Source organism: Rhopalosiphum maidis, chromosome 4 (assembly GCF_003676215.2).
Source record: "Rhopalosiphum maidis isolate BTI-1 chromosome 4, ASM367621v3, whole genome shotgun sequence".
Lineage (NCBI taxonomy): Eukaryota > Metazoa > Arthropoda > Insecta > Hemiptera > Aphididae > Rhopalosiphum > Rhopalosiphum maidis.
The window spans coordinates 3,374,179-3,446,267 of record NC_040880.1 but is presented as its reverse complement, the minus strand read 5'-3'; the positions used below and the strand labels follow the sequence as shown (position 1 = coordinate 3,446,267).

The window sequence follows — 72,089 nt, the reverse complement described above, 5'->3', positions numbered from 1 at the left end:
GAATATTATGATATACTCTGTTGAAAAAAACTTAAAAAACATAATCATTTATTTTATATCTATTATATAAGATTTCAAGTGAATTACAATATTTTATATAATGATATTATCTAACTGTCTACCGAATTAGCATGGAATTTACTTTTAATGTGCTTATATTTGGTAGGTGTGTGCCAAAAGTAGGCACCGTATCACCCTAATTATCTCCATGACAAATCAATATGTCTAAATGTTGTTTTTTTTTAACATTAATTTATAAGAAATTTACGTCATACAATGGAAATTGGCTTATAGATGTTAACTCTTTAAAATTAATATATTGATATAACAGTGTCTTACAGAGATAATAGGAGTGATACAAAACTTATGCGATGTGCTATATATACAAATAATGTTTATTTAAAGTGAATCTATATGTGGAATAGTATAGACATTTTAAAAATAATTATTTGTTTTAAATAAACATAATTATATTGTTCTAGAAGCCATTTACAATAATGTAAATATTACCATTAATCTCAAGTATTATTATTGTAGAAGACATTTTTTATATCTTTTTTTATTTGACATATAAATTACGGTACACTTCTAAATTTCACTATTGATTCGAAGGTTGTTGTATCAGAGGTCATTTTCGTGTCTACATAATATAAAATAAATATTAACACGATGAGAAGTAGAAATTTAACAGTCCAAGATACATAATTTTTGTTTATAACTGCTAATCCGAAGTGGTTCTTATATAGCATATAGATGTGTATGACCTATTTGTTGTGCGTTGTACGTATGGTAATAAATTCATATATATATATATAAATCGAAGTAGCTAAGTGTCTATATAATATATCATTGCCGGTTTGCACTTACGAAATAAGATTTACTCAGGTATATAATTGTGTACATAGTACACACTATAATATGTACACTAGCTTTACTGCTTTAGGTATAATATTATATGTCCATATAATTTTTTTTTAATGAAGTAAGTTTATGAAGATGATGAAATGGTTTCTATTACTATAAGATTATGCGTTTATTTCTCATCACGTAATACTGCAAAGCTTTATATTTTATAATTTTTGTTTTATTAAAAAAAAAATATCATATATTTCATGTATATTGTATATAATGGTTAAAAGTTTTAAAAAAGTATATTAGACGTGTGTTAAAAATTATAATATTTATATAAACGTGGTTTTCGAAAATCATGATTAGCGAAGAAGAAAATTTATACACTCATTTCATTTTTAATTATTAGAAAATCGTAATTGAGCGTATCTCCCGCAAAACGATGAAATATTATTAAATTACCTATAAACATATGTAGGTACCTCTTATACGTAGTTATATTCGTGTAATTTCAACACATGTGTATTATAATAATATGACGTATAGAATCCCTTAAATTTATATATTGAACAATAATTATTATAAATAAACACAATGGCGGAACTAGAATTTTTTATTCGGTCCCGAGGGGGAGGGCTCTACACTTTTTTGAATGATTATATAACGTCTAATGTTCAATAATAAAATAATATGATTTTTTAAATTGTTTACTGTTTACGCTGATATAACACTTATAAAGATTTAGTTAATACTATTAAGTCATAAAATACTAAATGTCTAAATATTATGTATACATAGGTCATAGATACTCTAACTAGTTAACCCTCTCACTCTTGACAACATAACTGAATATAGTATTTATAATATACGAGTATTATAATTAGATAAATTATATTAGGTACACATTGTTAAGGAAATTGATCTTTTCATGAATCTATTTTTCTTTTTTTCTATCCAATCCTATACGTATGTATTATACTATTACATTAAATATTTTAATACCACCATAATTTTTCATTTATAAAATAATAATAATACTAACAATAAATGTAAGAAAAAATAAATGAATGCATAATTATTAATAAATTATAGACTTTAATTTTTTTTTTTCATAAGGTCTGAATAATATGATGTAATGAATATATCATTGAGTAACAATATGGGTAGGTATGTGTAAGTACTTAAATAAACAAATTATAATTTAGTGGTTATACCTTAATGTTTAATACTTATTATCTCTACAAATGACTTCCTTAAATAGCAATATAAAAAAATACTGATTACCTCTCCACCGAGAATTTATTTTTATATTACCATTGACGTAATCGTAATGGTTTATGTACAGTTTATTATAATTAATTGGAAAGTCTACAGTAGCCTTAAATTAAAAATGTGGTATGAATATTTTAGTGTATTTTAATATAATACATAACTAATGGACACACTTTTACAATAATTTATAAACAAATATGTATGAGCTATCCATAATTGCTAAATCTATTAAAAAGTACAAAAAAATGTAACATTTTACAATTTGCTTTATTTTTGAAAATTATGAACTGTTCTCATTCAGTCATAAAATTATAACATAAGTTCATAACTAATTCAAATATTCTTTTTTTCAATAATATCAACTATATAAGTATAAGTTTAATTATAAGTAACTCTATAATTAACTTATTTTCGAATTTTTAAAAATTGTTTTACATAGTATAGTTATTTTTTAAATATTTTTTAAGAATTGAATATATTATCTATGAACAAGTATTTGAGTATACTTACTGTATGAATTACTTTGTCATGGTTCTGCACTATTACTTTGTGGAAATACGTAAGCAATGTCAAGTTAGTAATTAAATGAAATAGTAACGTTTCAATTTACACATTTTTTAATTAAAGCCACGATTCCTGCAAAATTTACTTTGACTGGGAATAGTATCTATTACCCTATCTTTTGAGCGAAATTGTATTTTGATGCGTCACCTAAAAATACTAGACAAAGTAAACATTGACCGGAAAATGCATCAGGTTGCCTGTAACATTGTATACAAAATAAACGCAAGAAGATTGAATTCTCTGTGCTCCTTGCGCTGCAGTTGCAGCCTAGAGTGCAGACCCGACAACCAGCTTCATTGAATTCTAAAGTCTTTCATAGTATTATTGTACTGTTACACGTAGAGGATTTTCAACAGAACTCAGCTGTTGTATTATATTCTTTTCGGGTTAACCGTATACCTATATATGAGTGTATCCACGTATACATTGTTTATTTTGATTCTGAATATCTTTTGGTGTTTGGTAAAGAGGGCCGTGATAGCGCCCGAGCGCGAGACTTTCACACGGCACGATTCTTCGCTAAGATAATTATTATTATAGACACGCGGTTCGAGTCAGAGGTCGCCGATACGATGAAAATCGTCTATCCTCGTCTGAAAACGACGGCCACACAAGGCATACCGTACGTTATATTATACTTGAATACCGTATACGTATTTGTCATTTGATTATGACTATATAATATTAAAGAAATTTTTGTAATATGTTCGTAAACACTTGTGTGTTTCCTACACCGTCAATCAATCAAAATTCAAAATATAATCACAGTATAAATACACATGTTTTCCAACAGAAATAATGTTACGCGTTATCGTATAAATCAATATATACACAATACATAATAATATATAAACATATATTATGGGACATACCGATAAGGCATGTCCTACCTATACCGTATAAGTACTAATCTTCGTGCGTTATTAATTTTTGTTTCATTTTAATATAAATTGTAGACTTACGTTTCTCCACTTATTATAGCGATAAATTAATCATTACAAAAATATCGATTGTAAAAAGAAACACAAGTATGCGTTACTGCATGCCAAGTTGAATAACGGTTTGTGGCCCGGAGCATTTGAGTAAAATTCATCTGGTGCACTTTCTCCATACGCATTATTAGTATTCTCTGGTATACAACTATTTACTATTTAGAGTATATAATTACCTAATTAATAAGACATGTTTATAAAATTATACAGGTTACGTATCAGTATGACAATGCCACAGCGAATAAAAATAGATATTTAATAATCAATAATTATTTTTTTTTATGTTTACGAAAATGTATATGAATTTTAAATCAATATTAACCGGTATATGACGTAAAATATAAAATCTATGTATAAAAATAAGCTCTTCACCTGAAAAGTTAAATAGGTATGACAGTTATACAGTTGTATATACATAAAACCCATATAATATTCTATTTAGGTGAGCTAGAAGGAAAGTCATGCCTTCTGTCAATTAATTATTTATGTTTTGCTTTTAGTTTGTAAATATAATAATATTAATCCTCTAAAAATATTATTACATTTTTATTCCACTTTTCTCACTAGTTTAAATACATAAATAGTTTTGTTTATAAATTAGAGAGAAAAATTTAATTAATTTCTAGTTTCATACATTTTTTAATGTCTCTTTTCGATACATACGTATTTTCGGATACATCATCTTTCGTTTAAACGTATTTCACCAATTCGGCGTTACTTGGGTAATTTTTATTGGAAGCAAACTCTATTTAATGTATAATATTATATGCATTTTTAAATTTTAATGTGAAATGTCCTTATCAATTTTCACAAATCACAAATTGGAAAACTGATTATTATCAAATTATTGTAACCATATATATTACAATTTCGAATGCAGTTTGAAAATTACAATGATAAATGTTATACAACGCAAGGCATGAATCTAATCGATTATTTTTCTTATATAATTAATCATTTTAACGTTAAATATGTTTCACCGAATAAAATTTAATACTAAAAATTCTTTTTTTATAATATTATTAAATTATAAAAAGAGAGCATTGCCCTCTTCAATTTTTATAGGTATAAATAACAGTCGCCCCATCGCCATTTACGTAGACCAGTTTACGACGGCATGTGTTTATATTTATAGTTGTTGCAATTTACAACTGTACCAACTTATATAGCTAGTAGCTATGGGTTATTAAGTCATCATCTTTGTATGGAGAAATAATTTTATAGTCCAATATCCACATAAAAATATATAGATACCCGTACAAAATATAGGTATACATTAACATTTTATTGATGACGATAGTTCAATACAATTCCGTGGCTTTTGGTATACGATTTTATTTCGTGGCGAACCGCCAATTCATACGTAATATTATTATGACCTCTTTCTCATGCCCTCTTACAGTGGCTGAATAAAAAACCGTGTGAATTGTGCCGGATAGACGATTAAAATAAAACTACAATTGTTTTGCCACAAATATTGTAAATGTACAGTGTAAACATAAACAGTGAGTACTGAGTACAACTATTTTTTTCTATCGACACGTTTAATTTAAGTTTTATATTATGTTGTATCTATACGTTTAGTTGTAACTAATTCGATGCGTTCAATCAATTATATCCGTATAGTTTAACTTACAGTCGTATTATATATACATATTTTTGTAATGGTAATAATAAATAATAACATAATATTTATGCAGGTTCATAATATACTTTACTTCGATCGATGTTTTGGGCGACGCTATCAAGAGAAAGGTATTCCTTGAGGTCAAAATATGGAATTTTAGATTTCTAGGCAAACTGTATTAAACCGGTTAATCGAAACAACATCAATATAATATTTTATTTTAGTGCAGAATAACAGCGAATTTAAAGTTTTTATTAGGTACTTTAAAATTGTTGGTTTAAAATTGATCAAAACACACAAGTTGTTTATATAATACGTATTACACATTTTATTTGTTAGGTAGGTATATAGCTTGTTTATAATAACTGAAAACGTGTTTAAGTCGTCCTTAAAACTATTTTTATCAGCTATATTATAATATGTAATAGACATTAATTATAATTTAAAATTTAAATTGATATTTTATTAAATGAATATTTTTTCTTATAATTTTAGTCATGTCAAAAATAATTACAACACTATTATACAATTAGTAGTTTTACTTGACGTTTATTATAGATTATACTGTTAAAGGCATAAATAAATTACTAAATTATACCTATTTACAAATAATTATAAGTCTTTTAATAAATCATGTTATTTTTGTCAAATTAACCTACATAAATAAATATTCGCATTTTTGGTAGGTAACTGAAATGGTTACCAAATCCAGTTTAATTTAATTAAGTTTAATAATAATTTGTTATTTCATTTGTTGTTTCGTTAACTATATAGTAATTTTCTACGTTTTAACTTAAATGCGACGATGACAGCTAAAATATTAGTTATTGTTTTTTAACTAAAAGTAATTTTTTATTTAAACACCTATACCTATACAACACACATTTTTAATATAGCTACTTAAATATATTTTTTAGATGACGATTGGAATGCGAGTCCGTTAGAAGAACCATTGTTTGCAAAACCTACCAATGACCACCCGCTTCCCAGAATCAGGAGACAAGACAGTGGTGTGGACAGTAGCAGTAGTCCAGTTACGTCACCGGAAAAAGACTATTACAATGGGAGACAAGAGCTACAGCACCATAACAACGTTACAAATTTTAAACGCCAAAACTTTGGTAATAATAACAACAATATTTCGCCAAATCTAAGAGAAAAATATTCAGATCGTAATGTCGCGCTGGTCCAACCAAGACCGAGAAACTGTGATGCGGCCAAGAACTCTGCGCAGACGCCCTTAACCGTACCAGAACACAGGAAAAAGCCTGTAGAAATCAGACAGAGGACACCATCACCAAATCGTCCTACAGTCAGAGAATCTCCGCGGGAGAGATTCAAGGATGCTAAAGAAAAGTTCCTTATGTTGGAAAAAGAACGAATTGACGAGCAACAATCTGAATTAAAGAAACGTCTTGAACGACAACGCAAAGAAAACGCAATGCCCATGATCAGAGCAGCGGTCAGAGAATCTTGTAATTGGTCACGAAATCACCATTCAGACGACGATGAAATGGACAGGAATCGGTATGATGACGATGGTGATTATAACGACGACCATTTTGGCCATCAGATGGTAAAAAATTACAGAAGAACCAATCAACCGAGAGAACGTCTAGATACTGATTACAATAGTGGTTATTCGAAGCCAATTTCCAATAGACAGTCTAGGAAGTATCAGGTAAATTTAAATTTTAAAATGAAATATTAAACAGAATTCAATGCACTGTTAGTATTGATATTTCTATTATCTTTTTTAGTAAAAAGTAATTATAATATTATGTTTACATAAGTATTTAATAATAATAAATAGTGGAACTTTTTAATTTCGATTCGGATACTTGCGAATAGTTATATATAAATTATCTTATATATTTGTAAATACACAGTTTCCATTTTCATATTAAATCATAATGCATGATTCTGAAATAATGCTGAAAAATAAATTATAATTACTAATTTTGTTCTGATCGCTTTCGTGAAAAAATTCATAATTTTAATATTTTTGTAAACATTTATATTGCTTGTCTCAAATTTACTAATTCACAAGTCATGATTGAAAGTTTATTTTTCTTTATATAAATAAGATAAAAATGATTAAAAATAAACTATCGATAGTCTTTTAAAATTTAAATCAAATTTGACGTCCACAGATACTATAATATCAATATTATATTGCACATCAGTTTTGTTATTGTAATATATTCAAATGAAATGAGAAAGCAGTCGCAACTTGCAATATTATTTTATTAAATTATAACCGTGGTTTAAGACTTTCAGTGTTATTGCGGTTACTTTTACTGTGAACGTAACTGATGGAAATTACTATACATATTGCATATTTAAAATAAAACTATAGAATTTATATTGTATTATTCCAAAATAATTCTCACCAAACACTTGATTTTATTCGTCCAGAACGAAGATCCCACTATATTTATAGGTGGCCCCATTATTAATTCAGTCAGAAACATAAAGAAGACGTTGTAACCACCTGCATTGTCTCCGTCTTACTAACGCATAATATACCAAAATGTACCAATTTTGTCTGGTTAGCTTTAATAATGGATTGAATGAATTGACCTATTAACAAACATAAAGGTAAAAACATTATATGAGTTATTCATTGGTTTTTTACGGTATTTTAATTTTTAATTCAACTATAGAGTGCTTTTACATATTAATACTTTACATACTTACAACTCTCTTAAAAATTAAACTATTATAAAAATCTGACGAAAAAATCAGATAATATTATTACCATTATTTCAGGTTAGGTCAATTTACTTTAAAATTTAAGCTAACAATACAAAATTGAAACTGCTAAAACCATCCAACAGTTTCTGAGATTAGCCGTTAGTAAAAAACTCATTTCACATTTTTATATATTTATTATATTGATTATGAATTAACGTTATAGAAATAAAGTACTTATAAAATTATCCGTCCAGTTCGTCTTGGAGCAGGAAAACCGTTACGACTTAAAAAAAAAAAAAAAAAACAGTGTGCCGGAAGCTAAATTATATTTAGTTAAATAAATATTATAACCCCACGATCTAAGCTATAGAGTGGGATTATGATGTTTTTTTTTAATATCATATAGTATGTAGACCACACCGTTTTTTTTTTTTAAATCATAACGGTGGCCGAGTACAAAAATAAACCGAACGAGTTATACAGATTATATTATAATATTATATGTATATTGATCTCGGATTTGTGGTGGAAGTGTAGGAATCTTAAAATATGCCGAACTTCAAAACCACTTATATCTGTCTGAGTGGAAGTTCACTTGCACCACAACACGTTTTAGGACGACTCGCGAAATTATAATATGATCGATCGTATGCATAATAATATACAAATGTATATTACAATGTATATAATCATAATTTAAATTGTTGTTTCGAATTTCCACAGCACGATCACGACGAATCCAGATTGGTGCCGAGGAGTTATTCAGCCGAAGACTTCCCGCAATCGGACCACAACTACCGGCCACCGCCACCGGACGACCGGCACAAAAACTCGCCACGCCGGGCCGCGATACCGGAAGCACCTCGAGCCGCGCCCAGGCGTAATCGTTACAACGACGTGTCGCCGCCACCGCCGGAACTGTCGTCGCGTGCGAACGATTACAAACGACGGTCGGCCGCGTACGCTTACGAAGACGACGGTGGCTGTTGTCCGCCTACGAGTTACGGAGGCAGACCGCGCGGCGGTGAACCGGACATCCGGGAGGCGGACGACGACGACGACGACGACGATGACTGCGACGACGACGGTCTGCCGCCGACGGCGTCTGTCGGTCGAGAGTACAAGCGGCGATCGGCGGTGTACGCTTACGAGGAACACCACCCGCACCACAACCAACACCCGAACAAGCACCATCGTCAAAACCACCACCAACAGCAGCATGACCTCGGCGGCAGCGGTTATGGCGGCAGCAGACGCGAAGCAATGTCGGACAAGCGGGCGGCGCAAGCGGCGGCGGAGGACAGCCCGTCGCCGATTTCGCCCAGGTACAGGCACAGCTACGCGGAAGCGTATCACAGGCATCAGCACCAGCAGGCCCAGGCGCCGCAAGAATCCGCGATGTACCGTCACAACGGCTCATTACAGTCGTCCGGTCGGATTGGAATCGCGGCGATACACCCTTACTAATGACACGATTGTATAGTAGCCATCATTTTTGTCGCGAACATATTAATAAATATGCCGACGCGTAACCGAATACAATAATACACACAATATAATATCGTAATCGATTGTATATATTATTATAATATTAACCCACTGAGTGACTCGACGGTGTTATTATTAGTATTATTATTATTATTATTATTATTATTACACGAAGACGATCTAACAATAATAATATTAATATATGTATTTTTTTTTCTTGTTTACTTTGTTTTTCTATTTTTACGAATATATTATGTTTTTTTTTTTTTGTCAGTAACGTCACGTGCTAAATAATATTGTAAATTCCGTAGATTACCCGTAGAATTCCGGAAAACATTTTAGAAACTTATCCAGATCATCTATTCTTTATAAGTTTATAACACAATACACTGTCAATTTTCATGTTTTGGCTTTTTGAAGATCAAAAATACACACGTTAACATAATTTTTAAAGGACTTACAGTTTTTGGATTTGTACCTTTTAATATAATATGCATAATGGCGATATTATGCTTATGCGTGTACCTATCTGTATAATTTTATATTCTATAGCTAAGTCAGTTTCTGATCATTTTGTGGTATAAATATTAAATACTAAATCACTACTTAATAATTGATAAGCATTTATTGTTTTATAAGTTGAGTGAAGTAATTTAAGACAGTAAAATCTCCAACAGTCGTACAATATTACTCAAGAAACTAAGGAAAAATCGTATAGATCATATTGTAAATTGTTTGCTCAGTTATTAATAAACGCATTATACACAGTCATTATTTTATTATATACGTACATATTATTATGTGTATAATATACATTGTATATATTATAAAGACATTGCGTTATTATACGTATAATACTAATTGTTTTTTTATTTCACTCAATGAAATCTATACATGTAGTAACGTTTTTTTATATTAAAAATTATCATAAATACTAAAAATATTAATACTAATTAAATATTATAAATACTCTATTATATAATATGATTATTATTAAAAACTAATTTTTACTATATGGGTACCTATAGTATACCATCTACATCGAATGTATCGATATTTATTTGCTTTTCTATACTTTTTCAGTTATGTATTGCCTATTAAAATGTTGAAATTAATTGGTTACCTATTATTTTTTTAAATAGAATTGGGTTTTCCCATGAAACTATTAGTATAATATCAAATTTTATAAAATTAATTTTTACTTTTGAAATCATATTTTTATATGAAGAGGGTGGCAATACAAATAATTAGCACTTGGGCGTTGTAATTCTGACTATGTCTGAATGATTGGCTCAGTTTAGTGGTTTTTCGTTTTACTTATAAAATATTAATAATTATAATAGCAGCAGCTGCAAATTTAAGTAATTAATAGCCAATAATGCACTAGTTAACTAATTCACCGATAAAATTGACATATATATTTAGTCAAATTACACTCTAGTCGAAGTAATACTGTTATATAGGTAATCTATATTGTACGTTGAAATTGATTGCCGTTTTGTATAGTAAATATATACCTTTAAATGCGGAATAGCTGCTATTTATTATTTATTGTGAACGATTATGTCTTTTTTGTTAAACATATTCTTCAATATTCAAAAATAGTATATTTTTATAAATACACATGATGAACTTTTTCATGCTTAAATTTATGTACCGGATAAAAATCAACTATGAATGGCAGATAATATGATCATTTAACTATAAAGTTCAATTTGGATTGCACAACATTATACATAAACAAACATACGCGTTATAATATAACGCTCTCAAAATATATATCTTTATGGCTATAATATATCACAATATTTCGCCGGACTACTGTTATTATATTACACACACCTCAATAATTATTAAATACACACTCGCGATGACACCGCGAGAACCGTTCAAACATGAATCAAACGGCATAAAGACTGACAGTTGCGTTTTTTTAAACATTGGCCAACTGATAACGGAAAAAATCATGGTTACTAGCTCGTGAGCAACCAAATATAATGACGAGGACCGCAGTTAACCGAATTCATACCACGGTCTTGGCGTTGACTTTATACCAAACTAGAGGTGACCACCTATCATGTAAGTATATCAATAGCGAGCAGGGAGCCACAATATTTTTCGTTCGTTATTGTACACACATCGGCATTTATCAATGCTATTGATCAAACCACATACTTACTCTACTGTTATTTAATCAATTTATTTTGAAATTTAGATAGCACTCGACTCTATAAAAATAAAATATAAAGAGACGTCGCTTATTTTGTTTGTCGCCGATTAACGTCACTACAAAACTAACAGATCGATTTTTATTTTCATCGTCATTTAAAGAATATTAAAGGTATAGCTAAAGGTATGATCTATTATAGACGTATAACTTTACTTGTCATCGAAAAACTAAAAGGTATAATAGAAATATATTTATGGCGCTATCTGGTATGGTAATTGATATTGCTTAGTTAAAATAAATATGGTAAATATTCACCACTTGAGCGTGTTAGGTTGTCAAATATATGGAATATTCGCAGAATCACAATAATTTATATACAGGAAGAAGTAGAGTTAGCCCGCAGTCTCTTTATTTATAAAAAGAAAAGCCTTAATGCTTGTCCGGAATAGTGTCGAACATTACTTTCTTAGAATACGTGTAGTTTTTCGTATATTTTAATTGTAAATTATTTTTAAAAAAAGGAGTAGAGGGACATAAAATGTAGACTGTATGACTGACACAACTTCTGTATCCGTAAAACTGGTTGTTAAACATTTTTTTTTTAATTATTTAATCCTGAGAGATGTATTGTTTTTTTGTGTGTATCTGACGTTACTTTTTGGAAGGACCAATTTATGTACAAGTCACAACTTACAGTGTAATTCCATACTAAAATTAAAATCAAACGGCGTTTTAGTTAGACAATTTAGCTACACTAATATTGTAGTTCTTTTAAAATGTATCATTAACCGTATTTAAAGTTTAATACTAAACCTATTGAAAGAAGTTATTTAATAAAAAGAATACTATAAAAATAAAAAAAATATGGATTTTAAGAATAGATTTAGCCACTGTTTATATTTTTTTCTATAAATTTTGATTTAAAAGTAGTAGTGTTTATCTTGGACTTAAAAACTGACGACAAGATAATATAGCCTCTAGCTACTCCTCGTTAATATTTGACGACTGTCAACACGTCTTTATATAGGGTGTTTCTTGAGGATTTACCCATTGCGATATCTATTGAAATAATGAATACATCATAATTCTGATTTTTTGATAAGATTCACAGGGATAAGAACTACAAATATTTCATGTTTTAGTAAAAAAGTTAAAAATTGTATTTTTTTATTTAATTATTTTCAAAACAAATGAATATAGCCATTTTGTAGTGTTCATTTTTTTGTAAATATTGACGTTTCAACATTTTAATTTCATTAATCTCCTAGTTTTAAAAAAGACTGCGAATTATTTAATGCGATAATGGTTTCATTGTATTAAACATGTGGCTGATAAAATTAATAATTCACAGTTTCCAAATTAATAATTTACATTTTTTTATTAGAATTTATAAATAGGGGTCCATTCAATTAGAGTGTTATCAAAAATTTTAATACTAAAGTAAAATACATAAATAATATTTAACATTTTTATTAAAACTACATTAAATGCAATCATACAGTATCAGTATTAAAAAAGTATCAAAATATAAGTAATTCATACTAGAAAATATGCTGATATAATTAGCCAAATTGTATTCATAATAATTTTATATTATGTGAAAAGTCATATTAAATTTTTAAGGTTTTTGGCTTTGAAAATAATCATACAAAAGTCAAAAAAAGTTTAAGGTTACAGAAGTCTGTGAGTAGCTTAAAAAAAAGTTTAAATATTTTTAAAATTACACAATGTTTAGAAAATTGTAATATACTAATATAATATATATTTTGGAGAAAATTTCAAACTTAACCGTTTCCTAATTTTCCATCATTTTTTTCATCAATTTTTATAATAATATTACTGCAGTAATTACCGTGGTAATTCGTTTACTTTTGGTTCTTTGACCTCATTCCTCCCCTCTACAAAAAAAAACGAACTAAATTAGTGGTCGTGAGTACTGGCGGATCGCGCTGTTATTGTATAAGGCCCTCCTAAAATTTTAGAGACGAAATTTTTTTTTTCATAGTAAATAATTTAAGAATTTACAATTTTTATATTTGTTTGGCCTGTGAACTCTTTTTAATTTTTTAATGTGTGAACTAAATCAATTTATTGTTAAGAAACTATCCTCAAAGCTTAAAATAAAGCCTTTTTCGCCCCAATTGTAATAACAAATACGGAAATAAAATTATATCAGTATTTAACCAATAATACATTTATAGCTTTGCTCAGAATCTAAAATCCAAATAAAAAGTTTAAACAATAGTAGATTATACATAATAAATCTCTCGTTGAATATTATACTACATAAAAGTAATATTAACTAAAGTTTTCAGAAACCAAATCTTAAGTCCGGTTATATGTCCCGATTACATTTAATGACTAATAACTTTTGTATTGAACAACTTTATATGGCTTTAAAAAAAAAAAATTAAAAAAAAACGTAAAAATGTGATTTCAATGAATTTTAAATTGTAGCTATTACCTGAAATTATTTTATATTAGTTTTATTTACGAATAATACAAAAATATAGGTGATTAAACCATTATAGGTAGAATTATGGGGCGTGTATACTCATGTGTATAGTATTTTTTGTACTGATAATTTAATATTTTTTTTATTTTTGGCAAAAACTTTTTTAATAAAAGTTTACAATTAATTAAACACGTAGTTTAGCATAGTTGTATAAAAACAAAATCAATTTTAGTTTGACAGCTAAAAGAAACAACTAAAAACAAGTTTTTTTTATGTATTTTGCATGTAAGCTGCTTTATTCATAAATCATACGCTGTTGGCTGTTAGCCTGTGTGGACGATATAAAACTATGGATGATATGAAGCAGGATGCCACAAACAGTGTGTCAGACCTATTGAAAGTATGCCTACACGTGGGGTTGGCGATAATCCAAGAAAATGCCAAATATGTGACCAATGATCATTACTAGTGGTATATTTTATGGTCAAAATTAATCATTGAATCATATTTGGAAGTCGACAAGATATTCTTAAGTACGCGCCTTCAAAGCTTAAATAATCTCTAGATCAACATAAATGAGAGTAACTTTGTGCATGTACAACGAAAATTTCATGCTGATGGTAGAATAATCAATTTTGATTAAATAATTTATTAACTAAGCCCTATAAGATTAATAAATTCATCAATAATTTAAATTCAAATAATTGAAATAAATTTAATTTACTAGAGCTTAATAATTATTTTTTTAATCCGTTACAAAATAAATAGGTATACTTACAAAAAACATTTTTTATTCATTTTTGGGATAGATACAAATTATGAAATACGTGTATTTATTGTAGTGGAAATTATTTATGTTTTTAATACAAATTGTAAACGGTTTTAAGTTAAGCCCGGATGAATTTATTTATTTAAACGAAGAGTTACAATTTTAGTTATTTTGACATAATTCAAAAATATTTTTCGAGGAGATTTTTAAAAATATTATAAATTGTATTATTATATTTTATAATACAATATACAGTAAAATGTTCAAAACTTTAATTAGACTCATTCTACGGGGGATATCGCCTGTTTATACAATTGATAGTGTATTACTAATACGAGTAGTTAAATAAATACCATGCTAATTATTAATAGCAATATTTTAATTATAAGACGACCGCTGATTGACAGTCTCCGTTCAGAATCATTTTTTGTATACAGTGATTTATTATTGAAGTCAATTTTAATACGTCCATTAGCAGTGACCTACTCAACGAGGATAGATACACTCGACACTCCTACTCTACACCAGTGTGGTTTACACATAATTTTACCCTTTTTCGGTTATTTTTTATCGATTCGTTACCATCATTATTTAGTATCGTGAACAAAAAAATAAAATAAAATAAAATAAATAACCACAATGAACTACGCAACGGTACACGATAAATACGTGTTACAATATTATCAGTTTGCGGGCCACAAATGCAGTTTATAATATATAGTTAGTTTCTGTCGGTTGTACAAAATATAATAATAATAATATAAATCAGTTGTACGCACGTCATTATATTATTATTATATTATGATACGCGTCGGCTATAGAGGTGTAATAAATGGTGACGCTTAGCGGGAAAAAAGAGATGTTTCACGCGCGATCGTTTATTATTATTATAACGTATAGACGACGGCGGCGGCGCCACGACGATCGCGCGCGTGCCTCTATCATTGCCCGGCTTCGCGACCGACGCGCGTTCTACCGGTGACGTCGGCGTCCCATCAAAAATCGAAATCGGTTATTTTCGTCGATACAGTGGCAGCGTGTTTGGCCGATGATTCCCGTGGTGGGTGGGAAGGGGGGGGTAAGGGGGCCCTGTGGTCTAGAAATGAGACAGTGCCATTGCGACGACGGAAAAAAGCGGAGCGGTTATAGTGGCGAAAAGGAGTGCCCTGCAGTGTGCATTATTACGGCTCGTCGGAAACGGCGGCGGGGCGGGCGAAAATAGAGAAAACGCCGTGTAAAAAGCGGAAACAATCGTCCGCCGCCGAATTCCGATAAAGAGTTATGATGTGTACGTTTTCGGCAGTAGTGCATTATTATTATGTGTGCTGGCCGTGTGTTAATATTTCGTTCTGCGGTCGGAGAACTATGTATAATTGGTGAATTATGAATGGTGGGCCGGGTGGGCGGTAGGGTTACGTGTGTTCGTTCGTTCGATCTATATCATTGTCGTGTATCGTATTAATATAATAACTGTTGATCGACGTCAACCTCGTGTTGAGTTTATTAGACTATTAGGTATACACACATCGTAATTACGGACGTGTAAAATGTATAATTTAATTATATTATATGTACCTGTAGTTATTATAATATAATATTACCATATGTATTGTGTAAAGCTTGGAGTTTTAAACGCATATATATCTATCATACGGAGTGATCCACCAAACGCGCTCGCTCTACTATATTATTTAATAATAATACCGATCAGATACAATTATTAGGTTTTATTTTTTAAAAATCACCTTGTTTTTACTGCAAATAATTCAAAACAGATAATTTGTTGAAAAAGTCCCAAATCGAAATTCGAATGAGAAATTTATGATTTATCACAATATAATAAGTTATAGTATTGGATAATTATTATCGATAATGGTTTTACGCGAAATAAAAAATAATTTGAAACAGATCACGCATTTCAGTCTATACTGTCTATAAGGGTATCTCATACTTGATATATGCTCAAATATTTTTTTAATGCGTTTGGACCACAGATTCAGGATTATTGATTAATATAATTTTCTAGTCATCATTATAGCTCATCCTAAACTATAATAAATTATTATTTTATTATTCTATTTTTCAAGTTTTAGTGCTATTTTTTGCTAATTTGCATAATATAACGTTTTATTTTGTATTTTCATAAATCTAGTTTATGTTATGTAGTATGAAAATTATAAAAATGTTGTCATTTATTTTAATTTTTTTTTTTTTTTTAATGCATATGAAAAATACCCACATTTTCGTTCATATTTAAGTCTATTTTTAAATAGTCTAGCGTATTGGCCTATTGAGCAGTAATTATTATAAATATAAGTTTTCTTGAATAACTATGAACAGAATACATTTTTATTTTTGCTATTTTTCATATTTTTAGGTAATATTATAGCGCATATTTCATTTATTTTTAGTGCTATAAAATCCGGGCCCTGATAATAATCGGACACAATACAACTTACTGTATATATTATACCAGTATCATATTATTGTAAATAGATAGACACGAACAGTTGAGACATAACTTGAAAAATAACCAAAAACCATCACGTGTCGGAATTAAAATCGTAATATACGATATTAAACAAGGTGCGTAAAATTTGTAAAAAAAAAAAAAAATAATTATCCGCTGACAAATCGGACACGGGGGTTTAATAATAATAATAAAAAAAAAAGGTTAAGCGTTTGATCGCATAAGACGTTTGTATGCCGCCGGGTCCGTCCGGGACGACGCGACTGGGCGGCGGGGAATCAATCGTTAACCTTTGCCCCGAGACCGGGGGATAAATCGACCGTGCAGAAATCTCGTCGTCTCGATCGGAAGAAAAATTAGATAAAAATTTACCGTTTATCGCGCGTATATATGCACGTTGTACGTAAATATACAGGTACGCGCACATACGCGCGCGGCCACGGCCAGTAAATTATTATTTGTTTTTCTTCCCGGCGGCCGCGGGGCGCGCGTCACGTATCCGCCGAGCGCGCCAATAGGGGCAGAAATATTGATCATTCCGTTTTTGTTGTTAACACGCTCGTCGGATTTCAAAGCGGGCCCCGCTCAGTGTGGGCCTCTCGTGTTCGGGTACAGATGTCGTTCGGAGTTGACGCCGCCGCCGCCGCAGCGTACGACGCGTGTGCAACACCAGTCCGTCGCGGTCGCCGCCACGACTTACGCGCCCGCTGAACGCGCAAGTGTGTGACGTTACGCTGACCCGCCGCCCGAGCGAAGACAGCCAGTGCGGACGCCGCCGCGACACCCTGCACGCGACAACGGTAATATCAATTCCGTCGAGCGAACGCGGATCGCCCCGCCGGGTCTTCGTCACTCGCCGGCCGTTCGAGTAACATGCGCGCCGCCGCCGGAACAGCCGCAGCATCGCGACACGGACAGCAATGATCGTCCCGCCGTACCGCCGTTGCCCACCGTCACAACGTCGTACTCGTCAACTCGGCTACTGTACAAGAAAAGTGAGTAAACGAGTATACTTCGTCAATTGTATAAGTACAATATAAGTGTATTGAATAAGTTTCACGTTATTGTTAGACGTATAGAGTTACGTACGACGCAGACGTCATACGGCGAGGACGATTCCGGAAATTTGCGAAATTTTTTTTCGCGCAATGTCAACGTTACACTTGTTTGGACTCGTCAATAGGATTATACCAATACTCGTAGTGTAAGAAAAACACGATATTTTTGGGTACCGCAATGACCAAAGCTTATAATATTACGTATTTCAATAGTGTCCTAAAATATTCCGTTATAATTCCAAAATATATCTCTAATAACCGTGAAGATTTAAACCATAAGACCTGAAAGTCGTCAGAATATCAAATACAATAAGTCCAACAACTCGGAAAGCGTATAAACTACAAATATACGTGTAAATCTATTGCGTAGAATAATATTACTATAGTAGTAGTATATATATATATATAAAGGTAGTATACTGCAGGCATGACATGAAATATCTATTGACGAGATTGGAAATATTATGTAAATAAATTTAATGTGGGAAATTTACATACGCTGTAGGTACGATTGAATAAAATATTATATCGTGTGTTTGTCATATTATGTTTTGGATATTTAAAAATGATATCTGCTTCTCCCCCGTCCCCATTTTTTAAACGACGGTTGTATTGCGTCGTTCGTTTCAACTTCAAAGCCATTAGTCCTACGACTGTATAAAATATACAAAATTTGTGTTTCATCTACGCACCACACGCATAATGCATGAGTCACTGTATACCTATGCAGCATACACATCCTACCAGAAAGGCGACTCGTATATACGATATTACAATAATATACATAATTAAACCTCGTATAATATAATATTATATTAATACATTGGCGTGATTTTCAAAGTTGTTTAATCGCAGAAAATGTGAAATACGACTACGGTGGAAACCGATAAAAAGAAAATAATCTCGGTAACAGAAAAATAAATAAAAATAGTAGCTAGACATACTTCAAACATACGAGTAAGTGTTTGAAAATCACAAATAGCGAACTTGAGATAGCTAGGATATTGGTGCTTATATCTAATAGTCTACACAATACATGATATAAGGAAATATTTTTGTTATTCATCTGTTAAACATTTTTTTTTTTTTTAATGTTAAATTAACAAGTTACAAAATCGGATAAAAGTATTCACTTTTTGCTAAGTTAAACGTGATAATTAATTAAGCATAGATTTGAAAGTACTACAGGTACGATTGACGTTTCAATCCTTTTATCGAATTGCACGGCAATGCCAAATCTGGATAATTTACTGTGAATGAGAACATAATTTATTACAATAATAATGTTTAAATGAATAAACGAAATTGATACGAAAAAAAAAATAACTATATTAATAATAAAAATAATAAATAAATAAATAATTATAATATCTAATTAAACAAATTAGATACAATTCATTTAAAATCTACAATAATTTATAAATATATAATAAGGTGCTCGGGATAAATAAAATGTATAAATGTTATGTATTTAATCGGAAGTCTTGTGCAATTATACCTCTCGAGTAATGTTCGATTAAACAATTTTTATTTTTTATAATAAATGCGAACGATTTTAAGTCAGCTTGGAAAGTCTTTAAGTTTCTATTGATTTCTGTATAATGTATTCACTCAAATAATATAATAGACGTTTTTTATTACATTTAATTTTCGTTTTACCATGTCAATATATACACCACATTTCCTGAATAATATGTAAATATAGACTTTATAATCTTCATGAACTAATTTTTCTGGCAACGTTCATTTTTAATGTTACTTAAGTCACATAATTTTCATCGATCTTTAGTTACATTAGTTATCGCATAGTTTTAAATTGTTAACACACTTAAAATTCAATATTATAGACATAAAATTATATTTACGTACGTTGTAAAAGCACTTAAAAGATGGTTGACTATCGTCAGCAAATGTGATTTTTACTTTAAGATAGGCTTAGGGGTGGATTTATATTGACATATATGATATAATGAAAGATAGCGATGGCATCTTTTTTAAAAGTACCTACGATTTAGAACGAATCTAAAATAAAAACCAAGACGTAGTATATTGTGTGTACGTATAGTGACAACAACCGGCAGAAAAATTATAAGCATTTCGTATAAAACCTGATAAGCATTTTACGTTTTGATGTTTAAATTCATATATTATGTTCATCTGTTATATGAATGCATGGTGTACATCAGTGTCACAGGTAGTGCGAGAAGGGTGTTAAAGGTTAGGTGATATTATCACGAGATACCTATGTCATACATACACTCGCATGAAATAAATTTGACCAGAATTTGACACTAGATTATGCAGTAGAGTATTTTAATTACCGATAGGAGGGAATGTGTCATGAATCATAACGTTTTGCTCTACTGGTGGGTGTACAGAACGGAAATGACGGCCCTAATTATTGTTTATTATTGCGTTTTTGTTCTTTAATTTTATTTAATGTATCGCTTAAAAAACACAAAAGAGACGTTCGACAATATATTTTATGCATCTAAAATCGAATTTATTTAAATCGATTATTTAATTATAAAATCGTTAGAAATCAAACATTGCGAGCCAAACAATGATTTTCCTGTATCGATATTTTCCTTAAGTCGTAATGAACAATTGGTTTACTTAACGATATTTACCAAAAAAATCATAGAGGGTAAAATGGTTGTTTGCTACTTACTAGTTACTACCATATAAAAATAAAAAATAAATTTAAAGGGTCCGAATATTTGCATAATACGCCAGCGTTGAATGAAGGTTTTTATTTATTTATTATGTTTTAACTTTTTTTTAAAGGTGTTAAAAATATTTCCATGTAGATACGATTACATTTTTGTTTATACTATCTTAAGTAGTTTTTATTTCATGTATTATATAGGTAATTAATTTAAAATTAAAATATCTTAAGTAGATATATTTAATCGTGTAAATTTGTTTGTTGAACAAAATAAATAAAAATCTAAAAAATAAATCTATGTAATGAATTCAATTTTACTTAATATTACGTTAATTATTATTTTCAGTAGGTACAAACGACCATATTATTCAAATATATATTGTTGTTTTATGATTTGTCACACAAAGTTTTATAATGATCATTAATACATCATTAATAATAAAATTACCATTATTTTATTTTTAAGGACGTTATTATTAATATGGCTATTTTCATTAATAATAGTCAACATCGCTAAAGTAGATGTACCTATGCATAATATACAACAATTATGTTATGAACTCGACGGGTAGGCTGGCAGGAGCGGTTGCGGCCTCGAGTCATGGATGCATGTTGGTTGAGGGGAGGGTAGGGTAGGGGGAAGAGAGGTCTAGAGAGGTACGTACCGTTTTCGGATCAATATCTCATCTGCCAACGTACCACAGAACAGGACGTTACTGTCAATCCATTTTATTAATATACGATCCGTGCGCGTACATATTAAACGTTAACCGAGCGTACAGACCAGATAAACGACTGTTTGATAGGTTCCATCTGTTCTGAATGTATACACTGTAATATTATATAATAAACATAATATATTAAGTGTGAGTGTGTATATTTTTACATTTTTTTTACCCTTATAACCATTAGAGAAACTTGGGATTTTTCCTATAGTCGGTAAAATATCAAATTACGAGTTTTTCTGCACGGGAATTGTGACGGGCTCGTTTATTATAAATTATAATACAAAATAGCACGAGAAAAATATTGAGCACATATTATCTGGCATGTGTTGAAACGTGAAACTAACAAACCAACACCTTACATTTGAATAATTTTAAATATTATTTTTATTTTTTATAATATTACACTATTAATTTAATAAATCATTAAATAAACCATAGTAATTGAAATTATCTAAACATTATAATGATATTAATTTTGATTTAATCTTATAATTTTACATGTTTGACAATATGAGGAAAAAAATTTCATAAGTATTTATTTTATAAACACATTTTTCTTACAGTCAAATTTGTATGACTTTAGGAAGTATGTATGCATATTACAAATTATATAATTTTATATTAATATATAAATACTACTCAACGATTTGTATTTATCTTCAAATATCTGATTAATTATGTTAATTATCATAAAAAATAAATTCATTAATGTTCTGTGTAAGAATATTCGTATTTATAATATATATTATTAAGTTCAGATTAAAATAATTTGAGGAAGTATTTACAAGATAAAATAATATTTTCATGGCCAGGGCTCGAATTATAGTACTAAAAATATTGACATTTGCACTGTGATAACTAGTATTTTCTAAAACAAAGCATAAATAAAATTTATTGTTTCTGTATGCATCAATTCAATTACTTTTTAAATTTAACTGTTAAAATGAATGAATTAATACATAATAATAATGATTAATAAAGACACTTGAAAGAATAAAGAATGATACGAAAATACCTGTCAAGAGTAAAACAAAGACAGGGGACAAAGCCTTATAGAGGTGTAGACTATATAGTAGGAGTGGTCGACCCCATATAGTTTGGAATGAAGGCAAAACAAATAATAAGAAGAAGATATGTATAATGTATATATGTATATATAATTTACTTTATAGCAATAAAAAAAATAATAAAAAACTTTTCCAATACGTTATTTAGTACTCGGTGTAACGATGTCATTATTATCAAATACTTCATAAAGTTCACTGTATAATACTGAGTAATACTTCAAAACAATTCTCCTGCTACAGTAAGTTAGTTCAATAAATCCAGCATACGACGAATGCTAATTCATAATGTCACTATGTAATAATTATTGAAATCGTGATAACTATCATTATTATTATTTTCAGAAAATCTATGGTGTTTCAAACACTTTTCTGTAACCTGACATGACAACTCTATAAATTATACAAACAAAATAATAATCCTTTTTCATTAACCGTAAATCCTTGTGAGATCCTTTCGAATTCCGCAAAATTTTCTCTTTATGTTCACTTTTACATTATGAATCGAAGGTACTGTCGAAAATTTAAGTTTCTACCTATCATAATTTATAGGCATAATTTATTTACATGTTGATTGAGTTTTTAAGCTAATTCAGTTATGACAAAGTCACTTATATATGTATATAAAGATAAAAATGAAAAGAAACTTAAAAATATGGTGCTAAACTGGTATATAATCGTTTTGATGTATTTTAGTTTACGAACTAATCATCATCAGACTCACCTCGCTTTGTGAAATGAAAATGAGAATAAATTCACCCGTGGTGAATTGAATTTAACATTTTGGTATATTTTTTAAACGCAATTCAAATTATTCTTTAAATAATTCCATAGCAACCCACTAGTGAGCTGACTAGTATATTTCAATTTTCTTTCTAATTTAACTTTACCTAACCAATGGAGACTCTATTAAAAATTATTTGATTTTCATGAACGAAAATGAAATTTATTTATTAGCCACTCTACATCAACAAATGTGGTTGAAAAAAGAAGTTTACTTAGCACACCTACTGAGTCTCAAAAAATCTATTGATATAACTTTTATTTAAATCGGTATAATAGTTTCTGAGATTAGCCATGAGTTAGAAAACAATTTATTCTGCATTAATTTATTTATAATGGGTGGGTGTTAGCTTAATTAGTAAGATGTATTTGTATAGTTGGTTGTTTAAAATTATTAAAAGCATTAACGTGCGTAGAATACATTAGTAGGGCATGTAATACAAGATATTACTCGCTTTTACCTCTAAAAAAAATGTTGTACATTTTCTTTCAGTAAAACATATTATTTGTTTGTAATTTTTTTGTAAAAATATATTTACTAACTGAATTTCAAATCGTTTTTTTTACTAGCACACAGGTGGCGGCTTGAGTCTTCAAAACTCAAGGAGCAAGTTTGAAAACAACCCATCTACCCACCTACAAACTATATTTACTACGGCCGACGTAATATTTTAAGGTTTTTCTTAAGTTAAATATTTTATTAACTATTACAGTCCCTGCTAGCACAATGATTTTACTCGTCTATAACTTTTCATTATACATTTCTGAAGTAGATTTTTTTTTTAATAACATTTTTAATTTATCAATATCACAATTTTTTTAGAAAAAAAGGATCTCCTAGCGTGTATAAATAGATTCTAAGAGTCACAAAATATGTAGTTGTATACTCTGTGTATTCTGTGCGCATGCTTGTAATTAAGAATATTAAAGGAGGGGTTCTTTTATTCCTCATTGGTAGCTTTCATCGATCAGAAAATGATAGAATTCAACACAATTATTGGAGAGAAAAAAAGAATACGAGTAAAATATATTCAACAACTCTTGTCATGCGAGCAAGATACTCAAGTATTTACACCATTATTTCGAGTTAGGTAATCCATTGTAGTAGTATTATGGTTTTAATTAATAAACAAAATATATATATAACAATTTCAAAGATCATAATAAAATATTTATTTTTTGTACACAAAATAATTATTAACATTTTATAATTTATAGTTTTATAATTAAATTTACAGAGGAACTTACTAGTTGCATTAACCTCTTTTGGAGAAGATAATAACAAAAGTGTAATATGCTTAAGCACAAGCTTACAATTGTAAATAAATTAACTTAACATTATAAATATTATTAAATAGAAGATTATTGAATTAGAGGCACAAAAAAATAGATAGTTAAATTATTTTTAACAGTATCAAAGTACCAAAAGTAAATACTGTATAGGTACATACTTTTTATAGTATGAAATATCGAATTACGGAGATAATATTAAATTTGGTTATTTTATTATTTAATAATACACGCTAAACATTTTATTGCGCTTTTCGCTGCTTATAATTAATATTTTTCTTATGGTAATTGTTACTTGAGAGCGCTAGTACCAAATTCCAGGTCATGACAGTCCGCATATATATACATATATTTTCCGAAAATTTACGGCCTGAGAATAAACGTTTTACCACTCTCCGGATTTTTACAGTCCAGATAATAATTACATTCTAGAATCCTACGGTTTATACGATTATTTTCTGTAATTTTAAGTGCGTCTGTTTATCAGTGTAATCTTTATTCTCCGAGCTACGAAGCAAAAGGAGCAACAAATAATAAAATGTATTATGGTAAAAATGTTAAATAATATTAAATTGGTATTGCGGAGAGCGCGAAGTCTCCTCCCAGCTTTTCTAGTTCAAAACTTTCACATCTACACCGACTGTACTTCGTTTGCGCATCACCATTGTTCATTTCGACCTTTTTTGCAAGACACTTGCGCATAATTCGATTTTTGGTTTATGCATAGCTTGCACATCGTCCGTTTACCTTACGTCAAATTATCGTTTATAATTTGCGCATTAAAATATTTTAATTATTTAACTTAATAACTGAAAGAGATTAAGAGTACCCAAAAGTACAAGTTGTTTGCTAATACTTTTAGCTTGACACCCATGATTTTCAATTTCCGATATTGTGTATGTTTTTTTTTTTTGTATTTTCTTTTTTTTTTTACGACCATATAGTACCTATGGCAAGATTAATTAAATAGCTGAAATGTATAGATGACTGGAAACCATAACCAACCCGTAGATTTATTTAATCGTAAATGTTTATTGTTTTTGTGTTAAAATTATCTCTATATCATTTAAAATTTGATTGATTAAGTAAATTTATTTTTAAATGATTCTCGGAGTATGCTCAACTTTTTTTCTTTTAAAATAATATAGCAACTTAAAATTTAATTTTTAAAATTCTTAAATACACTAGAAACCTAACCTAACCATATTATTGAGTTCTCGAGTATTTTTTTTTTTTTTATTATTTAAGGAATGTGTTGTAAAGATACATACTTACTCCTATTTTTCAAATGATAATCCTCTTTTTGTATTGTAAATTATATAGAAGTTACTATTTCTGAAAACGTTGACGTATCAAACTCAAATTTTGAATGAGTAGTTTTCGGGTTATTCACTTTATATTAAGTGTATCACTAAAGATATTGGCCTATGAAAATAGATTGGAAAATATTAGGATTATGATAATTTGAAAATGTTAGTAATTTATATTAATTTAACAATAATTATAATAATTTATAAAAATTCTTCAACTTTTATAAATATTAGATTCAAATGTATTTAACATTATTATAATTATTTTATATTTATAAAAATTATTATTATTTTTATTATTTATAATTTTGTAAAACTATTTTTGAGAACTGTTATCTTTAATATAAATATTATAATACCTAACTTATAAACTACTTGTTCAAATGTTTAATTAGATTCATCAAAATTTAAAAAATATATATATTAATTTAATAATTTACAATAAAAAGAAGTTTATCATTTAAAAACAAAAGTTTGTATCACCACAGGATACTTTCTAAGCAGTTTAAACAATTTCAATATTTTTTAAAATATGGTATTTAAGTATACTAAACAATTTTAAAAATCAGAATAAAAATAAATACCGTAAAATGGGGTAACTTTTGCCCACCGTTGGAATTTTAAATACTTCTGTATGCTGTGATATGTAACTATTATCAAAATGTTGTGGTGGTTTCCGATAGTTGACAACATTGGTAATAGAATATAACAACAGTTTTTGCTGTTATCACCTTTTTTGTTATTATAAACAATTTTGTTTGTATACTATACGATATACAGTTTTTTCTAACAGTAAAAAATCACTCTTTCTAACTTATAGTTCGTTCGTTGTAAGAAAATCGTCGTTGAACTCGGTTATTGTTTCACATATATAATAGTATTAATAAAGTATTTATTGAAAATTTAAAAAAACCAAATGTGTTGTTGGAAAATTACATTGTCTAACTCAGGGTAACTATGTCCCACTGTTATATTATAATAGTGATACCTATAGCTAAAATCTGAATCGAAAATTTTTTTTTACATTTTTGGTTTTATTATGTTGAAATATTATTGTTTCAAATGGTCTTTTTAGGTACTTTAAGCAAGCACTTACCTACTTTATTTGTATGGTTTTTGTATTTAGTACATACATGTATTGAATTTTCAAAGCAAATCAAAATTGTTTTCCTTAAAATGGTTGTTTTATTTGTTAATTTAGCTTATTTTACCATAAAAATTAATTTAATTAATTCTTAAGAATTTGTTAATTAATCTAGCATAGGGTAACTTTGACCCAAAGTAACAGGAACGGTAAATATATGAAAATATTTTGAGGTGGGTTAGAGTTACCTTATTTCCGAATAATATTGGCTCAAATTTTTGAAAAGTTTTTATAGTTAAAAAATTAAAAATTAGATTTTGCAGAAAGCATGTGTGAATCCATTCATTTATTTAAATATTTTTTTAAAGTGAAAGCTAGGTAAAATTAGCCCTAAAGTTAAAAAACGCTGAAGAATGGTACGAAGTTACCTTATTTGTGGCCGTGAGGGTACATTATTAAATTAAATTATGGAGGTGAATATACTTAGTGAATCAAACTGCATACTTACTCATTACAATGAATTATAATAGTTAATACATTTTCAAGTTCAACCAGAAGCCGATACTTTTTAAATTTTTCTTTTTATTTTACATAGTTTCGGTCTTAACTATACTGGATAAACATAGATCTTTTCATATTTTTCTTTTCTATGACAAGTCTCGAAGTTTTGCTATGCAACTTCCGGTTGAACTATGTTCATTTCTATTTTTATAATTTGATCTTCCTGTATAAAACCCGCTTTTTCCATATGTTTTTTATATATATATATATGAATATATAGTACTTACATTTTCAAGTGTGTTCAAATCATTGAAGTTTCCTTATTTACTTTATGATGTTAGACTTTTAATATAACTGTCTTAGATATTCTTTCGATATTAGTTCTTTTAGATTCACTACTCTCTCAAAATTTCATCTAAACGAAGTTCACAAATTGTCCTCAACATTTTTTTTTTTCAAAAGTCTTAGGTTATTTTGTTTTGTATATACCATATGTTACGTTCACATCTTATAGTCATAAATCACTGCCGGTCCCGTTAATGTATGGCACATTTTTTAGGTCTTTAGGTTTTTCGATAAAATCCTTTGTGATCACTAAGATTGTGTCATAGCGTAGATACTTGAATTCTTTCACCGCAGGGATTTGAAACTTTCTTGGTAATAAGAATATTATTATTTTCTATATTATACACATTTTCTAAATATTATATTATTTTCTAATTTAGACTTATTTTAAATAATTTATAATATACTACAGTATACGTTGTTAATATTTGACTTATAATTTTATAAAAATAATTGATTATAATATTTATAATATAAGAAATATATAATGTCATATTTTGACAAAAAATAGTATAATAATATGTTCTATCTATCAATTAAAATATAAGTTGATACACTGTATCCTTTAAGAATCGTGTGATCAGTGATGTATCGTTTAATTCAAATTTAACATATCCGTTAAAGTAATCGATTTAATGACGAAATACAGTAAAAACCAACTATGCAGCAGAGACGAGCTCCCCGATTTTTTTATTTACATTTAAATTCTGTGTTATAAACACATAGTACATAAAATACATAGTCGTTGTGTTTTGACATAACTCGTGATGTCATACGTATTATAATAATTAATTTTTCGTTTGTGATTATAATAACCAAAAATCAAACAATAATAATACAGCCATTAGGATGGTACCACTCGAGGATCACTGTGTTGATGATCATTTATTATTATATTTTATTTTGGTCATTTCCCAGTCGTATATACTTATAAGTGGTCAAAACCTATTATTAACAACCCATTCACAACACATTATTAATGTTATTACTATCAAAATGTTACTCTGGATAAAACGTACCTATAGTCAATGTTTAAAAATGCATTACGCTGCCCAATGTTATTATTGAATTCAAAATGTCATATAATTTTACCGGTAAAAATTATAAAATGGGATGTAAATAATATAGTAGCTAATAAAGTATTATTCCATTTATACCCAATTCCTAACCCATATAATGCATTTACGCAGATAACTATTTAGGCGTTAAATATTCGACATTTCAGTCTGATAAATTATGTCTGTCAGTTGACGTTCATTAAACGTCCGAAGGCCTTGTTCCGGATACCGAGATTGCGCTCGTGTGTCACATAATTGTGTTGGCTGGGTGGCACGATGGCGTTGGTAAGTGCGGAAGTGATGAAGTACCCGCAGTATTCAAATGAAGTTGGTTCACAGTGCCTTTTTACCGGAAAGATCAATATTGCGAAAAATACATTGGATATGGCCTATATATTATTTTATTCGTTTTTAATAAAAAAAAAAAATACAAAAATACAGTGAACATACTGAGTAAAATTTTCAATTTTTTTATATCAGGTTTATTCAACGGGTAACAATAATAATAAACAGAATAATACACATTCGCCCTTCGTTCAATATATACCGTTAGGTTATGAAAATATTGTCTAATACCTTAACATGTAATAATTTACTCTTATGAAATTCAAAATATATTAATATAACAGCTAAAATAAATCTATGGTATAAATATTAAAATATTATCCCGATAAAATAATTCAATAAATAAATGATAAATGTATTATTTACAGATCTTAACTTATTGGTGTCGATACTATCATTAAGGGTCGCAGACATATTGTATTATATGTCTTTATCAATTGTAGTCACTTGTATCCGTATAACACATAATAAATTGGTGCATTATATGGGTATAAAACCATGGATTGAATTTTTTAGTTTCTATGATGTTATTAAAAAAAATTTAAAACTTGTTGCATAAAACAACATGAAACCTATACTAGAAATTTGTTTACATAAGTCACAAACCGATGTGGAAATAAAATATATTAAAATCGTTGCACTATGCTATCTGATAGGGGTTAAATGTTTGAAAAACTGATGGTTGGTGAATTTTTAAATACAATATTTACAGTGTATCTATAGTATACAGACTTGGTCATGTTTTAGACTTTAAGCAAAGTGATATCATATTTTTTAGTATAATAATTTTAAATGAAACTGCTGACATACATAAATATTTAGTATAATAATAAATGAATATATTCGTAATATTCGTATATTTTAATATATAGTTAATAGTTATGTTTTCTGAATTTGTAACACGACAAATTTAAAATAACACAAAACTATAAAATCAAAGAGCAAATTGTATTATTTAAAAAATAAATTAAAATATATAACTAGGTTATGTAAAATAATTTACGTAAAAACATAATTAAAAAACTATACAAGTAGGTATCTAAAAAAATAAAAATTATTTCTCCTCATTGTTTTGCGTTTGTTTAATAATTGTGCATTTGTATAATATTTTAGGCATGATAATTTCTTTCTCCGATTTTTTAGTCTAGTCAGCTATTTATTTTTTATCTTAACACAATATTTTCTCAGATGTTATTATTTTAATATTTTAAATTAAACATTTATTGAAATTGTTTATTTTCTGACAAAAAGTCCCTTAAACTTTTTGAAACCATGGTGGAAATTTTAATATTAAAAATGTGCATAATGTTATTCTTTGATAAATAATAACAAAAAGAGACCTCTATATAGAAAGTTTGCTGATTTGTCATTCATTAACATTGACAAAATATTATCCCTGGTAATATTTTATGAATCTTTCATAATTAGCTTTTCTGAAATCCCGAAACGCATGAAATGCGTTTGATACAGTCAGAAAGAAGTTTTACAATATATCATCATCATTAGTTTTAGAATAAAACATAACTTTGAGAGATTAAGGTATTCCGCAGAACCTTTCTTAAAAAGAAATAATTTATTACTAGCGGTCATTGATACAGATAATAAAATACAAATACGTTGTAAAGATACGCGATAGATATAAGCTCTTAGTCGACCCAGTTGATGCCATCACATTCTGTTAAAATGTACGACGTTTAGATGACTCCTGTAAAATTTGTATCGCCAAACTACCAATCACTTGAATTGTAAACTTCGACAAACCTCTAAACTCATAAACTTTAGCCTTGAGAGAGAATTTCAGCTCTCAGTCTAACATTCTTAGTCTTTAATGTAACTATTGTATAAGTCATTCATTTAATAAATTTAGGTATGAATACAATGTATAGCTCCTTAAATTAACTCGTTTGTGTTTCTTGCAATTATAGTATGCATCATAAGATAGTGTTAACCTTTTTTAGTTTTTAGATTTGATATTGGTGTAGTAGGCTTATTGATCAACTTCTAAAAATAATCCAGTATAGAAATAAGACCTGAGCGTTGAGTTGTTGAAACTAAATTAAATTTATACTTGATGAATAAAACAAAAAATAGTACTGGCATCAACGTGTATAATAATATTGTAGTTAAATCGGACAATTTTTAATCATGTCAAATTATGTTTTGGTGCGATTTACATATTTTTTTATATAATAATAAAAACATTTTAGGTATTACTAATCATGTTTTTAGAATTATAAAAGATATTTACTAACTTTGTAACTTATAAGTCAAAAAACAAAAACATGATATGATTGGATTTTTTAAAATGTAATTATTTTCTATAATATATACATCAGAAATCAGCTATTATAAATTTAGTGTAAAAAATCCCCAAGTACATTCAATATATAGTCATATAGATAATATATTTTAAGGCATAAGGAAGTGGAAGTATGGCAAATTTTAATATCTGCAGATTAATATGTTATAATCTTTTATTAAATGCCTAATAATTCATCAACTTCCATAAATCGCTTAATAATTTGAAATCCAGTATTTATTTTTAAACAATATTCATAAAAATAAATTCTTTGTCAGTGGTTATATAATATTTATTTCAAGGTTATTGACTTACTAAAATCGTTTTAAAAATTAAATATTCATCGCTTCGTTCAGAATCAAAATATAAAACTTATATAAATATATTAACTATCCATAATTTAAATGATAAATCATGGTTTAACCAATTAAATGGTAATAGAACACTAGTTTCATTGGTGATATGCACGCGGTACATTACTATCCCATAGTTTTTTTTTTTTTAACAGCGGGAACCAGTGTAATTGTTTTTATTTTATGACTGAAGCAAACAGTTTTGGTATTGATTATTATATTATATATAGGTCTATTGTTCTGTCTTATGAATAATGTGATATAAGTATAGTATGACACCACTAAAAATAACTATATCGACACAGAAGTTCTCATTTACAAATAATAATATTGTTTTTTCTTTATTTGGTATTTGTGTGTCATTAATGACATGAATGTGGTTTAAAACAATTTTAGTTAATTTAGTTGTTTAACTGAATAATCAAGTTCTATACAGCTAAATCTACCTATTTATTTTATTCATTTGTATTTATTTTGCAGAGACGTCAATAGGAATGACATGAAAGTAATTGTATGTCAGTTTGGGGTACAGCCCCCAAGCGATGGGAGATAGCGTCGATAACTACATAAATGCCACTGAATCTGACATCATGATTAAAAGACAAATGATTAGAGCCGAATTTTATAATACTTACGATGTGATGACTGGAGTAAATAATTAAATAATAATTAGGTGTTTATTTTTAGATCATTTATAATATGTATGCAATTATATTTATTTTCAGATTAGAATTGCATCCACTTTGGGAGGATTTTTTTTAATGATGGTCCTATTAGTATTGTACAAGAGTAAATGTAAAACTCGATCCCTTTCTGACCAACATCTCGAAGCGGTCATTAAAGCGGCTGTAGACCAAGAAGAACAACTTGCTGCTTTGGCTAAAAGAAGTTCTAGCTCTAGCTATTGCTCTGGACATGGTCTTTGTAGATGTTCTCCGAGTAAAAAAATATTTTTTTTTAAGCAATTTATTAGATTAATATTTATACATTTTTTATCATCAGGATATAGTATGACTGAAAACAGTGTTGCTGATTGCAATAATTGGAACCGTAAAACTAAGACCTACCTGTCTGAAACTCAATATCATCCATATTCGACTTTATCTCAAACCAGCAACAAATTTATGAAATCATCAGTATTAGAATACTCTTTCGAAGAGGTGAGTGCCTTTCAGTGAAAATTTAATAATATAATAATAATTTATTTCTTTTAAAATGTATATACTGAATTTAACATATAATTTATTATCTCCTGTAATTGATTGAAATTTAATTTTCAACAGTAAAATACAAAATTTTAGTTAGAAGATATTTTATTGATAATGGATTTAGGGTTAACAATAATTTATTATTTTAAGTTAAAGGTTTAATTTAATCTATTTATAGATTAAATTGTCAGTCTATCTATAAATAAACATACAACCCACAGGCATACCTTATTAAAAATAAATATAGTATTTTAAATTATAAGTGCATTTTGTAAAACCTACTTAAAATAAATTTTTAAACAGCGAAAATGAATTTATTAGCACTCCAAGAAGCCCGGATTAAAGAGCTTCTAAGTTCTGATGCAAACTTTATTAGGTCTTTTAAACTCTTACACTTATACCCCTCTATTTCCCCATTTATTTACTTTTACAAGAATATGATTTTAAAACAAATGAGTTTCGAGAACGTGCTCACTACTTGGTCATTCCTTATACACTTTTGTTTTGTACTTTATTATTGAAACATTATGTTTGTTCTTAGTAAAAATATTTACATTGAAGTATAATCTATTATAACCAACATTTGTTATTAAATAATTTAATTGATTTTCCTGTCTTATAAGCCAAAATTCCACTTAACATACCTCATCATTCTCTCCGATCTACTACTAATACATTTTATGCACAAGGTCAAAATTATAGCCATTATGCTCATTTAAATCAATTATACTAAATAGTAAGATCCGTAAAACAATTTGATTTCTTTTTTAATCTACCAAGCAAGCAAAAAGTTTCTAGTAAGTTCTAATTTCGTATTCTTTTTACTATTTTTAAGACACTTGGGTTATTAATTTATTATGTAATTATTAAATAACATTTGGCATCTATTGTTCTGTCCTATTTCGATTGCTTGTGAATTATTATTTGTTTATGATAATTATTGTATTCTTTTCTCTTACAGAGCATTATCGCTTATTGTAAATTCTATACAACAATACAGTTAATATTATTATTAGCATTAATTAAATAAATAATCAAGTATAAGAAAAAATCAAAATTTATTATTTTAATGCAACGAATAGGTGTAATATCTGTCGATGTATATTGTACAAAATTATATTATACCAGCCAGAAACTGTCTACCATTTAACTGAATAAATATGGTCCAAAATTAGTGTTATATAATCATTCCCAATTTTTTGTTATTTTTTTCAACTTTTTTATTAATATTTTAAAATGTGTAAAAAATGTTCTGTTTTTGATATCTAATAATACCAACTAGATTATATTTGTCACCGAAAACCACATTTATAGTACAAGATTTTCTTTCAATTCAAAATACGATGACAAGCATGAAAAAATAAAAAAATAAATATATACCATTGCAAAATCACAAAGAATCTAAATTAATAAACTTGGAGTTAAATTATTATAATTAATGAAATATAGTTGAATATTTTGTTTTATTAATTTCAGTCAGTGGAATTAATAGCGTAGTTGAATTTCCATACTTTTAAATTAATTATTATTTAATAAACACAATTTAATTTTAATGTTATGGCAGGTTGTATAAAACGTCAGTTAGGTACCTAATTAATTGGCGTATTTTCAGTATAAGAAGCGTAGTGGTTTGAAGCCATTTTGAGTGATAAGGAAATGTTTTAGTTGATTTTATACGGGGTTAATCGATGGTTTTTTTTCTTTAAATCCCCACAGCTTAAAACAAGTTTGTATTAAAAAAACATTTCATAATGAAATATAATTATTACGTTATCGCTTAATAAATTAAAAAAGTTCATAACATAAAACCCAAAGGAAAATATATATAATTTTATATTGATTTACTCATAACAAATTTTAAATTATAGAAATTATAATATTTGTGTTTTTTAAACAATAGAGTAAAACTGTATTATCTACTACAATTTACAGTGAATGATAATTATAAATTTTTAAATATTATATTATGACCTAAACGTAGACGTTCATCTATGAGTATATTTTATTTGTTACCTTATTCAATAATATAATATGTTTAGGTTATATAAAATGAATATATATAGGATAATTAAAACATAATTTGTCTTGGCCAAATAAACTAGTACACTATATGTCTATATAGCGACTAGCAAATCGTTACACAACTGTTATGATTAATTTTCGCTCCTCTAAGAGTTTATACGCGCAATTAAAAAATTAAATAATACAAATAACTAATTAACATAATATTGTATTATTATTGAATGAGTATTTTTTTAAAGATTCTTCATATTCAGTTTTATATGGTTTTGTAACAGTTATTATTTATTTTCCTCAATAAATTTAAATCATATTTTATCTAATAGTAAGTTTTATATGTAATATTGTTACATAATACATTTAAAATAATCATCACTAAGTACGTATATTATTAGTTTCTATTAAATCTTATGGTTTCTAATTAATATTTTCTTTTTTAAACATCTTTAATCATTTTATTGTTTTCAGCGTTTTGTATTTTTTAGTAGGTATACTAAACTACTATATAACTAATCATATTACTTGTTAATTGTTATAAATTGCACTACTTTTTAAATGCCTTATGGTATCAAAATTAAAAGATCATTTTTATTTAATAAATCATAATGTATGTTAAATGGCTTTAGTAATGTTTTGGCATTAATGAACTATTGATATTCTTATCATTTGGTAAATTGAAAAATCTTTTGATCTTACATTAAAAAATAAATAAATAAAAATTGACGTCATGAAAAAAGAATAATATCCATAATGTTAGATAAAATAAACAGATAGTCCATCGTATTTCTTAGTATGCTGTTTTCGAGAAAAAAATACCCAATATTTGAATTCAATGACATATATCTTTTTTACCACTTATCCAAGGATTTTTTTTCGATAACTTATCGTTTAAGTTTATAATATAAAGTTTTAGGATTCTAGATTAATATTTAACCGTTAAATTCAAAAAAAATATGATCAAATAAATATTATAAATTATTTGACAGGTTTTAAGCTTATAAACATTGATATTTTAATGTATTTTTAATTTCTAATAATTATATTACTTATAAATACACTTAGTTTTATTATGATTTTTAATTTTTGTAAAAAGTGTATTTTTAAGGAAATACATAAAGTAATAATCTATGACTTTAGAAGCTTGAAACTTAAAATACTTGAATGTGACCCATTTTATAAAATCTGACGATACATCATTAATTTACTTAAAACACTTTTATAATAACTTTTATAATAATTCAATCATGTATCAAAAAATTATAAAACACTCATAAAATATAATTTTACAAAAAATATAGATAAATAAATAAAATATATACAATAACTTATATGCAGTATAATGTATAGAATAAAATATTTTTGTTTGATGTTAAACATTTTAAATCGATTTTTCATTAAATTGAAGTGTGTACAGAATTATTATAATTTGATTTGATTTCATAATATAAGTAGTTATACTTATTCAGTAACATTCAGATGGTTGATAAAAGAAAATTTCTTCGTGACTCACGGTGACCATTTGGATGATATTACCTATAGACTCACAAGCATAAAAGATAATAATACACACTGAAAGGTATTCTTCAAAAATTAATAGAACAAATAAATAATCGATTTTTATGGTTAACAACAATGTATATACTATATGGTTAGTAATAGTACAATTTAGGCATGGAAGCTTTTTTTCTTGTGTTATTACTTCATGGGGGTGAATTGTTTGCACAATATTTACCCTCATGTGACATCATTTATTGAACAAAATAATTCAAATCATATTACAAGTTAATATATACAACAATTATACATAATTACAATTATATATATATGTGGCTGCCGTGATTGCCTAACCCTCCCGTGGTGTATTTAGGCATACAAGCAGTGGCGTAGTAGAGGGGGGGCTAAGGAAGCTATAGCCCCCCTCTTGGTCACATTTTTTATATTGTTTTAAATTGAATTATGAAATATGTCTTACAAATTTTAATTATTTAAAATAGTTAATACGTTAACGGCAAATCAAAGTTAATATGTTATCAGTATTTTTATTTTTTTGTTGTTTTTTATTTTCAATTACTCAAATTAAAATTATTTAGCCTCCCCCCATAAAAAAATCCTGGCTACGCCTCTGCGTACAAGCTGTACAACTATGAATTAATTACTACTGAAGTAGTGTAGAATGATATGAATAACTCACGGTACTATAACTTAAAATTAGTCTTAACATTTTGAAATTTTCAATAAAAAAAATTAATATTAATTTTATGATTTTTTATCTACAAAATAATTTGCATATTTTCGTAATTTTGACGGATTTTCTCGACATTTGGATTTTACAAGTTTTTTGTCTTAAAAACTAATATGTTATTAATATAAATTTGAAAAATAAAGTTTTGCTTAAACTTATAATCTAACTTAACTTTTCTCATTAGGAATGGGTTACTGCGGGGCAATATAATATTGGATTTTTTTATTAATTTTTATTAAAAGTAGGTAACCTATTAATGCTAAACTTGAAGTTAAATTTTATTTTAAGTTTTAATGACTTATTGTAAAATCACCTTACACATTTAATCTGTAATTTATGTATGCAATATAATAAGTCAAAAATAAGTACAAAAACTATATTATTATAATAACAATAATCAAATACAAATTAATTTGTAAATTATGTAATTAAGTTGATTTTTTCCCTCTGACTTTTTTCGTAGATTTTATTCATCTTGTCATTATTTTTCTAACTTAATTATATATCTTTTATTCCAATTGCGACTCGTTAAATATAATCAAAATAAAATTGTGTAGAATAAAATAAAAATAATAAATTCTTACTAATTACGAAAAATATAGAACGCAATACATCAGTTAAATAATGCAGAATGGAGAAATCATTTCTTACAACGAACTCAAAGACATGTCGTATGACAGGGAAAAATGGAGAGACTTTTGTTATGAAAAGAAAATTGTTAAAAACCAATCTCCGGATTGAAAAAAAAAACTAATTACGATGTATATTAAAATACTAAATATTATGGTATTCGTTTTTAGGTGAATCATATTTATACCCTTGAATTTTAAAGAAATCATTGAGATTTTATATATATTATATATATATTTATGTGGGTGTGTGTGGTGTGTGTGTGTGTGTGTGTATTACAATTATAAACGATTATTTTTTTTAATGTTTACAAAATAAAAATAATAAATTATATATACGTTTTTTATTTAGTGATTGTACTCTTAGCTTGTAGGAAATATTTATGAATATAAAATCGTTTATATATTTTTTTATAGGATAATAATAAATTGTAGCTCATAAATGTGTTTTAATTACAAATAGGACGAAAACGATAATATGGATAATGATGATATTGAAGACGGGTGTAGCAACAATGGTTACCGTGTAGCTAAATGGCTGGAAGTACCATGTGACCAAAAGTGGATTCCAAGAGGAAATAGTGCTATAACAGTCAGTAGCAACGATACAAGTTATTTGGAAGCTAGAGGATCATCGTTGATTGTTGGACAGCCACCGTCTCCATTGAACCACCCACCACCTGCCGGTTACCCACCGTGGGAGTTCTACTACCCCATCGACATACAAGTTAGTTGATACACGTATCCCAAAAATTGCTACGATAATGCATTACATATTATATTATCTGCTTAAATAAATAAGTTATGTAATAACCGTACACCACATGCAATATGATGAACATGATAATAATTATACACGTTTTATAGTCAATTGTGACGAATAGTTTTTTTTCCGTTAGTCAAATTACTAAATACGCAAATATATTTGAGGAAGACTAATGCGATTAATAATAATCTATCCTTGTTTTATAATCATAAACTGATAAATAGGTATTTAATCAAATCTATGCTATAAATGTACCTAAATTACCAGGGTTCAATACTTATATATTATCACGACATGTTTATCTTAATGTTAGTTATTTAATATTACAGTAATTTATTTTGCTTCAAAAGATATACACATTAAATTATTCACCTTTTATAACATAATAAATAGTTATTTTATTAATTTTGTAATAATATACGATTAGTGTATTAATGATTAAACGTCTTTAATGTTATCGTAATCGCTAATAATATATAAATAATAATAATAATACATTAATTTTTTTAGTATACATATTAACTCAGTTTTTCGAATGGTGAAAATTCCAGTATTTACCTGGATTTTAAGATTAAAACCTTAAGGAAATTCATAAAAAAAAAACAAATTGTCCAAATTATTTGAATGATTAAAGTTTACATTTTGACGAAATTTGGTGTTCAAACGTATAGTTATAATTTATATTTAAATAATTTTTGATATATTATTATTTAAAAAATATTTATCGTTGAAACTTGAAACTTTCCACTAATGCTTCAATTATTATTATAATTTTATATGTGCAATCAAATTTTCAAAATAAATAGATTAATTTTAAGTTATTTGTACCACGAACCTATTCACACAATTTTGTCACCTACGTCAGTATTGACTAATAAGTTAATAACAACTAGTAATATTGTAATTCGTTATTCGATTGAAGTAAAAGTGTCACCGTGCTGCAATATTATTGGTTAGGACTTTGATAGAGAGTACATTTAGTATAATTCCATTGCTTTTTGTTGTTATTTATGTACGTTTTTAATATAAATAATATATTATGTATATATTTTTTGCACCTTACAAATGTTAACAATTTAAAAGTATTGAGTATTACTTTGATAATATATCATTTATAATATTGTTCTTTTAATCATAATCAAATATTACCTATAAACTAACTTGAACCAATTACTCTTTTTTCCAATGATATCGTAATATATAATGAGCATAAATAGGATTGCATAAAATAGACTGACCCAGGGGTCTTTTACCTTTTTTTATGCTGAATTGAATAAAAAATAAATTTAAACATTATTACGTAATATGTAATGACTATATTATGATATTAGAAAGCGAGAAGAATCATTCTATTATTATGTTTTACCATGTTTATACAATAAAAAAAAATGCATTTTATTATTTTATTTTCATTGAATTTGACCAATTTCCTCACAATAAAAGTCGAATATTTATATACAGCCAAAATTTTGGAATTACAGTTAAAAAAAATAAGTTAATTTGTTTAGCTGGTTCAAAACCTCAACTGTTAGATTGAATCCCCTTTAGTTAATCTGTATTGATTATTATTAAATATAACAATTTATCAATGGAGTCATAAAATATTTAATTTCATTAGTATTTTTAAACAAATACAACCATCACCATTTTCAATTTTTGATAAGCGATGTATTTAAATACTATCTTTCACATAATATTGGAACAAATATATTCCGTATTTCCACAATTACAACTCTCTGATTCAATTTAGGGCGAATCTATTATATATTTTATGAAGAAAAATATTTACTGTGCATTTGGCCGGAAAGATTTTATTATTTATATTATTGAATAAGTTATTAATGGTTAAAAATAATTGAAATTATTTTAAATTAAAACATAATTATATTTATAAACAAATGTAATTATTAAAAATCTATACGGTTGATGCATAGAAAATATTCTTCTTTATAATTTATATAATAGGTAACTTTTCCCTCAACTGAACCAGAGAGTCATAATCGTGGAAATACGGAATATCTTTGTTCCTACATTATGTGGGAGATAGACAGAGAAAACAAATTTGATGTGACAGTCTCTTAATGAATAAAATAATTACCAATTTTTAATAAATAAATAGACGATCAACAGTTGATTAAACTACTAAAGTCAACAGTGTTATTTAAAAAATCAGATTATTTACCATAACATACTACAACATGTATAATTTACTTAAATAATTTCTGTACTGCGTGATATAATTATAATTTAAATAGTGCAAATGTGTGACGATAATTTTAATTTTTAAATCTATATTATCTATAATATTTATAAATAGCAAATTGTTCAATCGATATGTTAGGATTTTAGAAGTGAATAAAGATTTCTTGTTATTGAGCTTTAAAGTAATTTTAAACTAATAACTAATCAAACGGCATTTATTGCTAATTCCCAGGTTCTCTACTTACAATAAATTATTCTAGAATTGATAATATTTAACATGTATAAGAAAATGCCATACTTATTGTTGTATAATTCAATGATTTAATGCTAAAAGTAGGTTAAATTGATTGCCAAAAGTCTTAAATGGGTCTGGGGTCTGATTACAAATATTCTATAAATATATTATATATCTTGAATTATTCAATGGTGTGTTAAGCATTTTTGTTGTTCTAATAGTGTAATACATACACGATAAATGAGACTTCTGTTTAAAAATTCCAAACAATAAACCTTTTTTTTTTAAATAAATTACGATTTGGTAGTATAGTTACTGAAACAACCTATTATATATTGATTTTAGATGGCAAATGATAAAGAAAACATACACCTACAAAGTAAAATACAAAAAAAGTATTTAACAAAAATTTATATATTTTATAACCTGTATATTATGCATAATATATAGAGTCGGAAGATCGATACTCTGGTAGAAGCACCACTGTTAACTTTTACCCACATAAATAGGATACCCATAATAGCTCTTCTCCACGTCAGGACACAGCGGCACTGCCACGGGGCTCAAAACTATTATTATCCACCATGGTACAAATCAATAATAAGAATAATAATAATAACTATTATTAGGGCTGGGATTTCGATTTAAAGCGAAGCTCCATAAGTTTAAAATATGTCTTAGTCTTTAGGCGATGATGATTATTTTAATGATATTTTTATCTTATATTTTAACGGCAAATTCAAATTTTCAATGTGTTTTGTGCATATTTTTCAAGTTTTCAGAAGTTTTTTCATAATATACTTTTGTATCGACCGTAAAGTAATTGCACACTGTTGTACAAAATGTATAGTTGTAATAAAAGCCAGTTTATTATCTATAGAGGATTAGAAATACATAGACATAATAGTGGTCAGATAATGTCGAACGCGTATTATAGTAACGTCACGTTAATATAGATGTTCGAAGGTTCTTATAAACGAATAGCAATAATAATCGTCGTCGACCGTGTTCATATCTATAAATAATTCATTAAAGGGGTGGTAACAATTTTATTGACAATACTTCTGTTTTAATGTCCTTTGCATATTTTTAAATTGTATTTCGAAACAAAGTCACCATTGTACACAACCCTATAGGTTTTCGCTATACGCCGTATTTTATTAAACAGTAAAATGTTAATTTTTTAAGATACCCGTGGCATTTTCGAACCGTTTATTTCTACAGCATCAAAATTCCAGCCCAGTGCCATCCTTAAAATTTGCGAAGCCCAGGTCAAAAATACTTGTAACACTTTTTGTTGAACCTACATCGTTATTTTGATATTTACCAATTATATAAATCATTCAATTTAAATGCTACGAAAATTAAACAATTTTTAAAAATAAATTTTACTACTTTTTTTAAACGTTAGGCCCCAAATTTAAACAAAATGCGCGAGGCCCTCTTCGCCCCTCCCCTCCCAAGGAAAGCCCTACAGTAATAAGTAATAACTTTAATGGTATGTGTACCAATAAGAGGATTGCGGTGTGGGAAAAACACGTCATCACAGTGACATAATAACACAATGCCGCGTACAATATATGTATTATATATCATATTATAATTATTATTCGTGTCGTTTTATTGCAGGTGATCCAGCCAACGCCGTGCATGTCACCGAACGGCGGCAGCCAGGAAAGTTTCTCGGACGTGCCCAGGCACACCGAACAGCTGTTGCCGGCCGCGTCCGAGCGGTTCCGGAAACCGCCGCAGCCGCCGCGGAAGACGGTGTCGTCCTCGTCGTCGATGGCGGCGCCCATCGCCAGCATCCGGACGTCGTGCAGCAGTTGCAGCGACGACGCCGCTTCCACCGCCACCACGGTCAACTCGTCCGTGTTCGTCGACGAGTGTTGCTGCGCGACCGCGTCGTCACCGCCACCGGCGCAGTCGTCGCAGATCCACGACAACGACTTCGACGACGGCGTGTCGTTAGCGTCACAGCTGACCGCCGCCGAACCGGCAAAAGGTTGGGAGACTATAGTTCAATATATTATTATTATTATTGTTATTTTTTTTTTAACGAACTCGGTCGGTTTGACAGACTGTTGAAATGACTTGCTTTTTTCAATCGATTTAAAAGTAATCTATCGAGTTGAGACAGTTTTCGAGACGTCTTTGCAGGTTTTGATGATTAAATACGCTAAGTACCTACGTACACAGCCGTATACACATCATGATAGTTTTCAACAGAAATAATCTCACACTACAATAATACGTGTTTAGTATAATATGTTTCTTCGTAAAATAACGTTATGTTATTATTAAAAGACTAACTGTATAACCGGACTTCGCTCGGAGAAAAACGAACGATCATAACATTTGGCGCTATATTGGCATACATCGATTTTTTTTTTAAATCTTTTTTATTTATCTATTGGCAACTATACCTATGAAATTTTTTATAAACAAGTAGTTTCTAAATCACATACAAGCCCCACAAAAACGTAATATTCGTTTTTTTATTATTATTTGTTTGTTTAACTCGTCCGACTTTGGTTACAGCATATTGTGCGAGGCGATACTCACCGCCGCCGACCACTAACCGCGGTAACGGCACTTATCGAATCGACGGCGATCGCGACGCGGCTAAAACAGTTGGAGGTGCCGCCGTGTCTGCGGTCAGATCGCACCACGATTTCAACCGCAGGCCGCAGCAACCGTCGGCAGTCGGCCGAAACGTGATCGTTGTCCAGGCGGACGTCAACCCCGTAGCCGACTCGATCGTCAACGCCAACTCATTATCAGGGTCTTTACGCGCGCTTTACGACGCGTCTAAAGAAACATTGTTCTAGTTTAAGGCTAAAATACGTGTCGTGTAATATACGTGTTGTTCGAGAATATTGTCGTATGTATACTTTTATGTAGGCATATTATATTATTATTGTATAAAATACTTGTGTGCAAGTATACATATTATGATGTTTTAGTAAATATGTGTATGATATATTCTATATACATATGAAATCAGGGTCACCTATACCATTAAGCATGCCTACAGACATCCAGAGCATCGGTCCTCGATAATAGTGGCGCGAAGCTAAGTAAAAAATAACATAAAATTGCGTAGCAATCACGACCGGTGCGACTATTATACACACGAAGCAACTCGTTCCCCGAAACAAATGCTGTAGCGTCTTATAATATTTCATAAGGGCTAGAGGCCTATAGAACGAACGGGCCGAGTTGTTTCTATGAGGTATCAATAGATCGAGAAAGTCGTATACTATTAATGAAACATTCGATGTGATTGATTACACGGTTACGAAAAAAATGTTCAAAATCAATGAATTCTTCGTTCGATATTATTATAACCATCGCGTTCAACGTTGGCTGGCAGTGGTGGCATCGATGGTATAATCTCTTGTTCCAAATCCTACCTATGTTAGTCTATAATGGCTATAATAGGTTCAAACTATACTGATATTCAAATAAAAGAGCACTTCATTAATAAATCTTGTAAAACATTCCGGAGTGCGAAAAAAATTTAAAAACGTGATTTAATTTGGAAACTAAGTACATAATTGTTTAATTTGTAGAAATATATCGATTCGATTTAATAGTAAAATATTACACTATTTAAAATAAATCATATTGATGACGATCCTATATAAATTATTAATTTATACCTATTTGTTTTCGCCTGAGAGTTTACTAAATTTAGATTAATACATTTCAACAGATCAGATCATTTACTTGGTTTCCGTTTTGTTTTTAATTTTTAAAGGCTATTGTTTTTAAGTTTTTTTTTACACGGAGTCAACTAAGTGTTTTTATCGGGTTATACTTCAACCATCGTCGAACTTTTATTGACTGATACCGTGCCGTTTTTCCAGTTAGCTGTCTAAAACGCCACCATTGCCGCCGATAATCTGTGTATCGTTATGATTAAATGTCACTCTATTTTATCATTACTTACTATTGCTGGGTTATTAAAACAGCATTTTGGAAAAAGTCCGTCATCTGGATGTGAAACGTCGTAATTAAGTATCTGGTGGTCCCCCGACACCTCGTCTTTTCGTACCACCTTCCACGATAAATCATCTCGGGATGATAATAATAATATGATAATACATGACACTCCGTAATGATTAAATATTTTATAAAGGCTATTTATGCACGTTATAAATGTTATTCTTGAACGAGATCCGTATGCAAATCTTGTATAAATGAAAATGATTGTATAAATGAGTGCCCGTGCATCTTATAATAATACCTATATATAAGCATGTAGAAGAATAGGAGTGTGTATTTTATGTGTGTTATACGTATAATATATTATTATGACTTATAGAATACTACCAAATAATATATATATTATTAATAATAGAATATATAATATGTTCGTCCCCGTCAAAAACTTTTTTCAAATTAATATTTTCGACTGTGTTTGAAGTTCCGTAATTATTGTATAATCTGTAAAATATTTTTTGATTTACCAAAATGTTCGTTTAAGTAACAACTATGTGTTAGTAAAAGTTTAGGTAGAATTCGATTGTGTACGGTGCTTAATCACAGAAACTTTTTCAAATAACACGATTTCGTACGGTAATTTAATTTTATTCGAGTGCGATGTTGCCAAATTTTACAAAATATACAGAACACAGATATAATACAAATTCAAAATAAAACAAATCTATAGAACAACAAATAATAAATAAACAACAGTCAATGCCAAAGTGTTCATCCAACACTTGTACCAATATTAAAGAAGGTCCATTAAGACACATATATTTGTGTTCAAACATGCGCTTAGTTTAACACATTATTATATACAATATACTTATATACTAAATCATTTATATTTTTATTTATAATTTATTTTTAATATTTATTTTAACGACGATGTTTAATTACAGCATAAAGACTTACTGGGAAAAATAAGCAACAATTTATTTTTACCCCATAAAACCTATAATTCGATTTTTTGAGCTATAATAAAAAATATTCCAACCATGTTATTTAAAAAATTGTATGTTAATTATAAATGTTACAACATTATTTATTGAGTAGATAACTATAACATAAAACATATTTTATGTATTACTTTTTTATATGTCAAAATACACATTTCAAAAAAGGTAAATCATACGCAAAAATAGCACAATCGGGTTCTATCAAAAAAATGTATGTTTATACGCTTGGATGTATGGAGCACATGATAATATTAGATTGATAAAATATGGTTTTTTTTCTAGCAGCATAATGATGTAATAAGTTAATTTAAATTTAATTCAGAGTAGGAAATGCAAATATCGTAAAATTCTCGTATAAGGTAGAGTTATACTTTTGTGTAAATTTTAAGTAAAACCACGTGTTTAATTGTATAATAAATATTTTATCGTAGTGTGTACCTACTTGAACCAAAATTATTTAATTGGATATCTATATAATGTGAGTTAGCTGCGTGTTACATTTAAAATTTAAAATTAAGCTATTATATAATGTGTCAATGCTAGTACATTCGACGTAACGAATTTAGGTAAGTAGGTATATTATCTCTGGCCGAATGAAGGATAATATTATAAGTTATAACCAATTAATTCTAAGCGGCCTAATGTTTGTGTCATTACTTAATCACAATAACAATGGTATGATATAGTTTCAATAAATGTTTAAAAAAAAATGTTATTATTAATTTTCATTTGTTGTGTTTGTTACATAAACTTATCTAAAGTTCACGCGTTACATATTATTGTGTTGAGTACAGGGTATTTTTTGAGACACGAATTTAAGGTTTGCGATGAAAAGGAATAAACATAATATGTTAGCTAACATTGATGTTATGCATGTTATGATTTGTAAAATTTTTAGGAATGTCGTCTCAAATTATCCAAGCAAATACTCTTAAATTAATCTTATCACATAATGCAAATGCCTAATTTGCATGAAACATTTTTTTAAATGAAAAAAAACTATTTTTATTTGTACGAGAATCTATATGTCTACCAAAAGGGCATATATAACATGAATTATGAATAAAATATAACGTTCTTATTTGTTAAGTTTTTTTTAAAAAAAAAAATATAACATAATATTTAATATATTATGATGTACGTTCATCTTGTATATGAAGAACCTAAATGTGTTCGCGACGTGGAAAAAAGCGGTTAAGATTTGTATCACGAATATATGGTTCGTTTTTTTCGTTTTAATTGTATTGTAATGTATTATTGTATAATATATTGTCGTATAATTATTAAAAATTGTTTTTCAAACGTATAAAATGATAAGACCCATACATATTATGTTCATGAATATAGGTACTAGCTGGTGTGTTTTGATCAGAAAATACGGGAAACCGTTTCAGTAATCATCTGCATAACTGTTAAGTTTTTGTTGCTTTTTTATTATATACAAGGGTCGTCACGTTTAAATTGTGAGATGTTAGTAATGAAATAATTTTTAAATTATATTTTATAATAAATTTGTATAATTATATATACGATTTGTTGTGTTTCTATTGAGTGTTATAATCATGGTAATATTTTAGTTGTATTAAAAAATACTAATATGTGTGTAAACTAAAGCTTACCTGTACAAACCATTTTGAATAGTTAACAGTACTTATAAAATTTATAATTTACCCGTAGAAATCGATTCTGATTGTTTTTGTAAAGATGAATCGAAAAATTATTGTTAACCTTTGAATAATAAAATAAAATCATGTACAATACATAATATATTTATTTATTTATTTACGTGGTACAAAATTGTTATGTCTAAAAGCCAATATTATCAATAAATTAGGTATTATTTTTAAAGAACCATATCATATTATTGAAAATAATTATTTTTATTTTTATGTTCCATCTTCCATACAATAATATTTTGATAACAGTATTTGAACAATAATAGTAAAAATAAGTTATAATTAACCAATTAATGATTTAAAATACAGTGTATTGATAACTACCATGTGTATTTAAGTATTGCATTTAAAGTAATTTAAACCATTCTATAAATAAGATTTCAATAAAGAACATTGATAAACCATTATCAAAAACTATATTAATTTTTGAAAAATTTAAGATATAATACAAGATATTATTATTATGCATGAAATTCTAACGTGTACGGAAAAAATTTAAAATTGTTATAATCATTTGTTTTAGATCAATCAAATCAACTTTGGATTTTTATTCTCATAAATACTGGTACCAGTTTATTTTTCAAAAAATTAATACCGATTATTGGTTTATTTATTTACTTATTAAAACTTTAAATTTAAATGAGATAGCAGAGACCCATCACTTGTAACATGTTTATACTAGAATTTCTTATTATAAATTAATTTATAATAATTTAAGCTTATAAATGCATTATTCGGTGTAAAATACACATGATACTTACCTGCATAAACAACTTCATTACAGTTTTATGCTTCAGATTATGAATTCGATAATATTGGTTTCTATATAAATATTATACATTAAATAACCAATGAGCATTTAAAGTTTTAGAACTTTTTAAAAATTTATTATTGCTCATTTATCTAAAGTTTAGATAAATGACGTAGAATAATTACACAGTAATTTTAAGAGCAGTAACAATATCAATTCACAGTCTGTAAACGTCGTACACTATAACTGGGAAAACTAATTCTGTGACGGTTATATCCAATACTTCTAGTGATTCAATGCTATTACCCAAGGATCGAGGATCAGCGGTTGAAGTAACAAGAGCCATTGACTTTGCAATGGCAAAAGTATAATTTAAAAATTATAGTTTAATAGATTTTTTTTTTTTAATTTTCTAAATAGTTGGCTTAATACTTTTGACTCCTCTTTCCTTCCTCCCAAGTAACAATTAGATCAAAATAATTACTAGAAACTATCCTTAAAATTCAAAATTATTTCTGTTCCAAAATATTATAATAAACTAACAAATTTCATAAAAATTAATGTTTCACTACACTGATTTGCTTTAAAGTGTATGTTCTTATATCTATTGTATATATATATATATGTTTTATGTAATATGTACTTTTTTTATCTGTCTGCACTTTGTGTTTATTTACAATTCTGTTAATAATCGCATTCCTCAAAAATATAGATAATATTGTGAAACTAAACATTTTCGTAAGGTATATAATTATTATACTATATTAAAATTAATAAATGTTGACCTAATTAATTTGATTGCAAAAAAATATATGTTCACGTAATTTTATTGTTTATTTTTGTTATGTTGCCATATTTATATTTATGTAAAAATCTATGTTGTAGTATTATGTAAATAACAAAATAGAAGGCCATATGATAAAATACCTATATTATAATCTGATGTGATATTGCATCAGATAATATAAAGTATTATGTTATAAATTATCAAATTGTTATATAATTTATTTTATTTTTTATTAGGTACCTACGTACGTCGTACATCATTAATATTTAAATACAACAAATTAAAGTGTGTTATTATCTGTGATGAGTTTGGATTAAAGAAAAAATTAATGGTTTATATTTTCAAAAAACCAAAAAATATACATACATTTACCTATGTGCATAAATTAGGTTTACGATATAAGTACATGCATTTCTGTTTTAAATAATTTTCTCTGTATCATTTTTATATGCTATGAATCGTTTTTATATCTATATAATGATTTGTCATTGAATTCAAATATTTTAACACTATTATCGTGACTTAACGAATATGTATTGACACTAGATACCTAACATACGATAGACAATCACAATATCCCAAATTTTATAATTTTATTTTAAAAGCTTCAATTTACTTTCTTTTTAACGAGTTTCTTAGAGGTACGCTTATGCATTTTATTATATTACAAACAAAATATCTCAATTAGATCATTTTAATTTTCTTATCATTAAGAACAGCATGAAATCCATGTTACTATTAAATGTATTAAATTAATTATTTTTTTTTTATGTTTGTTTGTTGATACGATTCATATAATGAAATCTCCTATCGACAGAGCATAATATTTAGTAAGTACGGACGCTGTGATTTAAACGCTAATTAAGCAACTTAACCTCTTAACACTTTCGTTAGGAAGCATGTGTAATAACATCGTTCATATAAAATCCGATGTACTAGCACTTCGTTTTTAAGTTTATTAGTGACTTTTATTTATATTAATTTAAGTTGATTAAATTTTATTTTCAATTTATTATTAGAAGCTGATTTGAAGAGTATACAGTAAGAAGACTGCAAATATTTCATGGTATATTAAATAGTATTAATAAGTAAAATTTTATATTATTATTATAACAACCATTGCTACTATATCAATAAGTTTATTTTATTTTAGAATCGATAATAAAAAATCTTGTACTAAATACTTATACTTTTTTGGTAATTTGCAAGTTCACACAATTGTAAATGTTTAATTATTTTAGCTGTGTGTTTGTGTAAGTAAACAGTGTTAAATATTTTAGAAACAGTATTTCTTAAACTGTTTTCTGCGGTGACATCCATATATAGTTAAATTTAAATCATTTAACATAATATTTCTATTTCATTTATGATTGTACAATAACAAATTTGTGAAATTTTAACCTATTTACTCATACATAATTTTCAAAATGCGAATATGTATGGCACTATCTTTAATAAAATTTAAAGTTATTGTACATTTATTCAAAATATTAAATAGATATTCGTTCATATTTTTAGCAGTTTATTGTTCATGATGAATGAAACAATGAGTTGATACAATAAAGTTTTTATGAGAAATTTATTAAATACGTGTGACAAGACCATTACATTTTCTTTTCGTAGTTGCAGAACTATTAAAATAAAATATTTTTAAATTATAGCTAAATTTGGACATGCAAATATATTATACTTGTTTAATATAATATTGTACAATTTATTCAATTTATTATTTCTATTTAATTATTTTATTTATTATTTGAGATTCGTAATTATTTGTGTTGATATAATATATTATGTCGACGAGCCAGGCTGAGAAGCTTTGCTATCGACAACAATTTTGATAAGATCTAAAATATTAATCATTATATTATACATCGCTTAATTTATTGTTAGACTAAACTGTTTATAAGTCTCTCATAGTCGTACAGTTTACAGTTGAACATGTTCAAAAAATGTGTTAAATCATAACAACCATAACTTAACTATTTCTTCTTTTAAAATGTATTTTTCGATATAATTATAAAGACATTTGACTTAAAATTCATACTTCTTAATTTTTAAACAGACGTTTATATTTTGTAATGACCATTAAATATACGGTTTAATACGGTTGTAGTTCTGTTTGAAAAACTTTATTTTCTAAATATTTATTTAATTATAAATACTTCTTATAGTGAAATATGTCTTTTATGAAGACTTTAAAGAAAAATATTTCTATGAAATTGGTAAGTTTTAATACCATTTTAGCCAATTAATATTGATTATAGACTCAAAGAATCAATAGGAAGATATTTATATTTTAAAGTAACTAGTAAACTAAAAAAAATCGAAATTTAAAATAAAATTTTACATAAAAGATAGTATAGTAATGTTTTACTATTTTAGCTTTTTAATATTGATTTAAAATTGTAAGGTTTTAAAATACTGTCAATTACACAATATATGTTATTTCATAAAACATATTGTATAATAATATTATGAATTATAAATATCTAATGTCAAACTTCCTGTCTATAAACAGACTTTTAAAATAAATTATCGATCGTTAATGGCCTACTAATACGCCTACACAATAATATTTGTGTATTATTAATTAATATATCGTAAAGTAGGTTATGAATATTATGATTATAATTTTTAAATATTATTTTACAACTATCTACTTTGTTCTTTATTTCGTTAAATGTTACACTTAATATGCTATTTTTATAGTAGTATTACTCAAAAGGTTTTTTTTTTTTTATGTTTTCGCTTGCTTCATTAGCAATAATTGATCTTAAAAATCCAATAATTTATGTCAATGAGGTAAAATGTATCACTAAAGTTATCACAACCCCTTTTATATTCTATACAGAGCAATTAATGTACCTATTGATATTTAATATAATATACACGTAACCCCCTGAGCTATATTATTATAAATATTTCGTGTGAAAAATAACATACATAATACAATAAATAAGTTATTATTATTAAATAATAGATTTTTTATAATGAGAAAGACTTGAAGGTAAACATAGAAAACAAATTAAAGAAAATAAGTGACTTGGTTTTATAATGATATGAGATCAATTTTTTATGGGAGTTAATAAAATTAATTAAAATAATTTTGGATTTTTGATATAATTGTAAAAAGGTCCTTACTAATAGTTGTGCCTAATTTTAAAAAATATTTAAAACAGATAGCATACTTCATTTGATAAATTTTAATGTTTTGAGTTTTTTCATATACAATTGGACATTTTAATGACAAAATATAACAATTTTAGTTATTATTTATTTATTTTATTTTATTATTATGTTATATTTCAAAAAATTATATTAATTGTAATAGCTTGCTAGGAAATTGTTCACCGTTAAAATAAAAATATTAAAAAAAATTGAATTAATATAATTTTCAAAATATAATTCATATCTTTGAACCTATTAGACTCATTATTCTTAGTAAATAATAGTAATAGATATAAATATATATAAATATATATATATAATAGATATAAAGTTTAATAATTCTATAGTGAAAACGAATAAGTATAGTTCAAGAATGTAACTATTATATATTTTTTTGGTTTTTGCGATGTGTCGAGTAAAATAAGGAAAATTATGAAACTCGTAATTTCAATGATTAAAAACTATTAGAACTGTCAGAGAAAAAATAAAAGACGTAAAAAATTAGGTAATTGTTTTATTCCAAATCGTAATATTTCAAAATAATGTGGACAAATACAATATTTTACAAATATTGTAAAATATAATAATTTATAATTCATATAATTTATCATATAATAGGCAGCAATAAATAGCATACATATTTTTTAACAATTGTAAATCTCACTTAAATGTTAAATTACCTTACAAGTTATTATAAGTATTTCTTACTTATATTTCGTGTACTATAAATAAATTCAGGACTATATAAGACAGGCGAAAATTCTACGTAGTTACTTAATTTTATTTCCATCCACATTCTTATGAAACATTTAAAAACTTAAATTTCATGTAGGGTATTTTAATTGATTTATTGATTTTTTTTTTTTGATAATCAATAATACAACTTAAACATATATCATTTTAACCTACTTCTTTAGTTCTATTACCTACATGCATTTCTCACATGTTTACTTGTACATATCGCAACCATTAAACACGTGATATTTTTTTAATATAATATGATAATTTATTTAATGACCTATAACATTAAAAAGTAATTTTTTTTTTAATGCTCTTTTCATTTGAAATAGTTATTATAATAAATATATAATGTATTATGCAATTTGAATGTAAAGAAAATATACAAACTAAATAATATGCACAAATATATTTTTATTTGGTATTTCACTCTAATATTTTTTTTCTACGATTTTTTGAAATAATATTATTATTCCTGTCTATTTTAATTACTGTGTTTTTCTACTACAGAATATGGCGCAGTATCAACTATATTCGTCCTCTAAAGAATCAGCGGCCGTGGAACGTTGTCCAATAGACTGTGTAATTCCTGGATATTGTCCCGAAGAACCAATACCGTCATACAATCAAAACAATGCTATTCCGTTTAAAATTGACTATTCATATTTCATTAACGAAATGTCATCTAAACGCGAGCCGTCTAAACTTCGAGAAATTAGTAACTATAATATTGTGATTGATGTTAGTGTGCGAATTAATGATGGGTCAGTTTTAGGGATAGATCCCTTTTTGACGGTTTTAGATTCTGAGTGGAGCATTAGATGTATTGATTTTACAGTGATGTGTAAATTTTTTTTTGTGATTTTCAACACCTTTTAAGCATTAGAAATACTTCAATTTTCAACTTTGAATGGTGTTTTCTAGTAGCAAATTGAATCTTATTAGTACTTAAAGAGATTAAACGTAAAAAATCCTAATAATTTTCTTTTAAAATCGAATAAAACAAAAAAATAGTATAAACGCAAATTCTTAAGATAAACCAGTTTTCGACAAAATTGTTTATTATAATTCATAACATTGATAACTGTAGAAACTTGAAATTTTCATCAGTATTTAAATTATGATTTTCTATTTATTAAATAATCACTTTGACTCTTTTAGAGCTAATTAGAGGCATGGGCAATTTTTAATTTTTTTTTTTTTTTAGTATTTTCCTATAAATGTCAAAATAAAAAATGTCATTATAACTTATTTTAATACTAATAATAAAAATAATTACTTTAATAGTAATATCAACAAGCATATCATGGGATGATATAGGCTGATAGATCGTCTCCACTCAGAATCGTTTTTTTATATTCAATGATACATCATTGAATTCAAATTTAACACATCCATTAAAGTGAACAACTCGATTTCCCACCTTTTTTTCAATGATTTTCTTCATATGAATTTAATATTTGTTCATGCATGGACATTTTTATAATGCAGGACATACATGCGTGTGTAGTAGGAGTCCTTAAAATATTGACCGACAAAAGTCTTTGGACTTTTTATTACCTCTATTCATAAACAAAACCTCTAAATTTGACACTGATTGTTGTATCATATGTTATAATTGTATCAAGAAATAATCTTTATATATATATATATATAAATATGTTACCTTTATTTATTGAGTATTTTTTTCAGCGAGATTGTTAGAAAAACTACCACCAGATTGCATAAAATTCGGTGTAGGAGTACCGAACGTATTAACATTTCCGTTCAAGAAGATAAGCGTGGAACTAATTACCGGCGAGAATATTAATCTTGAAGGTGAAGAACTATCTGATGCCTTGCAATATCTGCCTTCGGTTGGGTATGTTTTTTTACTTACTAAAAATATCATTAGTATAAAAACCTAATTATTCACTTAATATACAAGTTCAAATGATAATAACTTATTTAAAAACTAATACTTACTAGTTAATCTAGTGCTCCAGATACCGTCAAATTTTTACTCTTAATATCCCTTATATATCTTGTAGTATGTAGCTTAATCTAGTATTTTTCATTACTATTTAATAATTTTTATTTGCCTACTTATATTTACTGGCTAAGGAATTATACCTAGTAATGTTTCATGTCATATAATTATAGTTTTAAATTCTAATAATGTTTGTATATTGCAACAGTAGTAACATTGTAATCCTGTATCCTAACCTAATGCGTATAACATGCATTATAAGACAGCTCCCGATGTAAAAAATATATGTTCACATATTTTACAATAAAATTTTAGTTAAAAAATAAAAATTGAAATTACATGATGGGTTCTATGCATTTTACTGTAGCTAATCAAAATTTGATATTAACCATTACTGCAGTATTTTCATCCTATAAATTTCAACGTATAGGTATCTGTATATGTTACATATTCTGAGTAGAGCAATGGATGTATTGATTTTATACTGACTTTTGTATGTGTACCTATGTGTTTTTGTATGTCATCATACTCATCATATTTTAGCAAATTAGTAATCTATACTTATATATAATTTATACTTTAAATAAGTAACTTAAATATTAATCTTCCTTTTTGAGTAAGGACTTAATATTAAAAAAATATCCAAGAACCCCCGGAAATCGTTGGGTAGTCGGTGAGCCAGACCATCACTGATGACAAGCAATAGGAACACGATTGTGCAAAAACAAATTTTCAAAACTTGAATCTGTTTATTCCCACATGACTTTTAAAATGCGAGTAATGAGTATTTGCGAAACAATGTTTAATACAATTTAAATTGTTGTGAATTAATTCAAAAGATCAAATAGATATTCGTCCATATGTTTAGCAGCTAATTGTTCACGATGAATGAAGCAGTAAGTTGATGCAATATTTTGATGAAAAATTTGTTAAACAAGTGTGACAAAAAAATTAAATTTTCTCGTTGTAACTACGCATTATTAAAATAAAATAGTTTTAAATTATAATTTAACTTAGACATGATAATATGTTATACTTGTATTATATAATATTGTATGACCTATTGTATAATTTATTATTTTATTTTATTTATTTATTTATTATTTGAGATCCATAATTGTTTGTATTGGTTTAAATAGTATGTAGGTGACCCCCAGGTTAACAATATCGTATCAGCTAAAACTTAATTACTGATTTTACTATTAATTGTTTCATCATAGTTATTTTTATTTTAAGTTCAACATAAACAAAAAAACTTATATATTAATGTCGATTATATAACTCTAAATAAAAAAAAAATATTTTTTTTCTTTTTAACAAAAAAAATAACATATTTTACATTTTGTAAATATGAGAAAATTTGAAAGAAAAACGGGTGTACAACTTAAATAAGCAATAAGGTCATATTAAGTATACATAGTACATGTACTAGTACGTGAATAGTAAAACAAATATCAATACAACTTAATAAAAGTATAGTTTTATAAAATTAAAAATTAATAAATAATATTGTTAGATATATAATTATACTGTATTAATAATATAATAATAATATTAATTGGTAAAATATTATTTCATGATTTTCGATGGAACTTATAAATATATTAATATAAAGATTAAAAATTGACTAAATTATCATTTTCATATTAGTATTAATATAATATAAATAAAAATAAAAAAGTATATTTAGATTTAAACATTTGCAGAAATATATGATTTATGTTTGTGTTTACAATACTGTAAATATGTGAGTGTTAATCATTAAATGGGTTTTTAAATGGTTCCTTAAATTGAATTTTCAGTAATATTTTTTGACTTGGTGATGCTGTGATGAGATAAGAAATTAATAGTTATGCAAAATGTTTCATTAACTATAATTTATACTTATACAAATTAAGTCCATTAAGATCCATTTGGTCAAACAATTTATCATTTGAACCAAAGCATAAGCTATCTGCCGTACTGCAGGTGATTAAAAATAAAAATACATAAAGAAATGTTCCAATTTATTATACTAAATATCGCATTATCTGTACATTTTTACTTTATTTAATATTTTAAAAAATTAATATTTATTTGGTATTATTAGTTTTAATTTAATGATGATAATTATATACACTTCAGCTACAACGGCCATTAGGTGCATATAATATTTTTTCTAGTTTTTATATGACATTAATTAATTTCGTTTTTATGGGAAAACAATAGGTTTTAGGTTATTATACTTAGTTAATTACTGGATCTTGTCCTAGGGAAATGTTATGTATTTTGCTTCCTTTGAATTCCTCCTAGTATTATTCTGTGTTAAAAGGTGTCTTATCGTTATTTGACTCCACGTGTTGCACATATGGATGGAACATTGTTGAACATATCTAACAAAAAACGTAAGTTATCCAGTTATGTCTAATTTCGTCATCTGTTTTTTTACTATTATTATTATTATTATTATTATTCTCTACTTTTTTTAATTTAATGGGAAAATATTAATTCATTGGTTATCATTTAATTTATAAACATAAACATATTATAATCGTTACTAAATAAGAATGTACACGAGTGTTGGATAATAAAAGAAATTCGTCGCGCGCAGGTTTATATTGATTGGCTTTCAAAGACGAAAATAATCGTCGATGATATACAGTTAAAAAAAGGTTGCGGTGTAGAACAGGACGACCAACTAAGCGACGAGGTAGATACGTTCTTATTATTTCGCTATGAGTATATAAGTAAAGTATGAATGGTGGCGTTTTAGAGCTAGTTGGTCGTAATAGTCTATCAGTAACGTATAACATCACCCAAGTATTGTTCATATTATTTTTAATTAAATATAGGTAATATGTCATCACAATTTATTGTCATTAAGCCATATAAAAATGAATCACAAAACAAATTCAAAGGCGTACATACAATACAAAAAAAAACAAAGTCGTCTTCTTTATAGCTGTATTGTATAATATAAAAGTTAGGTACGCCATTTGGTTGCACCAAACAAAAAACTCGTCCACAATTTTATTCAAGGGCTTTCATGAGCAATTTATTTTTGGCTAAACTAGTAGCCAGCTATTGTGAATATAAATTATGACAATTCATATTCTTATATATTATTTAAATATTTTAAATAGATATCGACCTTTAATAAAGATATTAGAAGAAATACAAGAAAGTTATCATGGACCACAAAACTGGAATGAAAGATCTATTATAATGACATCTGGCGCACAAGAAGGACTGTCCAAGGTCGTGGACATGTGCATGCGATGCAACGACCCAGTAATTATGCCTGATCCGGTTTACACAGGAGCCGTTGACTTGGTAAAGCCTTCATCAATACCTCACTGAAATTATGCATCGATATTAAATTTCTAATCGTTATGAATTATGATATATTATTTATCCAATAACTGAAAATATGTTATTTCAAATACTAAGGTCCTGTATAATATAGTACATAATATATACTGATACTATACAGGTAACTGTATAGCCTGTGTTTTTAATACCTAATTAATAACTTGTCTATCTAAATATTCAACACGGAAAATAATTTATAAAGTAACCAAACTCATACCCTCGCTTTTATCATTAAATCTTATGATAACATAATATGTTTGCAGTTCAAACCATATAATGCTGATATCATACCGATAGTACAAGATTCTTGTGGTGTAATCGTGGAAGAAATCGAAAAAGTTTTAGCTGAAAGAAAAAGAAAAATGATGCCGATACCTAAAGTAAACCACTATTATACTTTTATACTCCGATCCTCATATTATAATACATAAATACTAAAGTTCTTTGGCCCCTGATCGTTATACTTGCAAATCAACGTAAATTTCGTCAACGTCTAAAATGATTTTATGCGTTATGTTATTCTTATTTAATTTAATTTTTTGCTTTAATAATTGTATGATAATTAGTGGAAAATATTTTAAAAATAATTTTGTTTAATAAAATATACATAAATGATAATATAACACCTAATATTCTAAGTGGATATAATGTATTGTAGTATAGCAATAGCATCAATAGCATTGTGGATTTTACAATATGTATTTTTTTCTTTTTTTTCTATCCCAAAAAATTGTTCCAAAATATTTATGTAAGGTGTAATTAAGTCATCAATTAGAAATTAAATATTAATATTTCATATACACATACGTCAAAATTAGAAAATTACAAACACATTTTTATAAAAAAAACCCTACTATTTTAACTATTTCATTTATGAATATAATACTGTCCACATTTAAATTAGAAATAATAATACACCTTTCTAAATAAGATAAGTGCCAATATTATATAATAATCACACGCTTAATGTTAATAATAGATGATTTATTTGAACCCAACTGCATCAAACCCTGCCGGAACTACAATGCCCACACATAGAAAACGCGCAATTTATAAATTAGCTTGTGAATACAATATGCTTATTCTTGAAGATGATCCATATTACTACTTACTTTTCAAAAAGGTAACTGTCAACATTTCTCCTTTTAATTAATAATAAATTAGTTGATTAACTGGAATATGGTTTCAGGAAAATCCAGTTAGTTTTTTGTCCATGGACACAGAAGGTCGTGTGCTTCGATTCGATTCTTTTTCAAAAATCATGAGCTCTGGTTTACGCGTAGGCTTCGTAACCGGACCCATAACATTAGTACGTAGAATAGAGCTTCATATGCAAACATCATCAATGCACACATCATCATTATCGCAAGTACTTTTATACAAACTTCTATCACATTGGGGTAAAGATGGTTTGATTTCTCATTTTATGCATGTCCAAAACTTTTACAAACAAAAGTTGGATCACATGATGTCTGCAATTAAAAAAAATCTTAACGGTAAGAAAACATTGCAATAAATACTAATTCTTGAAATCGTATTTAAAAATTGGGGAAAAAATCAAAATTTAAATGATGATCTTATTTGGGAATCTAGCGGAGGGTACATACTACGCTATTTAGTATTTTTGCTAATTTATTGAATGAATTATTTGGTAACACTAACACTTTTTAGGTTATACAATAAATTAATATTTGTTCAATGAAGAGAAAAAAATAATATTAAGTAATAATTGTAAAATAAAAAAAAAAGCCAAACCTAAATTTAGTGAAATATCAAATAATAAATAGGATAGATAATAAATTAATCTTAATAATAATAAAAGTAATGTGAGCTTACATCATAAATTGTATGACAGCCGTAAACAAAATTAAAATGAAACAAAATGAGAAGAATCTGGTAAGCAGAAAAAAAAATTTAAAAACAGCGTAAAGATAATTAAAATATAACTTGATAATTATGACTGAAATTAAATTATATATACATTTTAAAAATGAATACAATTATATATAATACATTAATACCTGTTCATGTAAATATAATATTTTTACATAATCAATATACATGGAACAACAAGATATAAATAAAAATTGCACCATATTATATAAGACGAATATTTGTAATAAATAGAATAATAATAATCATTAAATTTTACTGATAAAATAAACAGCACTTTTATCTCACAATTTTATTATCAAATCAATATTATAGTAAATAAAAGTAATTTCTTCTAAACAGGATTAGCTGAATGGTACGAGCCAAATGGTGGCATGTTTCTTTGGTTGAAAATAATTGGATTGAACGATGCCAAACAATTAGTCGCTACTAGATGTTTGGATAAATTAATAATTTTAGCTCCTGGGTATGCGTTATCAGCCAATACCGAAAAACCAAGTCCCTACATTCGAATTTCGTATTCCATTGCTTCACCAGAAGAAGTCGATCGAGTAAGTGTTTTCTTTTACTTCAAAAAAGTATTTTTTACATTATTTCATTGCATTTTTAGTTATTTTTTCAATTCGATATTATGTATTACACGCCAAACATATCCATTTCATATTCCTCCATCCTCCACGCTCTATGGTTCAAATAAACCTCTTGTGCGTTGTATGTCCCATGCAAACTTCGACACTTCTTTCTCTATTTTTACATCATGATTATAAATTGGAATTTAAAACTTATATTATTATTATTATTATTACTTTTACAACTATATTATAGTATTACTAAACATATATAAGTACACCGAATAAAACATATCGCATATTTTTATTTTACTTATTTTTATATTACCATAAAAGTGTTTTTATATTATTATATATACATATTATTTTTTCCTGAATGTTTAATCTTATAAATACATACTGTAATTGGGCTAAATGTCCGTAAATAATTTATTTAAAATAAATTACAAATAGTAGAGCTATGCTCACTACTATAGAAGTATAAACTATATACTAGGATTATAGTTTAATATACATAATATGATGTATAATTCGTCTAAAAATTAAAAAACAATTTTTTTTTAATTGTTTTATTAGTTATTCAACTTAATCAAGTATAACTTATGTTATTATTCTAGGGAATTTCACTACTTGCAGAAGCCATACGAGAAGAATTATCGAAGTAATTCTTGTTTATAAAATCAAACATCATAAATGATACTTATCAGTTATTAATTATCATTAAAGTTTGTATGGATTTACATATCTATATTTTTTTTATTGAAAAATATTTTAAGTCATCATATTTTTAGTTTTAACTTTTTATTGTATTTTTATTAATACATATTAATAATATCTAGTATATATTATAATTTATAATTAATTAATGAAAATACATGTTTATGATAATTTTTTCTTTTTGCTCTTAATAGTGGGGTTCAATTTCAGCACTAATCTTTTGATTTCTGTAAATAATTTTGTTATTTTATACTTTTTATTTGTTGGCATTATGTACAGATTATCTAGTCCTGTTGCTGTCAGTACATTTTCTTCCACAATTTCTGTTATATCTATACAAATATAATCTATAGCGTAGATATAAATATAATAAAACTATCAATAAAATTACATTGAAATAATAAATTAAAATTAAAAATTATTTAAATATGAAAAAGCTATTAAGTATTTTAATTATTAAAAATCGTTGTTGCAATGATGAAGTTCAATTATAAGCGGTTATTTTTATTATTTTAAATTCTGAATGGTATTATAAAATATTATGTATTAATGCTAAAATGTGTTTGTTTTTTTTTCGTATTTATACAGTATACTCATCACTATACACAATAACTGTATTATAATTTATGATAACAAGTTAGATCTAGTTTGTACTTAAAGAGAAGTAAAAATTAAAAAATGTTCAGTTTTTTTTTTAAAAATAACATTATAATGTTAGTCATTATAAATACATACATTACATTCAAAAATTTCAATTTTTGAAATTGACCTTATAAATACAATATATATATCGCAATTTAAAGGAGAAAGGTTGGATATATTAAATTTAGGTACATAAATATCTACATTTTTTTTTTTAAAACCTGGTTTCATTATTTCCAGTTTCCGTTTTTCTATTCGGAAAAGGTTGGTTCATTAGTAACAAAAAATAAAATAAAAACAATTTAATATTTTAATTTTTGAAAACATTTATAATTATTATGTGCAGTGTTACAATAACGCAGTACATATTATATAAGTACATCTAAGTGTGCATAAAACTGTATTTGGATCTTCAATTAGTACATTTGTTGAAGTAATCAGGAAGGATATAAGATCAACCACTGTTGGTTTGTACCGAACTTGCTAATAAAAATATTTGATATTATTATGATGAAGTTGTTGTTGCTGTACTTGTTGTTGGAACTGTTCCTCCAGATCCTGGAGGATAACTTGGACATTGGGTACTACCACCACTGCTAGTAGTTGGAGGAGCTGAAGTTGTAGCTATAGTTGTAGTTGGAGTTGTAGTTGTAGGTGGTGCAGTCGATGCAGGGTCATCGGCTCGGACTTGTCCTAAATTCTGTATAAGTAGGTATAAAATAATTATTAGTTTGGCTATGCACAAGTTTATGAGTAATGCGTGGATAGGAAAATGATAGACTTGGTTATTTGGAGAGTCAAAAAACAAAATCTTCAGTGTTTTTCAAAATAATCAGGAAACACCAATAGGTATCGACAAAAAGGAGGATGTAAATAACTACTCTGCTGAACAATATAGGTATTGTGTGTAAAGTACCTCGTTACTGGGAAGTCACTATAATGTATGACGTTTTAAATTTGAATATTAATAATTACTTAAGAAAAACGATTGTGAATTAACATGACCTATCAGCCTGTATTACTAAATATATCTTATGATTAGGTACCTAAATATATTGCTATTAAATTAATTTATTTTACTAATAATAAAGTAGGTTATTGAATCATTTGTTCCGAAAATATTGTATTTACAATGTATGTAATCATTGTATGTATCGATGTATGTATCATTGTATGTAGGTATATGTTAAAGGTTTTAAATTTGTTATTATTCGTTTAAATATCAGCTATTTTGTCAACATTTAAAGTTCTGACGCTCATTAAAAATATTTATGGAATTACGCTCAATATTTTTTTTCAAATCTATTTAAACAATTTATGTGAAACCTTGTTATAAGAAACCCTATTAAATTTTATAATTATTTATAATTAATCTTAGAATTTTTTTTCTACTTAATTATTTTAGCTTATAAAACATATTATACAATATTATAACTTACGACTTCTATGATATAATCATAAATTACAAAATTACATGTTGATACTTACAGACAAACTCAGGGTGATGACAATTGCCATGGTAATGGTAAATTTAAAATTCATGTTCGATTTGTATTGATGACGTATTAAAAATTAATTTAATATAATCTAGTATATCTAACGAGTTTTTTTTAAAGTCATATCCTTTTATACAGTTTTTATCAATTAATCAACTTCGGACTTTTGAATTGTGTTTTGCCAGATACATAAATTGTAAGTAATTATTTACACATTAATTATGTAGCCAAATGTTCAGTCAATATGTATTTAATAAATCATAATAATTTTATTAAAAATATAAATAACAATTTTATTTTATACCTAAATACCTAATACCTTATATTATATTAGTTTATTATTTTTAAATTCTCATATATCGATACAATACAGCTCTCTAATTTAGCGTTATATACGTTTTACTCTCTGTGTAACGTCCTCTTAAGATAATGTTAACCCATATGTATAGTATACTCCGTTTTACTAACGTACAACATAGTAAATTTTCATTCAACAGAATCATTTTTATGTTTTCAATGTTAATATAAGAGTAAATTTACATATTTTATGGAACTACTAATTACAGTGATATATATTATATAAAAAAATAAAATATACAAATTAACGTTGAAATTGGCTATACGAATATTTATATAAAATGTTTTTATGATAGATCTTAAATATATAATACAATACAAAAAAAATAACTATTAGGTATATTTTCTGTAGCTAATGACACTTGACAACTCTATAACTCTATTTAGTTGTATGCAAAAAATTATTCAATTTTCGTGAGCCTAAACAAAATTCACACGTGAGGCAACATTTAAGGATTCAATTCCAGGATATGTCTACAATTTGGTGCCAGTTTACCGAAAAATGTGGATTTGTGTAAGAAACATCAAATAGACCTATGATTTTATCATATACTTTCTAATATATAGGTACAAGATACAGAGTGAATCAAAATAAAAGTTACAGCTATTTTATCATAAAAATACTTAAAATATAGACAAATGCAATGGTGACAACGATGAATACAATATAACAAAATAATTACGCATATAAGAGGGTAACAAAAATCAAAATCATTTGTAAATTAGAATATTATGCTGTTGAAATATAGCAAGCATTTATTTCAAATCAAAGTTTAGTATTATAAGCAAAACAACGACCCTCGATTCTCAACAAAATTATTAAATTATGTCTATTACCGCAGCTTATTTTACATACTGTTATGTTTAACAAAGATATTATAATGTTATTATTTACAGAGCGAACAATATTTTGATTGTATTACGCAATGGTAAGGGTGACAGGGAGGATGGGCTAACCGCTCGCTGTTAACGCAATTAATTCATAGTACCTATTTATAATACTATAACACATTGATATAATGATAACCTCGTGAACAATTGTAAACATGATTGATTTAGAATTATTGTTACTAGAACCATGTTTTATTATCATTAATTATTACTTACTTTATCCGTTTCTAAATGGTTAGTATACAAATTACCAAGATAACATATATGTACACAGTCTCACAATAGTGCCTAATAACTAAAATATGAATAGTAATATTTGTATTATAGTCTATTTTCTATGATTTGTGTATTACGTATTCTGTTTCCGGTTAATTTAAATTTGAATATTACCCGTTTTTAATCATTAATCGTAACATATTTATATCGAATATCGCCATTTTTGTGATGCAAGATTGAGAGTTTTTATACTGTGACTTAATCTATTTATACATGATAACATTTTATTTGCTGTTGAAAAAGCAAGTCTTTCCCATAAAAATGTCAAAATAAATATTCACAATTCTTTATTTATACCTAAGTGTTTAAATTTTAAATATTTATTATTACGAAAATATGTAAAAACTGTGTTGTTATGCTGGGTTTACACGTGCATGTTTGTTGTGGCGCCAGTTGCAACTGGCGCGCCACTAAAAATAAACATGCACGTGTAAACATGTACTGGCGTGCAAGTGAAATGATTGCATGCATTGAAAAATAAAGTCAGATAATTCCAACTTTTCGTCGCGCCAGTGACTATTTTATTTTCAGTATAATAATTTGTACCTATTATTTGCGTTGTCAAAAAGGTCTGATGACATTCTTAAATGATTTTTGAATGAATTTGGATCTTCTAACGCAAGTTCTTTTAAAAGTATATCGGATGCTCCAAAATGTTGTCTTCTAGCAATCCACTTCCTTACTCAGACTGACCTATTCTTTTTTTTACTTTTTTTTTCTAAATCTGATATGATATGTTCAGTTACTAATTTTAATACTATTTTACAAGCATGACGAAAATGTAATTCCTTTTCAGCCGACATTTTAATTAGTTTAAAATATAATTATAAGTATGATTAATTAAAAATTTGAAAAATAATAAAAACATGGAACTACAACAGTCATACAAATCAACAACGAACGTAATGAAGTAGCGAGAGATTGATGCTAAACTGTGTAAACAATTACTGGCGATACATTTTAACTGGCGTATATGATGGCGCCACAACAAACATGCACGTGTAAACCCAGCATTAAAACCCACAGCACTTTTAATTTTAACAATTAAGGTTTGAAAATTTGATACATTTCTCATAAGTTTTTATTACAAAGAATTAATAAAACAAAGTTTTGAACAATTTCGCATAAGTATATTATTATGACTTATGAGATTTGAAATTTAAATGATGTCAACATTGGATACTCAAACGTGTCTTATCCTCTGTTTTTTTTTTTTATTTTTCTGTTATTATTCAAAAATATATAATAGAAACCTTAAACATTCCAATATTATTTAAATTATCATTTTCTATTTATACAAGGAGAATTTTAAAATGTTTAGACTAATTTTAACTTTTAAGCTATTAATATTTCATAGGTATACAAAACAAACATTTTGAATTATTTTATACATTCTTTTTTGTTATTTCGGTGTTTATGAAAAAGTTACGGCTAAAGCAAAAACATTGAAAATTAAATACAAGGTACCACAAAAGATGTTTGTATAATTATTTTAAAATATTAAAAATACATTTTGGAAAAATTTTTGTTTATAAGCATTTGAAGTTTAAATTTTGATAGTACTCGTTAAATGCACAATTTATTTTAGTTAAAAATTATCAATTTTCATAATGTTATACATTTAGGTTTCTATTAAGTTTTTTTACCAAAATTTGAAAAATTCAACTATAGAAATGCCCAAACTTTTTTATGTCATTTCAAGTAAATGTTTAATATCTAAACAAAAAATTGTTTTTATATCAATAGAGAAATAACTCCCCAATTTATAAAGTTTTATTTTATTATCAGTATAAACCAATGTAAAATATAATTAAAGAAATATAGGCCGTCAGACTTCTTCAACTCTGAATCGTTTTTTCATATATATATATATATAAACGATGTATTATCATTGAATTCAATTTTAACTTCCGACAAATGACGGTAGATACCATAACCATAAGTATACAATAGACCAAATTTTCCGATTTTTTTATTTTAATATCAATGTTATCTGAAAATACACATTACATAATGAATTAAATTTACTTAGTATTATTTTAAACAATACAAATATAAATTGTTGGTACCTACTGCCTATAATATAACATTAATCGTTAGGGAGACCGGGAGTATTATTGTATTATTATGTGATGTATTATTACACATGAAACTACGTCATTGCATTATTATTTAACGACTAAAAATAATTTTGATAGGTTTATTCAAGTGTATAATCAAATATACATTTTTTTGAGTTGATACACGTGTAATAAACAATTAAATAACGAAAATAATAATTTAATAAATCGGTTGCGTGTAAAACAAAATTTTATTTAATCATAATTGTATCAACATTAATTATAATACAAAATCAATTATTTTTAAATTTCAGTTAAAAATAGCCTGCACACTATTTGTAAAAGTTATAAATTAACAAATCGCTTACACATAACAATGTGTACACTTTGATTTATAACCGTATGCGTGTATGCGCGATTGTCACTAAACTGTAAATATGTAACGCACATTCTATATAAATAAATAATATACGTAATATTCATGAATTCTATATATATATATATATATATATATATATATATATAGAATTCATGAATTCGTTCATTAAAAATAATATTCCCATTTTAAAGGCTACAATTTTTATTTTACTAGCTATATTTTATTGGAATAATATCATATTGGAATCGAAATATTTTTTACAATAAAAATTAATGAAAACGAAATCAATTTGTGCTATCGGATATTGGGGCCAATTTGTCTAAACGGTCTTTAGCGAGTTTCGTGTATAAACAGTTCAGTTATCAATATCATTATTGTAATTAAATGCAACTTTAGATATTTCTTAATTAATTAATATTATATAGCAATTATTATAAATCAGAATCAACATAATCATGGTTATTATAGCCACGCGCTCGTTTTTATTTGTTTAATAATATATAAAAAACGATAAACTGTTTAGTTTCACTAGGTGTCGAGGTAGGTACGTTACATTCTCGCAGAACATCAAACAATTCATAAGACACAGAGTATTTGATGTATTGGCCATTAAATTAACATTTTTTTTTAACGATTTCGGCATGACGGACGAAGACTGAACTAACTTTGATGACATAGTGGTTGACGGCTATCTAGTTTATTAAAATCCATATATTTTCTAAAAATTAATCCTAATATTATTCTTAAATTATAAAATGATTTATTCGGCGATTAATTACATTCTAGCGTCCCCACTTCACCGGTCGCTACCGGTCGACATGTTCTCCATGGCCAAGTTATGTTTATATTAACGATATTTCGGGGACTCGACCTCGGTGTGTAATATTAACGGTAGAGATCAGGGTTACCTTAATTAAGTAAAATACATTATAAGTATATAGATAAATCGTATGTTTATACAACACAGATAATAAATAATAATGTACAAAGAATATTAGAATTACCAATCCAGGCATTGTGTGTCGACTGTCATGTTTATATTCGCGTATACACACCTATTGAACCTCTCATAACTGCTGCCACTCACATTCTAATTAAATATACACATACTACATTCTATGACTATATCTGTCTATTTGGTCTATATAAAAATGATCTATTGTGATTTTTTCTCATTATTAAAGTATTTTATAATATTTAGGAATTAGGATTCAGCGATAACTATTACAACAGTACATTATGTCATATTATATAAATATTATAAAATAATATACATAAGTATATGGATAATTTATAGCTTCATATGGTTACTGTATAATAATATTATACCTAATAATATATTAAAATATATTTAATCCACTGGTTAAGTTTAATATTACATTTTCACAGTTTATTTTAAACATTTTCAATAATATGCAGCACGCCAAAGTTCAATATTATGCATAATAGTACCTTGGTCCTTGATATAATGTAAAGATATTGATGGCATAATTTATTACGCTGCAATTCATGTGCATAGAAGTTACGAATATAAAATAATCTTAAAATTAATGTTATTTGTTTCGAATACTCAATAGTAATTATTCGTAAATTTGACGCACTATTAATAAATATATAAAACGATGTTGATAAAGCTTTGCAAATATAAAAAATACATGGATGGTTGAATAAATAAAAAATAAAAAATTAAAACAATATTATATAAATTATAACTTTTTTAAGGTTTATTAAAATAATTAGTGTATTTTAGGTGATATTACAAGAAAAAAAGCATAAAACAAAGGTTCAAATGAAGTTTGTTTAAAAGTTATATTCTTTCGCCTTTGATTTTCATTAATTTCATAGTAATCATTTATGCCATAGAAAGAACACCAGCACCCATACCGAAGCCACAACCTTTTGGCCCAAAATGTTTTGCATAACAAGGTCTGCAATGAATATCGCCATCAGGACCATCATTCAAACTTGTTGAATCTAATGACTTGCTGCAATCAGCGCAAGTAAAGCATCTCTTGTGCCATAACTGAAAATAAATTCAAATCATTTATTATTATGATATTATACTCGCATTTTATTTATATATTATAAAAAGTATTATTTATTAGTGATATTTTTGTTATCAAAACATATGTTGGACAATCGTTTAACATTCTAGTGATCATGGTAAATAAATAAAACATAATTTGATTAAGACCCATAAGTAAATCATAAAATCACTATAATATACAATGATTATGTGTGTATTTTATGTCTTCATTCGATCGACACAATATATTATATAATATTAATTGTAAACGTTACGGATACTACCAAATGTATTACCAACTAGCAACCACCAAACCACATACATCATTTTCGGGAAAATATATTTATTTGTATAATAACTTAAATATTTTTTATTAAGTTATACAATTGTCAAGTGTCATTACCTTATTTTTGCTTATCATTTGTTCAGCGGCATAAACTTCGTATCCACACCTCAAACAACCATTTCCATTTCTGCTTTTGACTCCAGATGTTGGCCTTGCTTCCGAGCTAAAAAAAAAATGAAATAAAATAAGTTCCCCACTTTATAATATAATCCATACAAATTTTTAAAAATATACGAGTACTTTATCTGGTACTTATAATTTTTAAATAAAATGTAATTTTAGACTTTTAAATAGGGTTAATAATATGTAGTTATTTGGTTAATTCGAAGAACACTTTAATTCATAAAATATATTAAATACATAAATATAATATTACAACTGTATAGTTAAAGTTAATATTATATTTTTTTCATATTGATAAATTCGTCAATAAAAATAAATGATTTGCTAGTATAATATTACATTATATTACCTTAAACTTAAATATTCATATTTAATACAATAAAATGTGAGTCACTATTTTTTTTTTAATATTTTTGTATCATAATAACTAACGTTTTGAGTTTTTTATTTTTTTCAATATACCTAACCAAAAATCAGTACCAGGTTTTTTTGATTTTTTTTTTTGGTTCATACAATGCCAAAAAAAAATCCAAATTTTCACGTTCTATAATTAAAAATTGGTATTTCTTAAAGCCTTAATTTAAATATGAAAATTTGGGTTATATTATATTTCACAAATAAATTTGAAAAAAGTATTTTGTGTTAAATTTTTGTAGTAATTACCTAACAAAATAGTATTTTTATTAGTAAATAACATATTTCAATATGCTTAAAAAGTACTTCATATTTATATTAAAATATTTAATTTAGATATTTTGTAAAATTGTTTATTTATATTATAATCTATTAATTTTTGATAGTACTTACAACAACATAGTAGATTCTCCTTTGGTGGAGACCAAAGTTGGAGAGTGTCCATATCCAAATCCTTTGGGCCCAAAGTATTTTCCATAACATGATCGGCAGTAAACTTCTTTATCCGGTCCATCACAAGCCAAAGTAGAGTCTAATGGCCGGTGGCAAGTAGCACAGTTAAAGCAAATTTTGTGCCACATCTGTAAATAATTGTATGAATTTTAAAATTAAATGTGTTATTCAAATTAAAAAAGCGTAATGTAATTTAAATAATGTAGTCAATCAAAATATATTGTCATGAAATAATATTTTTCAGTGAAAGTATTGAGATGAAATGCATATGAATACATATTAAACCAAGTTGTTGATTTAAAATGTCCTTACATAATTATTTTTTAAGTGTATAGTAAGTAGGTACTAATGATACAAAAACTTACAGCTCCTTTAGCCAATTGTTGTTCAGCGGCAAATACTTTTCCACCACATCTCGGACAACCCTCTCCTTTTTCAGCTTTAATAGATGTAGTATCTGGATTATAAAATGGTCGCGATCCCGCAATTTGTTCATCTCTGTTAAAAAATAT

The 72,089-nt window shown here is 26.9% G+C and overlaps 5 protein-coding genes across 9 annotated transcripts in view; 3 read left to right on the top strand and 2 right to left on the bottom strand.

Annotated features, from left to right (window-relative positions):
- LOC113549554 (LIM domain-containing protein A) overlaps window positions 1–9,629 on the top strand; it is a 16,595-nt gene extending 6,966 nt beyond the window's left edge. Inside the window, exons 2-3 of the mRNA XM_026950911.1 lie at window positions 6,222–6,985; window positions 8,725–9,629. Of these exons, the coding sequence (XP_026806712.1) occupies window positions 6,222–6,985; window positions 8,725–9,468 (1,508 nt within the window). The 3' untranslated portion in view covers window positions 9,469–9,629. The remainder of the gene's footprint in view (window positions 1–6,221; window positions 6,986–8,724) is intronic.
- An 8,330-nt stretch (window positions 9,630–17,959) lies between these two features.
- On the top strand, window positions 17,960–48,231 carry LOC113548368. 2 transcript variants are annotated; one of them, XM_026949216.1, is made up of 8 exons: window positions 17,960–18,348; window positions 24,225–24,317; window positions 32,720–32,889; window positions 32,965–33,178; window positions 33,242–33,399; window positions 38,801–39,064; window positions 43,170–43,545; window positions 44,082–48,231. In XM_026949216.1, the coding sequence occupies exons 3-8, from the start codon at window positions 32,782–32,784 to the stop codon at window positions 44,369–44,371; spliced, it is 1,410 nt and encodes a 469-aa protein (XP_026805017.1). In that variant the 5' UTR covers window positions 17,960–18,348; window positions 24,225–24,317; window positions 32,720–32,781; the 3' UTR covers window positions 44,372–48,231. The 2 variants fall into 2 exon arrangements, with proteins under 2 accessions (XP_026805017.1, XP_026805016.1); XM_026949215.1 differs by lacking the exon at window positions 24,225–24,317 and having other exon boundaries at window positions 17,961–18,348.
- Window positions 48,232–50,573: 2,342 nt separating this feature from the next.
- LOC113548790 (kynurenine/alpha-aminoadipate aminotransferase, mitochondrial-like) lies at window positions 50,574–62,188 on the top strand. 3 transcript variants are annotated; one of them, XM_026949859.1, is made up of 9 exons: window positions 50,574–50,772; window positions 54,126–54,333; window positions 55,308–55,476; window positions 58,707–58,896; window positions 59,199–59,315; window positions 59,915–60,058; window positions 60,125–60,431; window positions 61,171–61,379; window positions 62,015–62,188. In XM_026949859.1, exons 1-9 carry the CDS (start codon window positions 50,770–50,772, stop codon window positions 62,060–62,062), a joined length of 1,395 nt encoding a protein of 464 aa, XP_026805660.1. In that variant the 5' UTR covers window positions 50,574–50,769; the 3' UTR covers window positions 62,063–62,188. The 3 variants fall into 3 exon arrangements, with proteins under 3 accessions (XP_026805660.1, XP_026805661.1, XP_026805659.1); XM_026949860.1 differs by having other exon boundaries at window positions 50,574–50,789; window positions 54,125–54,333; XM_026949858.1 differs by lacking the exon at window positions 50,574–50,772 and adding an exon at window positions 51,750–51,931.
- Window positions 62,189–63,048: 860 nt separating this feature from the next.
- Window positions 63,049–64,407, bottom strand: LOC113549560 (integumentary mucin C.1-like). The gene is made up of 2 exons (XM_026950920.1): window positions 64,245–64,407; window positions 63,049–63,456 (listed from the first exon to the last, which is right to left on the bottom strand). The coding sequence occupies exons 1-2, from the start codon at window positions 64,296–64,298 to the stop codon at window positions 63,262–63,264; spliced, it is 249 nt and encodes an 82-aa protein (XP_026806721.1). The 5' UTR covers window positions 64,299–64,407; the 3' UTR covers window positions 63,049–63,261.
- Window positions 64,408–69,917: 5,510 nt separating this feature from the next.
- The window catches only part of LOC113552875 (muscle LIM protein 1), a 10,403-nt gene continuing 8,231 nt past the window's right edge, over window positions 69,918–72,089 (bottom strand). For both annotated transcript variants that reach the window (XM_026955872.1, XM_026955881.1), the window contains exons 9-12: window positions 71,943–72,075; window positions 71,518–71,705; window positions 70,645–70,750; window positions 69,918–70,238 (exon numbers count right to left, since the gene is read on the bottom strand). In XM_026955872.1, coding sequence (XP_026811673.1) covers window positions 70,068–70,238; window positions 70,645–70,750; window positions 71,518–71,705; window positions 71,943–72,075 — 598 coding nt within the window. In that variant the 3' untranslated portion in view covers window positions 69,918–70,067. The remainder of the gene's footprint in view (window positions 70,239–70,644; window positions 70,751–71,517; window positions 71,706–71,942; window positions 72,076–72,089) is intronic.

Excerpts from the sequence above, each read along its gene's own strand:
- LOC113548368 (XM_026949216.1), top strand. The coding sequence starts at position 32,782 with ATGGGAGATAGCGTCGATAACTACATAAATGCCACTGAATCTGACATC. Across the intron at positions 32,890-32,964 it reads CTTACGATGTGATGACTGGA|ATTAGAATTGCATCCACTTT; the intron begins GTAAATAATTAA and ends ATTTATTTTCAG. Across the intron at positions 39,065-43,169 it reads ACTACCCCATCGACATACAA|GTGATCCAGCCAACGCCGTG; the intron begins GTTAGTTGATAC and ends GTTTTATTGCAG.
- LOC113548790 (XM_026949858.1), top strand. The coding sequence starts at position 51,887 with ATGTCTTTTATGAAGACTTTAAAGAAAAATATTTCTATGAAATTG. Across the intron at positions 54,334-55,307 it reads GTCTAAACTTCGAGAAATTA|CGAGATTGTTAGAAAAACTA; the intron begins GTAACTATAATA and ends TATTTTTTTCAG. Across the intron at positions 59,316-59,914 it reads AAATGATGCCGATACCTAAA|ATGATTTATTTGAACCCAAC; the intron begins GTAAACCACTAT and ends TGTTAATAATAG.
- LOC113549560 (XM_026950920.1), bottom strand. The coding sequence starts at position 64,298 with ATGAATTTTAAATTTACCATTACCATGGCAATTGTCATCACCCTGAGT. Across the intron at positions 63,457-64,244 it reads TCATCACCCTGAGTTTGTCT|AATTTAGGACAAGTCCGAGC; the intron begins GTAAGTATCAAC and ends CTACTTATACAG.